This window comes from Phalacrocorax aristotelis, unplaced genomic scaffold (genome assembly GCF_949628215.1).
Source record: "Phalacrocorax aristotelis unplaced genomic scaffold, bGulAri2.1 scaffold_100, whole genome shotgun sequence".
NCBI classification, from domain to species: Eukaryota; Metazoa; Chordata; class Aves; order Suliformes; family Phalacrocoracidae; genus Phalacrocorax; species Phalacrocorax aristotelis.
Window position 1 is genome coordinate 40,412 of NW_027441241.1, and position 68,022 is coordinate 108,433.

Here is a 68,022-nt window from a genome sequence, read left to right on the forward strand (position 1 = left end):
CCCCCGATGTCTTTCCAGTGCTTCAAAATACATCCCAAAGGTGTTCTCTGTGGGATAGGTTTCTTACTCAGAAATGCTCCCATCTCCCAGTCAACTAGTAGTTGTGATTGTGCGCTATCGCAAATAGTAGTCAGAGGGACTCCAACCCCCGTTAGAGGTCTCACTGGAAATCCGCCGCTGGGATCTGTAGCGCCCTGCTTGGTATCCCTGGAGACTTCAACCCCCTGTTGAAGACCCCCCTACCCTCGGGTCCCGCTCCACAGGCTTTCGCCTAGCAGAGACTTACCAACCGAGGTACCTCTTGGCCCCAACCCTGCGTGGCTTTTGCCGCGCCTTACGGGCAGGCCCGTGGGACTCAAACCCACTATCCTATCCTATGTGGGAAGCTAACCCCACGTATTATTCTACCTAAGTTTCTTCTTAAAAGAATGCCTTGTTTACTTCAGTCCAAGGGATCTTGCTCAGAATTCTCTGGCCTGGGGATCGGAAGCTCTCCCCGAGAATTCCTTGGGGCTGGCTGCAGGTCCCACGGTCCCGCGGATCCGTCGAGATTCAAAAGCAGGGTCCCATCTGGGGTGCCAAAACTGTTACCGAAAAACGCGGTAAAATCAGAAATATCTATTCAACACAAATCTAGTATTAAAGAGCAGGCATTCTTTATTCACAGCGCCAGACGCACGGGGGATCGCTCCTCCTGGCGTGCGTACCTCACGCACCTTTCCCGTACAATTTGTAGATCAAAATTTTAGGTATTCATACATAGTCATTATTGCCCTGTCTACTGATCGGTACAAACTTGCTCGTTCCGTATGTAAATCGCTGCGCAGGCTCGGTGGTGGTCCGTGAGTCGGTGGTCGCGATCTCCCCCTGCCAGAATTGCCTTTTGCCTTCTTGGCTCTTAATCTTGGCGGTCTTGGCTAGTTTGCTCAGTCCGCTCCACGAAACCGCGTTTTGTCATCCTTTTCTGACAGAAGCACGTTGTCTGTTGTTCTGTTGACATTAACGATCGCCTAGGGACTAAAATGCAGATCGACAGACACGCCGATTCGTACGCTCCACGTTCCCGTAATGGAACACCGTCTCTGGTTGGTTGATTTCATCGCTTTGGTTACACCTGTTCCTGTTGTTCAGTTTCTTCTTTTTTGGCTTTGTGTGATTCTCTCTGTGATTCTGTTTTTCTCTGCCTCGCTTTTCCCAGCTCCCCGTCCCTCACTTTGAATGCCCGTTATCCTTCAGCAGCTCACTCTCCCTTGGTTGCCATCCCCGTTTCTGAATTCCTCCTGCTTTGCCACGTAGCCCGTGGCTTTTTTCTTAATCTCTCTGTCTGCCTCAATGCTCCCGCCGCGCTTTTTAATTCGTCTGCTCTGTACCCTGCTACTGTTCTTGCCTTTCTGAGTTCTTCTCTGTCCAGCTCCCTTTCCCTGTTCATGAATTCCTGTTCTTCCTGCACCCGCCGCTGTTCCCTGTGATCTCCGTCTCTCTCTGTCCAGCTCCCTGTCCCTAGGTTTTAATCCCTGCCTCTGCCCGCTGTAGCCCGTCTAGATTTTTCTCTCGGCCTCTCTCTCTGTCCGGCTCCCTCTCTCTGTGTTCTAATTCCACGTTCTCTGTCACGTAGACCCGTGCTATTTGTTTGTCCTCATCTCTCTCTGTCCAGCTCCTTGCTGCTATGTTTTCTTTCTTCCCTCTCTCTCTGTCTTTGTAGCCCGTTGCTGTTGTTGTGTTTTTTTTTTTTTTTTCCCCCCACTTGTTTCTTCGTTTGTCTCTGTCTGCCTCCCAGTGCCTGATCTTTAATTCCTCCTTCCCTGTTGGGCCGCTGTTCCTTTTTTCCATTCTACGTTGTGTTCTCTTTGGTCTCCTGTTCTTATTCATCGGTTCCCTCCTCGCCGCCCTGTGGCTTGTCCCCATTTTAGTGTTGCCTCTCCCTCCCTCTCTCTGGCTTCTTGCCCCTGTGTTTAAAATTCCTCCCTCTCTTCTCTCTTCCCTGTTGGCCGTGTGATCGTCAGCCTTTCTCCACCTCTTTCTGCCCAGCTCTCTGTGTCTATCCATTAATTCTTCCCTCTCTGCCCTGTAGCCTGTAGCTTTTGTCCTTTCTCCATCTTGCTGTCTCTGGCTTCCCCGTGACCCTCTTTTAGAATTGTTTCTCTCTTCTCTCTGTACGCATTGCGATTCCTTTTGCTCCCCATCTCCCTTTGTTTTGGGTGTTGTTTTGTTGTTGTTTTTCTGGCTCCCTGTCCCTAATTGTTAATTCTCTGCCTTCTCGTGCTCTGTACCACGTAGCCCCGTGGTTTGTTTTGTGGTGTTCCCTCCCCGGCCCCTTCCCTCCGTCGTTGGCTGTCTCGGCTCCCTGTCCCCGTGGCTTCATTCTTCCCTTTCTGCCCTGTTCTTGTCGCTTATCTTGTCTTTCTCCATCGCGCTCGGTCCAGCTTCCTGCCCCTGTTCTTCTTTCCTCCCTCGCTGTCGTGCTGCCTGCCCCAGGTTCTTTGTGCGTCTCCAGCCTGCTCCTCTTCCTTCTTTGTTGGTCTGTGTCCTGCTCTTCCCTCTTTCTGCTGCCTCTCTTCCCCTCTCTCTGCTGCTTTTATCTCCACCTCCGTCAGGCTCCCTGTCCTTCTCTGGCCGTCCTGTTCCCTGCCTCGTGCCTTCTCACTACACGCACACACGTCCCCCCCGCCCTGTCCAGCCGGATGCCGCTCTTCTCTTCTCTCTTCCTACTGTCCCGTGCCCTGCTCCTCACCTTTGGTGGCCTCCCCCTCTGCCCAGCAGCCCGTCGCCCCAGGAGCCAGGCGACGGACGGTCCGTTCCCTGCCAAACCGGGACAAGCGCGTGCCGTGGCTTAGCCCCAGCTGGCTATTCTGCACCAGGGAGCTGCTTGCTCGCTCCACCCTCAGTGGGCTGGGGGAGAGAGCTGGAAGGGTAAGAGTGAGAAAAATCATGGGTTGAGATCAAGGCTGTTTAATAGGTAAAGCAAAAGCTGTGCGTGGAAGCAAAGCAAGGAATTAATTCACTCCTCCTTTTCGGCGGGCAGGTGTTGAGCTGTTTCTGGGAAAGCAGGGCTCTGTCATGTGTAACGGTTACTTAGGAAGAGAAATGCCGTAGCCCCCAAGGACTCCCCCTTCTTCCCCCAGCTGCGTGTGCTGAGCGTGATGTCAAATGGTATGGAATATCCCTTTGGTCAGTTAGCTGGGAAAGCTTTCCCAGCTGTGTCCTCTCCCAGCCTACCTGCTGGTGGGGCACTGAGAGAACCAGAAGAGGCCCTGACTGTGGAAGCAGTGCTCAGCAAGAACCAAAACATCTCTACATTATTAACGGTGTTTTGAGCATAAATCCAAAACGTATCCCTTCCTAGCTACTGTGGAGAAAATGAGCACTATCGCAGCCAACACCAGCTCCGTGCGGCTGCGGCAACGGCGGCCGAGGTGGCCTTGGGGCAGGGGGGGAGCGTTGGGGACCCTGAGCCACGAATGGCTCCTGGGACTTGTTACGTGCGCGCCTGCACAAACACCTGCCCTCTCGTTTGCCCTCAGGGCTGCGTTTGCGCTGCCTTTTGCGTGGGGCAAGGGGCTGTGATGGAGCCCAGGGGAGGAGGTGGTGCACTGTGGGGGTGAGGGGAGGGGGCCCCCCGTTGCTGCTGCGCCTCAGCTGATGGCGGGGTCTGGATGGAGGAGCCCCAGGTGCGGGCGGTGGGGCTGACGGTGCCGGCTCCTCCCTGGAAAAGGGGTGGTGCCCGGCTCCGGGGGGCCAGTGTGAGCCGAGGGCGGAGCGGAGCGGAGCTGTGGCCGAGCGTCAGCGGGCTGCGACTGTAGCGAGGGAGGAGGTGAGCGGGGGCTGGGTGGTGGAGCGCTGCGTCCCGGGTCAAGCCCTGAGGAGGGCTGCGGCGGGGCAGCGCCGGGTCGGAGCGGGCGGTGGGGAGAGCGAGGCTGTGGTGAGGGCTCGGTGGGGCTTCCGGGTGCATCGGCGGGAGGGACGGTGGCCCGCAGGGTCCGAGAGCGGGGAGGGCGGGCTGGCGGCGTGCCGGGAGCTGTGGTGGTGCGCCTGGAGGCTGGCCGTGCGGCCGTGTTGTGGCGCAGAGCATGCCGGGAGGTGTAGTCCTTGCGGCGCGCGGCTGCCGGGCGGCCGTGTTGTGGCGCAGAGCATGCCGGGAGGTGTAGTCCTTGCGGCGCGCGGCTGCCGGGCGGCCGTGTTGTGGCGCAGAGCATGCCGGGAGGTGTAGTCCTTGCGGCGCGCGGCTGCCGGGCGGCCGTGTTGTGGCGCAGAGCATGCCGGGAGGTGTAGTCCTGGCGCAGTGGCTGCCGGCCCTGTCACGTGGTTCGCCGGGGCGTGGCAGGAGGCGCGGTCTTCCGGCGCTCGGGTGCCGGGCGGCCGTGCCGCGTACGGTAGGCGCGGTGTATTTTTGGGGTTGGATTCGTGTTGATTTCTGGGGGCTTGCAGGTGCGGCCGCTCCCCGAGAAGCGGTGAGTTCCCCGGGAGCTGACAGAAGGGAAGAGGGAAAGGAGGAGGACCTTTTCCCCGTGCCCAGGGCGCAGATGATGGCCGCCTCCCCGGCTCGCCGGAGCTCCCGCTCAGCCTCCCGCTCAGCCTCCCCTTGCCTCCCCCTTGCCCCGTGCGCCTGCCCCCAGCCCCGGCACCTCCCCTGAAGCGTGCTGCGTAGCCCTTGGCCGCCCCCAGGCCCTGTCGTGAAGGCAGCGAGCCGGCCCTCAAGCGCACTGGATTCCCCCTCGGCGGAGGGGCCCGTAGCAGTAGCGTGGGGAAGGGGCGGTGTGTCCGGAAGCCCCTGCGCAAGGAGGGGCTTTGGTCAGGGTCGATCGACGGTAATGACGGTCGCTGTTTCTTCTTTCCCTCTCCCAGAGACCGTGCTGAGGACGTGGTTGTCTGTCCTTCCCCCGGGGACGCCGTCGACTGCGGCCGTCTCAGGCTTGCGTGGCTTCTCTCTGCCCGGCTTTGCCATCCTCGCGGCGCCGGGGCGAAAAGGGACACACAGAGCCCTTCCCGGCTGTGGACAGGAGCTGCCTCGGCTGAAGCTGGAGACGCCAACGAAAGGTAAAGCAGAAGAAACTGAAGGCGCTCTGGCTGCCAGCTGCCTTCCTGCTGCAGGCAAGAGAGAGCCTGTCCCTGCAGGTGAGGGAGGAAGGATCCCCCTTCATAGTCTGCAGCGGGCCAGGCCACCAACGTGCACTGCAGGGTCCGTACGCGTAACCCGGAGTTGGGTACGGGCGTGTAGGGCACGAGCGAGCTAGGCTACGTGCCGAGGAAGCCTCATCTCGTAAGAGCGGTAAGACACCCACGTATCCTCTTTAGGTGGAGGTCGGCCTAGAGTCTGGAGCTGCAGAAGAGGCAGGGAGGAGAGGAGGGGAAAGAAGCATGTGAACGGCTAAATTGTGCCAGCAGCGCTGAGAGCGAGAGTCGCGGTGAGTCCTGGGCCAGTGGGGCCCCGTTGCCTCTCTTGTGCGTCCTGGGCCCTCCCTGTCTCTCCCCCGGCCCCCTCTCTTTCCTTACCTGCTGCAAAATTTTTTTTTGTTTGTTTTTTTTTTTTTTTTTGCGCCCCCCCCGCACCTTCTTTCTCCATCTCACTCTGAGTGGCTCCCTGCCTCCCTGTCTTTTCAGTCCTCCCTCTCTCTGTCCTGTAGCCTGTGGCTACTTTTCTCTGCCTCTCTCTGCCTGCACTGGATTCCCCCTCGGCGCAGGGGCCCGTAGCAGTAGCGCGGGGAAGGAGCGGTGTGTCCAGAAGCCCCTGTGGAAGGAGGCTTTGGTCAGGGTTGATCTGCGGTAATAACGGTTGCTGTTTCCTTTTTCCCTCTCCCAGAGGCTGTGCTCAGGATGGGGTTGTCTGTCCTTCCTGTTCGTCTCTTCCTCTCTCTATTCCTTTGCGCTGGTCCCTCTCCCTATTGTTTCTTGTTTTGCTTCTCTGAACCTTTTTTTATTCCCAGCGTTTTCCCGTGACAGGAGCAGCAAAGAAGGGAGCGGAGCATCGGGGTATCCATGGAGAGAGCATTGGGCGTTCTCCTGTCTTTGTGGGGCTGACCATGAGGAAGTGTGGTACGTGGGTCGGTAGCATGAATATATATATTTTGTGGGTGCACAAACCCGTTTCAGAGTGTCAGAGGGTAAGGGTTTTGTTCTGTTCAGTGTAAACATTGTTCTGTTTGGTGAATTTGTCGAAGATGAGAGTTCAGTGGGGGAGGAAGTCAGCTCTCTGGCTGGTTTGAGGGTAAGGTGGGCTGTACGTGTTTGTCGGTCATCTCTCACCTGCCAGATGTTTTGAACTAGTTGTATCTGGTTTTCGTAGGGAGTCACGAAGGGGTTTGGGGCTCCCCAGTGGCGGGTGCTGTGGCCAAAAGAGAAAGCAGGGTCACAGAGTGCTTCATTTACGGGGCTGGCCTCGGCCATCTACTGCACAAACTTCTGGTATGTAGCAATCGGGACTCGATTTCCTGAAGGAGGAGAGGATGATGGAGCTCGTTATAAGAGCATAATCGTTTTGTCTTCTTTTGGCAGTACGGGCACCCGAGGACCAGCTTGCTTTTGAGGAACGGCACGAGGATGTTGGTGTCGACGCTCAGCAGAGGAAGGAAGCTTCTTTTGGAGGCCAAGAAGATGAAGTAGACTGCTTATTTGTTGTGTTTGATTTTCATTGCGGGGATGGGGAGGGGTGGAACATGCAAAACGCGGTCCTGGGCAGGGGAGGTTTCTGATGTGGGAGGCCGTGAGAGAGATCATGGACGCTGCTGGACAGGCGTTAGAACCCGTTGCTCAGGTTGGACGGACCCAGCAGAACCACCGCACCATCTTAAGTAATGCCTGCTCACGTACTGAGATTTTAGTAGTTGCCCCCGCATCAGCTTTGGCTTTTCCTCGTCGAGCTTGTGTTTTGGCAAGAAGCGTCTTTCGTTAAGCGTTTGGGTCTAAGGGGTGTCCGTGAGGCTACGTGGTGCCCATCCCCATGAGATTTTGTGACCATCAAGTGATATTCAGCATCCATCTTATGCCCGTCTCCTGTAACTACTCTGCAGTTTTCGCTTAAGGCTTGATAGCGCAGCGTTAGCTGAGGGCGGCATTTCCCCCGCTGGCCCCTCCACGCCGACGGCGTTTCCCCTGCCGGCCGCTGTCCGTTCCCTGTAACTGTGACTCTTGTCCCGGCAGAACCTTTGCCAAAGCCACCTTTGTGCTCCACAGCAGTCTGTTTTCTGTCTCGAGTATGTTTCTTTTCGGTATCCGATACCCCAGAGCTGTGTACCGTTGGCTCAGGTCTCTTCTTGAGCTTCTGCGAGAAGAGAGAGCCTTCATCTGTTTTTATCGATGCGTCTCCTGGGGTGTTTTTTTGTTGTCCTTTACAATTTAGTTTTGCCCCAGCTACTGAGGTGTTAATTTAGCTGCTTCATACGGTTCCCGATACGCTTGTGTATTTCCACGTTTCTTTTCGTGTTTTTTGTCCTTTGAGACTGATCTAGTTCTGTTAAGGGACTGAGCGAGAGAGAGCGTTGAGGTGACTCCGAATGGTTGATGGCTTTACAATAAATGATTTACTTTATAACCAGAGATATTTTTTGAGAAGGGGTTCTTAAAAGATTTCGTTCTGCTTTGCCATTCCGCTGGGGTAGATGAGCCCCAGCCTTTTTTCAGGAGGCTCATTCTGCTCCTGGGCTTCTCTGGTACTGTTCCTTGAGTTGGTTGCAGGTTTTGAGCTGTCTAAGCTCTTTGGGTAGGTGTGTTTTGACATTCAGAGATGGGGAGGTTTCTGGTTGAGGTAAGAGATTAAGGAGCAGTCAAAGTTGAGCAGCAGATATATATTAGGAAGTACACTTGTACGAGCTTTTGTTTTCCCTTGGGTCAGTAAGTTTTTGTTGGGTGTTCAGGGGTAGCAAGATGGTCTAATAGTGTGTTTTGGATTATTTGGTTTTGTGGGGGTGTTATGGTTTTGTCGGGGTTTTTTTGTTTGTGGTTTGTTGGGTTTTTTTGTGTGTGGTAGGTTTTTTGTTTGTTTTGTCTTGTTTTCCAGGAATTTTGACTTGACTGAAGGTAGAACCTTATATTTTTTCCACCAGTTTTGCCTGTGTTGTGCAAGTTGTTGACGTTATCTCTCAATAGGACTGATGGTGAGATGCTGCGGTAGGGGTTAGGGTGAGTGTGTTGTACACATCTGTATATGGAGCTCTAGCCTTCCTTCAGAAAGCAGCAGGGACGTAACGCATAGTGTGTGTCGGTGTACGGGACTGCTCGTCGCCTTTCCCGATCGCCCGCAGAGTACCACGTTGTCCCGAGAACCTTTGCAGCTTGCGGCAGGTCCCTTGTAGATTATAAGCATCAGGGCTTCTGTTATTTTGTGGGCCTGTAGAGAGCACGGAGTCTGCGGGAAGCCGGAAGGTGGGAGGTGCTCGCAGAACGCGGGGCAGAGGTGGGAAGGGCGGCTCCCGAGGAGCGGCTGACAGAGGGGCTTTAGGGGTGCAAATACAGGGCAGGAGCTGTCGGGAAGGAGTGAGGTTCCTTCCCTGACAGTTCAGGAGGAGAGGAGGGGTTTTTGAAGTCTTGGTACCGGGGAATGGTTGGGAAAGGGGTGTTTAAGTGTTAGCTAATGGTCGTGTTCTGTGTGCAAGCAGCCTCCGGTAGCCCAGTCTCCTTCCCCGTATGTGTCAGCACGGCCACTCGAGTGTGCTGTCTGCCGAGAGGTTCTCCACGCGGCTGTTCATGGAGTCGCTCAGGAGTGAGTTACCTACAAAAGGAGAGTGTGTCGCTACACCAGCCACGCCTGTTTGCTTCCCGTATTGCTTTTGGCATTTGCCCTATCGGTGTCCGCCTGTGCTTGAGTCATCTGACACGAACTGTGATTTTTGTGTGTTGCGTGGTTTGACTTTTTCTTGCAGTTTAAGTAACAGGTCGAGGGTTAAGCAGGACAGTCGAGCGAGGCGTGACGGCAAAGGCGAGCAGATGGCGTCGTGTGCTGTGACGGGGCGGGCTGTGAGGTCACTCGTCTGGGATTTCTGCCTTTGGGGTCTCTGTGTTGCCGAACAAGTCGGTCAAAAGGATTTGTTAGTTTGTTTTGCGTGGTGAGCTCTTGCTTTTGGAAAGCAGTGTCCAACATCTGTGTGCCTCTCCGTATTTCCCCAGAAGTGGGCCCGGCATTGAAGGTGACGGTTCCCCAGCCATCGGGGACGGACCGAGAATGCGAGCAGGCACCTGACGTGGCCACTGACCCGGGAGGCACGGATTGGGAGGTGAGCGGAGCCGTGTTGGCACGGTAGGGGAAAGGATGAGTCTGGAATGTGGCTGTTGGTGCAGATGCGCGGTAGGGAGCCGGACACGGAAGGGAGGGGGCGAACAGAGCATCGTGAGAAGGTAGGTCAGCACGTGACAACGGAGGGGTCGTGCAGTGTGAGCACCTATGTGACTAGTTAATGAAGGGACTCACAAAACTATATGCAAAGCGGGATGTCTGCCCCGAGCTCGTTGGGCAAGGTGAGCGATGAACAGGGAGCCGTAGCAGCTGTTATTTTTGAGGTGTGGAATTGTTTGTGAGCGGGCGGCCGCTTCCAGGCGCAGGGGTCGCCTTGTCTCTCTGGTTCTCTAGGCACCGTAGGTGGCGGCGGCCACGACATCCAGCCTCATTAGAGCGTGGGGGAGCGGAAGTTCACGGCGCTTCCGAGGAGGCTGTTGTTGCGGAAGTGGCCGGCGTTGAGTGGTGCGATGCTGAGTGATGGCACCGCACGTTTGGAGATGAAGAGTATCCGTGTGACCGCAGCCCCATCCTACGTAGCCTGTGTGGCCTTTTTAAAGGATGGCTTTTGAGCCCCCAGATTTGGAAGGGAAGCTGAGGGGCCGATGCGGTCTTTGTGCGGGTGGCCGGTCGGTTGGGGGAAGCGCAGGTGGGGCGGGCAGGGGTTGTAAAATCAGCGGAGGGTACCGTTCAGAGACCGGACACGTTTGGGCCGAGAGAGGTTGTGGTGTCCTTTCTGCAAAACAGAAGCATCTGCCAGGCAGGGGAGTTCCTGCCTGTGCTTGTGCTGTTGTGTGGATTTTGTAGTCTGTCTTTGTTCCTTACTGTACTCGGGTCTCGATGTGTCTGTTGTTCTCCGTGCTGAGCAGGCACCTAGGTAGCAATATTGAGGGTTTTGCAAGCCCTGGCTCATCGGCATAATGGTAACCGAGAGCTTCCTTTCTCGCATTTTAAGTCTACTGCATAGATTTGTCTTGTGTCTGAAATATTAGACCTTTATAGAAGGTCATCTTTTTGCAGCGGTGATTAAGGCGGCCTCGATACTGCTGCTGAGGAGCAGTCTGAATACGCAGAGCCCTTTTCTGGGACCTGTTCCCTGCACCTGAACGTTCTGAGGTCTTTAAGAGTGGCTTGTCGCTCGTACGTCGTCCTAGTTGTGGGTATATGGTTTTATTGCAGGTGATGATGGTAGGTGACTTCTCTGCGGATGCTATAGCTTCTTCCTCGCTGCCGTATAGATCTTCTCGCCCGGTGGCATCTCTGGGCCGGAAGTCCGTCGTCTCGGTGAGAGTTTTCTTAGGTGCCTCGATCGCGTCGCTTGTAGTATTTGTGAGCGGTGTCGGTCCGTGCACGTCGATGCCTGTGTCAGAGCTGCTCCGCCTGGGGGTGTAGCAATGGTAGAGCGGGGGAAAGAATAGCAATAAGAGTATATGGTTAATGTTAATATGCGTAGACTGTTTTGGCAACGCCCGTACAACCCTCGTCGGAGCGAGTGGCCGTTGGCAGCGGGCGAGGATGGTAATTTCCGGGGTGTTTTGTGGGTGCCGAGGGGATGACCGTAGCTGCCTGGGAGAGGCAGCTAGAGTGCTAGCTGAGCAGAGGGCACCTCTCAGCTGTTCAAGCTTGTACGTGCGTGGGGCTTAACATTTGATTGAAGGTATTTCCTTTAATGGCATGCAGTAGTTGGGCTCTAGATGGTATTCCTACGTGGAAGCAAGACCTGTGGAATGGTTAAGCTGTTGCTGTGCGTCCAGGTGACTTGTTCTATCATGCTGTTCTTGCAGAGGATGAAGATGGAGCTGTGCAGGGTGATGGAGCAGAGCTGAGTAGAGCACACTAAGGCAGCGGGTCCGTGTGCGGGATTAAAGGGAAGATGCGACCGAAGGCTATTTGAGGAGCATTTCAGGCGAGCTGGGTCGCAGTGAGGGGGCGCATGGGGCTGGTGACTTTGTTCTCTTTGCTCTCAGGAGCACAGCGCTATCCCTAGGGGCTGGCAAGGTTCTAATTGTGGGGCCGGCGCCCATCGGGTGCTTCTTTTTGCGTTACAGTTTAAAGCGTGGATCGCTCTGATGTTTGAGGAGTTTCTGGGCAGTTGTCGTCTGCGGCGTCGTTCCCAGATGCGTGAACAGCTCTGCTCTGTCGCTGTCTGTTTTCAGGGAGCGTGATTTCTTCCCTGCATCCTTACGTTCTTAGGTCTTGTAGCTGGGCTTCTTGTGCCTCCTCCCTCTCAGTTTTGAGAGGAACTTCTTGTCACGGGCCCTGACGCTCTTCTAATCATTTTGGATCTCGTTAGGGCCTCCTTGCATCCCTGTCAGGGTTCTGCAGGTCTTGTTGCTGGACGAGCTCTTCCGTCCAGTTGTCTCTGTGTTTGCCGAGAGCGTTCTCTCGTCTCGGAGGCGCGCAGTTTGTAGTGTTTCTCATAGCGTTGGTGTGTGCGTTTTGTGAGTTTGGCTCGGAGCCGCCTTGCTGGCCGTGTAGAGTCGGGTAGGTGGCACAGTGATGAGAGCTTAGGGTTCATCTGTTGCTATGCTAAGGCTGTTGGGGGAAAGGTGGTACCGTCATCTCGGATGGAGTGGCCCTCCTCAGCAGGCAAGGACCGTAATCACCGTGACGTTTTGTGGGCTCGGAGGCCGTGACCGCGGCTATCTGGGAGAGGCAGCTAGAGTTCAGCTGAGCAGATTACCTCTGCAGGGTGTTCAAGCTTGTACGTGCGTAGGGCTTCATGTTTGATGTCATATGTTTGTTTTTAATGGCAGGTTATAGTCGGTGTTCAGGAACAGTTAAGGTACTGCTGTGCAACCAGGCGACTTGTTTCGTATTGGTTTTGGAGATGCCGAGGGACGAGTCGTGCAGGGCGACGGAGGGGAACTGAGGGGACCGATGTAAGCGGGTGAGTCGGTGCGTGGTGTATATAGAGGGAAGATGTGACCGATGCCTCTATGACTCCATTGCTCCTTGCGTTTGTCTTTTGTTTTGGTTTTGAAGTAGCGTAGCAATGAGCAAAGGAGGCAAGTCGAGCAAGGCGAGTGGTGATTGGTGGGCTGAAGTAGCAGCTCTTTTCTGAGGTGTTGTGTTGCTGGTGAAGTTATAAGCAACGCGTGTCGTTTGGGTGTTACGGACGGCGGGCGAGGTGCCGTGTTCAGCTGCAAGTGACGTAGGCCGGGTGGGAGGCTGTCGAGGGAAAGGGGTGCGAGACGGGGATCGGTGCGGGCAGGCTGTGGCATCGGGCAGCATCTCAGGAGGTGCCTTTTCGCTTGGCTTTTTGCAGGTGCCGCTGGCAGGCTCGGAGTGCTGCTGCCGCACGCCTATGAGAGGTCTGAGAAGGTGGGGCAGCGGCCAGCATCTAAGACCAGAGAATGCCGTGGTCCGTCGTCGAGCTCTTCAGTTTTGTAGGTAACACGTGGGCCGTCTTTGGAACGGCGTATGAGCATTAGAAGTGAGCTGGGTGGTAATGAGGAAGTCACGGGGCGGTGATTTCTCACGAGCGTAACGGTAGTTTACTGTGTGTTGATACGTTTGGTGCCACAAGCGATGACGGAAGCGGGGTGTGATGCTGGAATCTGTGCAGAGCAGGTGAGCCGATGGGCATGTTCGTTTTGATGAGGGGGGTGCTCTGGAAGAGATCTGTGTTGACCTGTGTGATACTTATTGCTGGCTCTGGGTTTTTTCCTTTTTTACATGATGAAGAGGCACCTGGCCACTGCAAGAATATCCTGGTTAGCTGGTGTGTTTCTTGTTGTGAAAGGATTCATAATCTGACCCATCTGAAAGCCCCACAGTGTGACTTTTGTTAGGAAGAGATTTTGAAAAATTGAGATATTTCTTATTCAGTGAGGTTGCATTCTATGAACTTGCCATCAGAGTGCATCTTAGAGACAGTGTCTTTGTCAGCAGAACTCATCAGCACAAGACTTGCAAAGTATTGCTTTTTTTTAAAGATAAAAAAATCCATGGTCCTTGCGGAGATCCAAGCACAGCACATACTCCAAAGGTTGATGGCATTGGTAGTGCTTGGGTTCTCAGTTGTAACAGTCGAGATACCATAAAATGCGGTTCCCCTGCATGCTTCGGTACAGCCGAACGCATTAGCAGGTCTGCCGGTCCTTCTTGGTAGCCCCGTGTATTGCAACACAGGGGATTTGATTTGTGTGGTTTTTTGTTGTGGTATTATTTTCCCCCCCCCCCCCCAAAAAGTAAAACTGTATCGGGGATCTCTTCACTCACCGATTCTTCTGTCATAAATGAAAGTTTAAAAAAAAGCTAACATCGTCTGATTTACGACGTGACTTGCGCTCTTTCAGCTGTAACTGCCAAGCAGATGTAGGGTACGATTTGTTAGGTGTACTTAAGCAGGTAGGTATTTGTTGTAAATATTTAATGAGGGGCGACTGAATGGTGGGGGGCGGGGGTGTTTCCTGCCGGTATTTTGAGGGAGCGCTCTTAAGTATTTTATTTCAGTCTCGCTTTCGACGCGCGTTTCCCTGGCAGTTCAGCAGCACCTCTTGGGCGGGGCAGCTGGGCGGACGTCCCTCCCGACTCCGTAACACGCCAAAACCCCCCAGTCACGTTGCTGCTGTGTATTTTGGAGATAGATAATCTTATGGCGGGCGTGAACGGCTGTGCGAGTTGAATGAACGCAGAAGGAAAATGGAAAGCTTTTAGAGCCTAGACGCTCATATTGGATGTGCGTAAACACGCGCCCGCCTTCTCAGCACAAAGTGAATTACTGAGATTTATTCTTAATTTTTTACGTTACTCTTTCAAGTTTGACACGCTTCACTTCAGGCTTCGTGGAGCCAGGCAGCAAGACGTGCGGCGGCAGGGCGAGGGCTGTAGCTGCTGCGGTGGGTCTGTAAGCGGAGGTTCCGGTTCCGGTACAGCTTTGCCCCGCAGCCTCACGGGGTTATCTCCCCGCAGCGGTGCCGTAAGGAAGGGATGAGACGTTTTCCAGCACCAGCCAGAGCGTTCAGTGTTACGCGAAGGATCTGTTCAAAATGGTATCGGTTAGTCTTAATACCGTTTTCAAGCGTTCCAATCACTCTAGCTTTTAAAGGATGTGTTGTGTTTTGAGATGACCTGTTTGCCTAGGATCTTGCTGCGGCTCAATTTCCTTCCTACCCCTTATGCTGACTGAGCTCCTCCATTTTCTTCTGTGCTATTTTATTAACGTGCTGAAATATAGTTTGGGATTTCTGTTTTTCAGATGTCGTCTAAGTGTCTCGTGATGCTCAAGAGATGCCTGCCGGTCGTTAAGCGTGGTGAAGGTAAGGGGCCATCCCTCGGCCTGGAGGCTCCTGGCTCTGTCTCCAGCGGGTGCCCCGCAGGTGCGGCCGCGAGGGCTGCCCGGTGGGGAGAGTCGGGGCCCCCAGGGACCGGGGCTGTTTGTCACCCCGGGGAGCCCGTCCCAGTGCGGGAACATGTCCGAGCGGAGCCCGAGAGAGACGTGACACCGTCCTCTGGCACGCTCCTGCTCTGCCATGGGGCAGCCGCCAGCCTGCGGACAGGGGCTGGGGGGGCTGCAGCTGTTTGGGGGGGCTGCCCCACCTTTTAGATTTTAGCAGAGCTCCCCCTTTTCTGGGGGGTGTGGGAGGGGTGTGCGTGTACCTTTGTAAATGGCACTATTAAAGTAATGAGCTGCAGGTTGGAGCAGGTTCCCTTGTTTAGTGCCCTTCTTGGGGGTGAATAAAATTGGGGGAGTCCTGGGGGGGGTGTGACGATGTCATGTGGGGTGCCCCGGTGTCACTGGGGGAGCTGATAATGCGTCAGAGGAACAGGTGAGTGGGGGCGTCATGTAGGGGTTCCCCCCCAAAAAGGGGGGTTACAGCCCCAAAATGCCTGAAAATTCAGGGGGGCTATTACAAAAACCTCTTATATATATTGACATGTGTAATATTAATTTATAGATGCATAAAGGGATTTTGAGATAAGAACTTATCTCTCCTATATTATATAACGGATTTCGGGATACAAAAATTCTGCATCGAGATGCAGGGTTTTAAAACACAAAAGTAACTCGACCGTCTATATATCTAGATCAAAAAATAAAGGAGTTTAAAGTGAAAAGGATAGATGAAGGAATTCAAAGCAGAAGAAAGTCTGACTAGAGCGAGCATCTACGCTTAGTGTGTGTTACATAGTCTAAGTAGATGTGTAATCTAAATAGAGGTTATATAGAGTGAAATAAGCCGAGGTATAACTGTAAGTAGATGTCTAAATAGAGAAGTCGAAAAAGATTGAAGTGTCAAAGGGTAAGTAAGCAGATAGCTAGCCTAAATAGCTGTTTTATGTACGTGTTAATATGGAAGTCTAAACAGGTATGTGTAAAGAGATATTCTGTGTAAGTGTAAATAGCCTAAATAGGTGTAAGTGTAAATATAATAGCTAAGTCTAAACAGATGTTGTATGTAAATGTAAAACAGATAGTATATATAAAATATAGATGTACTCCGTAAGGATGTGTAAGTAGACACATAGTGCAAATGTCTATGCTATGTAAGGTTTTAAAATGCAAAGAAACCACGTTGATAGAGATGTTTATAGAGAAGATTTAAAAATTAGACACACAGCCCACCCCCCAATCAACTGAAGGCACAAAAGCGCTTTCAAATGCTGCCCCTTCCCCGTTCTCCTTCTCCCATCCCGATTTGGGGCCGATTCCCCCAAATGGGGACTTTCCCCTCTGGGGCTGCGTAGGCAGCCTGGGAGCTGCTGCCAGGGCAGACACACACTCCAAAGCCCCTGAGTCTGGGTCTGCAATGGGGGGTGAAAAACCCCAAACAGGTTTGGGGGAAAGACAACAATTCGGGGCTCTTGGGAAAGCCCACTCCTGCTGGGTTTGTGCAGTTGGAAAGGAGGGGGGTAAAAAAAGCGGGGGTGGGGGGGCGGAACCCTGCTAACCATTCTCATGCACAAAAGCAAAAAATCGCCAATTTCAATGTTGTGGAAAGGGTGAAAAAAACCCGGAAGTGAACCGTTTGGAAAAGCAATCCCAACTTTTACCTTATGGAAAAGCAAAAAAAAAACCAAAAACCCCAAACGGACAAAACCAAAGTAACCCGAACAACAACAAAAAAAGCCAAACCATCCAACCGGAAATCACCAAAACTAAATAAACCCACCGAAAACCCTAAACTGGGGAAAATTTGGGGTGAAACACCGGCAGTTTGAGGGGCATTGCTGGGGCTTCTCTGGAATGGATTCTCCGGAGCGGGTCAGTTATCTGGAGCGGATCATCTGCTGCAGGTTAGCCCAGGTGAGTTGCCCGTTGTGGATTATCCTGGGGGGGACCCCCTGGTGTCAGTCATCCCCATGCATGTTCCCCGTGGCGTGTCTGCCCAGACATGCCCCTGTCCAGCGGTGTCCGCCTCCTCCCCCGCCCTCCCTCTGCGTGTGTCTGTGCCCTCCCAAACGCTTTCCCCTGGCATGGCCCCCCCGCATGACTTTTTTTTCCCCGGTGACGTCCTCCCTCTCCCTGGCCTCCTGTTCTGTGCTCGCTGAAGCCTTGTGCTTACGCAGGATGAGCAGAGCAGGGTCCTGGCAGTGCAGAGGCGAGGCGAGGCGCTGCCAAGCCAACGAAGCCCAAGGCTCAGCAGCGCACAAGTCCTTTGCAGGTCAGCCACTGGCACCTGGTCTGCCTGGCTGCCCCGTGCCCTGACGCACAGCTGCCCCCCTCACCCCAGGCAGCCTGCCTTCGGAAGGGCAGCTGTGTTCCCCTGATTGATTTTCTTCTTTAACCCTCTAGGACCTGTTGACTTGCTGCTCTCCCTGTCACAGCCCTGATGCCGCAGGCCTACAGCAACTGATGGGGCTCACTCCGGGGGGGTGGGGGGTGGGAAAGGGGACCTTTCTCCCCAGGTCGTTTGTGCTGCTTCTCCTCCCTAGGGCGTGGGGTGGGGGTGAGTGGGGCAGGAGGGAGGACGGTAACGGCCACCTGATTTTTAAAGCAGTCGAGACGGAAGGACTAAAATGCTCGAGGCACTTTGGTGGTGGGCGGTGCGGAGGCAACGACTGACACTGCTGGGGCTGCGGGAGTGGGGAAGGTGCAGAGAAGCATGAGCTCTGCGCACGCAGTAACAGTTCCGTTATCCCGGCGAACGTGACCCAGAGCCGGCGCGGGTCTTGCCCCAGAGAAGAGTCACGGACGTCGTGCCGCTGCCGCCGTGCTGTGCTACGGCAGCCGGGAATCGCGCATGCGGAGTGGCGATGGTGGACCCTGCTGACACCGTGCGGCCAAAGTGCGGTACTGCACCCGGAACAGACGCATGCGCAGTGGCGACGATGTGTCACTGCTCGCTGCTGCCACCGAGCGACCGAACCGCGGAACAGCACGGGGGGCCAGCTGCGCTACCCTGCTCGCGGCAGTCACCGAGCGCTCAAAACCGGGTACTGCAGACGGGCAGCCGCCCGTTCCCGAGGGTGAAGTTTTTTCGCTGGTCGCTGCTGCCACCGTGCAAGCAGATGCCGGTACTGCAGCCAGGCAGTTCCGTATGCACTGTGGCGCTTTACTTTCTGCCCCTGCTTCCACCGACCGCCCAAACGCTCGCAGTGCAGGTGGGCAGCCGCGCATGCGCAGTGGCGCCTTTTGGTGCTCGCTGCTGCCACCGAGCGACCAAAGAGCGGTACTGCAGGTGGGCGGCAGCGCATGCGCAGTGGCGCCTTTTTGTGCTCTCTGCTGCCACTGTGCGACCAGACCGAGGTACTGCAGGTGGGCGGCCGCGCATTCGCACTGGCGCCTTTTTGTGCTCGCTGCTGCCACCGAGCGACCGAACCGCGGAACAGCACGGGGGGGAGCTGCGCTACCCTGCTCGCGGCAGTCACCGAGCGATCAAAACCGGGCACTGCAGACGGGCAGCCGCCCGTTCCCGACGGTGAAGTTTTTCCGCTGGTCGCTGCTGCCACCGTGCAAGCAGATTCCGGTACTGCAGCCAGGCAGTTCCGTATGCACAGTGGCGCTTTACTTTCTGCCCCTGCTTCCACCGACCGCCCAAATGCTCGCAATGCAGGTGGGCAGCCGCGCATGCGCAGTGGCGTCTTTTCTGCTCTCTGCTGCCACCGTGCGACCAAAGAGCGGTACTGCAGGTGGGCGGCCGCGCATGCGCAGTGGCGCCTCTTACTGCTCTCTGCTGCCACCGTGCGATCAGACCGCGGTACTGCAGGTGGGCAGCCGCGCATGCGCAGTGGCGTCTTTTTGCTCTCTGCTGCCACCGTGCGATCAAACCCGGGTACTGCATGTGGGGGGCCGCGCATTCGCAGTGGCGTCTCTTCATGCTCTCTGCTGCCACCGTGCGATCAAACAGCAGTACTGCAGGTGGACAGGCGCGCATGCGCAGTGGCGTCTCTTTCTGCTCTCTGCTGCCACCGTGCGATCAGACCGCGGTGCTGCAGATGGGCAGCCGCGCATGCGCAGTGGGCCTTTTTGCTCTCTGCTGCCACCGAGCGACCAAACCGCGGTACTGCAGGTGGGCAGCCGCGCATGCGCAGTGGCGCCTTTCTGCTCTCTGCTGCCACCGTGCGATCAGACCGCGGTACTGCAGGTGGGCAGCCGCGCATGCGCAGTGGCCACCCTTTGTATTCTGCTCGCTGCTTCCACCAAGCGACCAAACCCCGGGACTGCAGGCGGGAGCTGCGCTACCCTGGTAGAGATTTCCACCCGCCCCTTACCCGATCGCGGCAGTCACCGGTCGATCAAAACCGGGTACTGCAGACGGGAAGCTGCCCGTTCCCCAGGCTGAAGTTTTCCTCTGGTCGCTGCTGCCACCGTGCAAGCAGATGCCGGTACTGCAGCCAGGCAGTTCCGTATGCGCGGTGGCGCTTTATTTTCTGCCCCCTACTTCCACGGAGCGCCCAAACCCTCGTACCGCAGGTGGGCAGCCGCGCATGCGCAGTGGCGACCTTTTAGCTCTCTGCTGCCACCGTGCGACCAAACTGCGGTACTGCAGCCAGCAGCCGTGCACGGGCTGTAGCGACATTTTGCCGCGCTCACTTCTCCACGCCACTTAGTGACCCCCCGCACGCTACGTGGTGACGTCACCGTGGGGGCCGGAACCGTGTAGGCACAGCCCCTAGCGACAGGTGTTGACCCCTTGCGATAGCCCGTTGAGGGCGGTCCTGATACCCCTCGCCACGCTCTTAGCAACGGGCCCTGCCCCCGGCGATGGGCAGGCGGGCCGTCTGATGTCCGACCCACCTGGCCCCACCCACCCACTTTGGTGCTGTGCGGTGCACTTTGCTCTCTGCTGCCACCCTGCGAGCCTTCATCCCTCGGGGGGGCTCGGCCCGCCCCTTTTGCGGGGCGCTGTGGGAAGGGCGGGGGCGGGGCCCGGGGGTCGAAGAGGCCCAGCCGGGGCTCGGGCAGCTCTTGCTGCCCCTGGGCTTCTCTGCCGTCGGTGCTCCCGTGTTCCCTCGGGCGGTCGCAGCTTTGGGGCTGTCTCAGCCCCCCGGGCAGGCGTGCTCTGGCGTTTAGAGAAGCGGAGGCGTTGCCTGAGGTAAGGATTCCAGAGCTTGGCACTCTTTGGCAGCATCTGTACTAGAAAGGTCCCTTGTGGCCTGCTTTGCTTTTTTTCTCCCGGGATGTTGTTTCGGGCGCTGAGGGGGCGGTGAGACGGTTTAGTGGTATGGTGTTCTGTTTGGGGTTTGTTTTTTGCTTTGCTGGTTTTCTTCCCCCTTGTGAGATCATTTCATTCATTTATCATTTCATATTATCATTTACCCCGCGCCATTTCCGTCCCCTTTGGGCAGCAGCGGATCTGCCGCCGCTTCAGGCGGCCGCTTTCTCGAGGGCGAGGAGCGGGGACGACAACGGGCCGCTGCAGCCTCTGGTCAGGGTAAGAGGCTGTTCCCTGGGGAGCCGGCGCAGGGGGAGCGGAGGTACGCACGGGCACTTGTCGGTGCCCCTGACCGGTAAAGGGAAGGTTAAATTGTTAGAGTGCAAATAAATACATTTTATTTAGGGAGGAGTCGTGACTAAATTTAATCGCACCTATTACTGAGCAAACCAGGCAGTCATTATTCCTAATCTGTAATTAAAAAAAAAATAAAGGCAGTCCTTTTTTATGCCATAAATAGAGTTGCGAGTCATTAATAGCTCAATCTAAATACAGCCGTTATTACATCAACTGCAGGCATTAATGACTCCTGATCAGAAACAAAATAAGGACAGTTTTAGAATCTACAATGAAAATTGAACTGGAAAGCTAAATTGGGAGTGGGTAATACTGAAATTGTAACAGGGCTGTTAGAAAGTTCAGAGGCAGCGACAGCTCCTGCTTCCAACCCAAGCAGTAAACGAAGCTTTAGATTCTTAAATGAACAGAAATAAAGGTGAGCTGTTAAACAGTGGCTGGGTTCAAGCGTAGGCATTAAGAAAATTTGCAGGTGCGGGTGATTCCTGACGAGAACTAAAAATTCCAGAAGATTTAGATTTAAAATGACAAAACTAATGGAGTGCCACAACCGCCCGGATGTAACTGCAGCCGCTTTGGGGGAATGCCCCAGCCCTCCCCAACCACCGCTATTAATTACTGCCAAGGAGAGCGAAAGTGAAAGTAGAAGCAGTGCAGGTGAAGTGTGAGCAGTACGCTTTTCCTAAGTCATCTCTTCGTGTCAGGAGAGGAAAGAAAATGGAAAGAAGATGTTTGCAGGGGGTCTGTGCTGGGTTGCCTGCGCGTCTCTTCCGTGCGTCCTTGAGGAGACATTTAGCTCCTGTTGGGCGCTCGCAGGTGGAGACAGGGCGAGCTGGAGGCAGGATCGGTGCTGGCCCTGAAAAAGGGATGGGCAACGAGCTGAGAGAAGAGGGGGCAAGGGCTGAAAAAGGGTCTCCAGTTCTGCAGGGAAGGCAGCGGGATGTGACTCGGCAACCGCTCTGAGGAGTGCAGGGTCATTCGCTGCGATGAAGTCAGGGTCTGCGGCTGGCCCGGAGAGGCAGCAGAAATCCCAAACTCTTTGCAGGGGTACCGGCCAGATTAGGGCAACACCTGAACAGTAAAACCATTTAGGGGAAGCAGAGCTGGGCTGCACCGCGTGGCCAACCTCCCTCTTCTCCGTGAGTCCCAAAGGGGCAGCTCCAAGAATGTGCTGAGAATTCATCCCTTGCGCTACAAATGAGACGTAAGTAGCACCCACCCGTGAATTTTATTTTCTCTCTCGCTCTGCGGCTCCTGCCTGCTTGTCTCTCCTCAGCGCTCACCTGCACCCGTGCTCGGATGGGGCAGCTGAGGGAAGGTGCTGCCATCTCCCCAGCCCCGGCGGACCGCCCCTCAGCTGTGTCCTCTGTCAGGGAGCGTCGTCATCTCTCCTGCCTCCCAGAGCGTGTCCTGTAGTGGCAGACGCGCGGGCTTTTCCCTGCACGCGCATACGGGAAGGGAAGCACAGTGAGAGCTGGGCTTGTCAAAGAGTAACGGGGGTGGTGGGAAGCGTAGCTAGAACCGGAGAGCTACAGCGCAAAAGCAAAGCAGACGGGACACAAAAGTAAAATGGTGCACAGGAATGCTGAGGCGAGAACTCCCGCAGCACACAGGAAGTCAGTGTCGGAATCTATTTTCTTCTGACTGCCAAATTAAAAATAATGGCACGCTTTGCAACGCTAAGCTCGCTCTGATCGTCTGAACTGTTTCTTTCCAACTCCCCACCGCCCCCAGCACACCGTTCAGCCTCCTCAGCCTGAAATGCCTTGTTTTCCTTCTTTTTTTTTTTTTTTTTTTTTTATGACAGGGCAACTTCTGTTCCCGAGGTGGTGCCTACAGTACAGCTATCTCTTCGAAGGCAGTTTGGTTTAGGTCAGAGAATGTTTAGCCTGGACTGAATCAGCCTCTGTTTCTATTTCTGGAAATCATCGGTCCTGTGCATAAAGCCTGGAAAAAAGGAAATATGAACCAAAGGACGTGGGGCCTGCAGGGGTAGGAAAATATTTGAGAAGAGGTTCAGTGGGGAAATGATTGTTTGTCTGTGGGGCGTCCAGGCAAGCAACCCAGCTGCTAGAAAGCGGCGCTGTCCCCAGGATGGCCTCGGCGGTCCCGTCGGAGTCGGGGGAACAAGGACAAGGCAGGGTGAAGCATCTGACCTGCCGTGTGGAACGTGACTGTACAAAGCACGTGTGATGCACTGCAAGTTCATTTGTTTAAACTGTGAGTTAAAGAAGGTGTGCAGTTGCTTTGTAAACAGCCGACGCTCTAAAGCTACACCCGTCTAACTGCTAGCTGTATTAAATCTATCGTATTGCTGTTTCTGCATTAAAAAAAGTAACAAACCAACACACCTATGTAAGCACGTCTAAGTACAATGGAAAACCACTGTTTAACGCGTGGCATGTGTGGGTTGTTTTTTTGGGGTGGGAGGGTGGGGTGTATGACAAAAACCTGCGAGAGACACACGCACACACGCACATGTAATGTTTAGCGCTCACCTAAACCCAAAAAAGAAAATCCACTCTTTATTTTGCAGCATTAGCATTAGCTTCCAGCGCACAGCCTGAGCGCACACCTCTGCTCTCACCATCTGCTCCCTCTTCAACCGTGTGTGGCTGTCATCATCAGCTTGCACAGGCTTTCCTCGTGCAAGTTTCCGCGACAGCTTACGAGAAGGCAGGGAAACAAACCCAGCAAGACGCGTAGTGCCTTCCTCTATGGGCTCCGTCCAGCCTTTGTTAAAATGAGCAGAAAAGAAATCTGCTGCTGCCTTTACCCTGACTCGCTCTTACAGAGAGCATCTGACTTGACCCGCAGCAAAGCGATGCCCCAGGCAGCAGCACGTATTGGCGCGCGCCGCGGTTTCACCCACCTGTTTTACTGCGCCGGTCCTTTCCCACGGCCGATGCCGCAGATGTGGCGCGCCCCACCCCCAAACCTCTTTACGAGGGTTCCCTGGGCTCTGCAAGTCGCCTGCTGGACGTGTTGCTGATTCAGGCACGGGCAAAGTCAGCTTCTTCGCTGGCCTCGGGCCAGGGCAGCCACGTACTCGAGGGAAACTGAGAATATCTCCAGCGAGATCTCACCGGGAGGCTGGGACCTCGTCAGTAGGGGAGAAAGCCAAGCGACTGACACTGAAAGGGAGCTCTTTGCTAGGCTGTAGATCGTAAAGTTAACAAAGAAAACAAACCTGCCTTTTTAAAAATGCCCTCTTTTGAGTCTGCCACGTTTGATACAGATTTTTAAAATTGCAGGGTATATCTCCTACAGGCCTCATGCAAAGGGAAGTGAGTACTTCTGGCTCTCAGGACAAGGGGGTCCCTCAGGAGCCCAGGCGCTCACGCCAGCCGGCATCTGGCACAGCACAGGGCAGGAGCTTTGGCAGTAGTACGTGAGCTGAGAATGAGAGTCAGGCAGCACTGCACGCTTCTCCTGTGAGCCGCCGAGGCTCGCGCGCTGTACCTTCCACAAATAAAAGGCCAGAAGAGTCAGCATTTCTGCTAGTTCCAGCCTCATCCGTACCCTCGTTAGTGTAACTGTAAGCGAGCGTCCCGTAGCGACTGGGAGCGTGGCAGCTGGGCTTCCTGCGCTGCCTTAGGTTGTGCCCTTGGAGAGACCCTTCTCCGAGCCCCGGGCTGGGTGGGCTGCGGTGCCGTTCAACGCTGAATAGGCACGAAGGCCTATAAACAAAATGTATTTATATTGCACCCATACCCGGCAGCCAACCGCCGCTTTATTTACGTATTCTGCACCTCCTGCCGACGCTTTTAAACTTAGCCGATATTGCCGCAGTTTTCTCTGACGGGGCAGGGGACTGCCACGCAGCAGGGGGAGTTTCTGGGTGCCTCCCACGGACACAGACGTCCTCAGCTGGGTAGGGACAGGGTGAGAGCTGGAACAACTCTGCTGACATGTAAGGGCCATCCCAGGGCAAGGCTCCTCGGTCTGGGGGCTGAAAGGCGAGCCGCGCTGGGTGGTTGGTGTGGGAGTTGTGGAGCAAGTAGGGGAAAAAAAAAACAACAAAAAAAACCATCCAAATGTTTCACAGCAGGTAGAAAGCTTGGCAGAAAGCAAACTGAATGCTGTAAAGACAAAAGCCGAAAGCCGGCTATGGACTGTACGAAAAGAGTCAGTGCCACGGAATGAGGTTATTTCTTCAACTGACCATAGGAGGCTTTTTGTGAGATAACACAACACCTCTTCTTTCTGCTACAGCGCGGCACCGCAGCAGTAATGGGCCAGAGCGTGCGAGCGCCTTTGGCAGGATCGGTAACAGCCGGGGCACGGCTGACCGGCCAGCCCACCTTCCGCACAAGGAAAACACCATTCCCCTGGAACGCCACGCAGACCCAGGACGGGTAAGGTGGAGGCCGAGCCCAGGCGCCCCCATTGCCAAGGACCACCTTGGCCTTGCAGCGTCTCACGCTTCGGGGTGTTCTGCTGGCCGTGGCTAAGCTCAGGCCCTCTGCTCGTGGCTGCCCCCGGTCCCCCGGCGCCGGTCGGGCCCCAGCCCCCAGCGTGGTACGGCGCAGGGCAGTGACCCAGCAGGGCGGCCCCACGGGCCCCAGCCCCCCCCCCCCCGCCGTGCCTGCGGCCAGGGCCCCGCGGCCGCCGGCCCCTTCCTCCTCTGCCCGCTCCCGTCGCGGACGGCTCGGTATGTGTCACGAGGGGCAGCCCCGTTGAGCAGCTCTCGGAGGGCGCGCGGCTCTGCCCGGCCGTGACCGGGGCCCGCAGGGGTTTCCCGCTCGCTCGCTCGCCCCGAAAGGAGCTGGCCCCGAGCCGGCGCGTCCCCCCCCGCCCGGCCCACGGCGCCCTCGCGAGCTGAGCGCGGCCCGGCCAGCAGGGGGCGCTGGCGCTCAACGGCTGGGCGCGGGGGCGGTCCGGCGCGGGGGAGGGGCCGGTGGGGGCCGGTCCTTCCGGCCGCCCTCTAAGGGCCGCCCCGCGGGGCTCCGGCTTCCGGTGGCGCAGCGCGGCGGAGCGGAGGTGGGAGCGGTGCGTGGGGCGGCTGCGCCGCGAGGTGTCTCTTTGCGGTGCCGGGGCCCCTCTGCGGCCCGGCGTGGGAAGCCCGTGGCCGGCGGAGACTGCTCGGAGCTGGGCGGGGAGCGCCGCGGCAGTCCGACCGCAGGCAGCCATCCCCTGCGGTGGCCGCCAGCTCCTCAGGACTCCTGGAGGCCTGGCAGCGCCCGACCCTCGCTTGCGGCAGCCGCCTGGGAGAGCAGCGCGGCCGTGGCCAGGGGCCGGAGAGCGCTGGTGAGTGAGTTCGGGCAGCGGTGGAGGCTCCGTGCCGGGCCCGGGCCCGGGTGGGGGGGGGGGCGGCTCCGTGCCGGGCCCGACCCCGGGCCGGGGTGGGGGTGGGGCGGCTCCGTGCCGGGCCCGACCCCGGGCCGGGGTGGGGGGGGGGGCGGCTCCGTGCCGGGCCCGGGCCGGGGTGGGGGTGGGGCGGCTCCGTGCCGGGCCCGACCCCGGGCCGGGGTGGGGGGGGGGGCGGCTCCGTGCCGGGCCCCGACCCCGGGCCGGGGTGGGGGGGGGGCGGCTCCGTGCCGGGCCCGACCCCGGGCCGGGGTGGGGGGGGGGGCGGCTCCGTGCCGGGCCCGACCCCGGGCCGGGGTGGGGGGGGGGGCGGCTCCGTGCCGGGCCCGACCCCGGGCCGGGGTGGGGGTGGGGGCGGCTCCGTGCCGGGCCCGGGCCCGGGCCCGGGGTGGGGGTGGGGGCGGCTCCGTGCCGGGCCCGGGCCCGGGCCCGGGGTGGGGGTGGGGGCGGCTCCGTGCCGGGCCCGGGCCCGGGCCCGGGGTGGGGGTGGGGGCGGCTCCGTGCCGGGCCCGGGCCCGGGCCCGGGGTGGGGGTGGGGGCGGCTCCGTGCCGGGCCCGACCCCGGGCCGGGGTGGGGGGGGGGGGGCGGCTCCGTGCCGGGCCCGGGCCGGGGTGGGGTGGGGCGGCTCCGTGCCGGGCCCGACCCCGGGCCGGGGTGGGGGGGGGGCGGCTCCGTGCCGGGCCCGACCCCGGGCCGGGGTGGGGGGGGGGCGGCTCCGTGCCGGGCCCGACACCGGGCCGGGGTGGGGGTGGGGGCGGCTCCGTGCCGGGCCCGACCCCGGGCCGGGGTGGGGGTGGGGGGCGGCTCCGTGCCGGGCCCGACCCCGGGGCCGGGGTGGGGGTGGGGGCGGCTCCGTGCCGGGCCCGGGCCCGGGCCCGGGGTGGGGGTGGGGGCGGCTCCGTGCCGGGCCCGGGCCCGGGCCCGGGGTGGGGTGGGGGCGGCTCCGTGCCGGGCCCGGGCCCGGGCCCGGGGTGGGGGTGGGGGCGGCTCCGTGCCGGGCCCGGGCCCGGGCCCGGGGTGGGGGTGGGGGCGGCTCCGTGCCGGGCCCGGGCCCGGGCCCGGGGTGGGGGTGGGGGCGGCTCCGTGCCGGGCCCGGGCCCGGGCCCGGGGTGGGGGTGGGGGCGGCTCCGTGCCGGGCCCGGGCCCGGGGTGGGGGGGGGGGGGGGCGGCTCCGTGCCGGGCCCGGGCCCGGGCCCGGGGTGGGGGGTGGGGGGGGCGGCTCCGTGCCGGGCCCGGCCCGGGCCCGGGGTGGGGGGGTGGGGGGGCGGCTCCGTGCCGGGCCCGGGCCCGGGCCCGGGGTGGGGTGGGGGGGGGCGGCTCCGTGCCGGGCCCGGGCCCGGGCCCGGGGTGGGGGTGGGGGGGGGCGGCTCCGTGCCGGGCCCGGGCCCGGGCCCGGGGTGGGGGGGGGGGGGGGGGCGGCTCCGTGCCGGGCCCGGGCCCGGGCCCGGGGTGGGGGGGGGTGGGGGCGGCTCCGTGCCGGGCCCGGGCCCGGGCCGGGCCGGGGTGGGGGCGGCTCCGTGCCGGGCCCGGGCCCGGGCCGGGCCGGGGTGGGGCGGCTCCGTGCCGGGCCCGGGCCCCGCAGAGAAGCCCTGGTCGGGCATCGTTCGCTTTTGCACAATGTAGGGCTTTCCCCGTGTATTTTCTGTGTACTGTGTTTTGGGCCATCTGAAACCCTTTGGCCGGGTAGGTTTGGTGCGGGGAGATGGCAGGTCCGGAGCCAGAAAGATCTCGGGTGGGGGGCGGGGGAGGTATTTTTGCCTTAAAACTCTGAGCCCACCTCGTGTGTCATGTCGTGTTATCACGTCGTGAGTCTGGTGACTGTGGCAAATGGCTCAGTTGGGCGTTTTCTGATAAATAACTTCTGAACGTGTGCGTGTGTAGGCACGGGGAGATTTGTGCAGGGTGACAGAGCCCCTTGTGCTTCTGTGCTAATGTCTACCTGTTCTAGACCTCCAGTGTTGGAAAGCCTTTGTTTAGTGCCTAGTTGTGCCTGCGTAACAAATGTTTTAGCTGCTGATGTGTTTGTTATACCTCTGCTGTGAACTTTTTCCTGGGTGGCTTGATTGTTTCTGGTTGTCCGTGTAAATCTAGGCAGATATTTTCTGCCCGGTGGTGAAGCCTATCGCTTTGGATAACAAAGGGCAGGAGAGCAATAAAGAAAAAGGTGATTCGTCTGCTGCAGCTCCTTGGAAACGATTCGTTCCTTATTTTCTGCCGTTGGGGAGGTGTTGTGCTTTCCAGATAATGCAGCCTCTCCTGTGCCTGTCCACGCCGTGCATTTTTGTCCTGCCCTTGCTTGAAAAGGCTCTCCTTGCCTTCTTCCTCTGTGCTGCAGTTGGCTTAATCTCTCGCTGCTGCTGCTGCTGCTGGAAGAGGGATAAAGGGAGTGTTGTCGATCGGGTTGTTAAAAGCTTTTTCGCGGGCTGTAACGCGCGGGAAGGGGTGGGCGGGGGGGGGGCGACTCAGTACGGGGGAGGGGGAGGATCAGGCTGCGGGGAAAATGGGAAACCAACATCACCCTTCCCTCCTACGGCGCAGCCCGGCTGCACGGCTCCCCGGGGATGCCCCTGCCCGCGGGTGTACCGTGTGTGCGCCCCCCGCGTGGGGCGGGGGGGGACGACACACCCCCACACAGTCGGCGGCACTGGGGCAACCCCTGCCCCAGGGCTCCGCGCTCGTACCCGGCTCTCCCCGCTCCGGCACGGCACGGGGGCTGGACGCACCGAGGAGACCCCGGGGCGGCTTCTCGCGGCTGGGCGAGAACAGGGCCTGGCCCGAGCAGCCGAGCGGGCACCGCCGGTAGCTCGGAGGAGCGGGGCCGGCTCGGCTCGAGGCGTCAGAGCGAAAAGGGACGAGAACCATCCCGGAGCGTTGGGGGGGCGGCGGATGGTCCGGTGGCCGGGTTCGGCTCCGTGCCGGGCCGTGGGGCAGCCGGAGCCGCGCCGGGGGGCAGGTGAGGAGCCGCGTGGCCGGGCGCGCCGTGGGTCGGCGGGTTTCGGCTGTGGGGCCTCCCGGTCCGCGGAGTCCCCGGGGGGGGGTTGCGGGCAGCAGTGGCCCCGGGCCGAGCGCTTTCGTGGGTCGGTGGTTGTGTTTTGGGGCCGAGCCCGTGCCCGGCCGTGGGGAAGTAGGGGCAGCCCCACCCGGCTCTCGGCTGCTCCTCGTCGGGGTCGGGCGGCGGCGGCGACCCCGGCGGGGGCTCCTGTGGTGCCGGGCGGGTCCCCCCTTGCCCGCGAGGCAGGCAAGGACCCTGGCTGCTGCCGCCGCGGTTTGCTGGAGGCGGGCTGGGCCCGGCCCCCTGTGGGGTTGGGGTGCGGGCCCGGCGCTGCCGGGGAAACGCGGCCTGCGAGAGCAGGAAGAAAGCGCTGCCGGGCCGGCGCTGGGCTGCCCCGCCGGGGTGCGGGGCCGGGCCCGCGCAGTTCAGTTCCCAAGGCCTCCCCGACAGTGCCCGCGTGGGCCGTGGGGGTGCAGGGCTGTGGGGTGGCTGCGCTCTCCGCGCCCCTGAGCGTTGCCCGTGGGGACTGCGGAGGGGGCCGGGACGCAGCCAGGCTCAGCTGGTTTGGTCCCTGAACGGGGAGAGCACAGCTCTTCTGTTCCTGGGCCTTGAGAGCAGGCTCCTGTGGCTGGCGCCGGGGCCCTGAAACAGATCGAGTCGTGCGTTTTGAGGGCCTGAGCGAGGGGACTAAGTCGTGTGGTTTTGGGCTGAGGAGCAGAGGTCAAGTGCTGCATTTTTGGGACTTGAGAACAGGCTCAGCAGCTGGGCTTTTTGGCTCAGAACCGGTCCCAAAGTGAGCTGGTTTGGGGGCCAAAAGCAGCAGCCGGTTTGGCTGCTTGTGCAGGCTGGGGGGTGGGGGCATTGGGGGCTGCAGGGGAAAGCAGGGGTTGGGCAGGGTACGAGGACCCTCCCCGGAGGTGGGGGTCCGGTCACATCGGACCCCGAAGTTCGGGAGGCCGGCATGCACCAGAGCGAACTCGCCACCTGAGGCGGGTCTCTGGAGGAAGGGTGCTTTTTGGATCCAGCGCAGCGCACCCTCTTTGGGTCCAGCTCTTCTTTCTGCGCTGCTTAGAATAGTTATTAACCAATTAATTAATCATACAAACTAAGTCACAACAGCTCTGTCGGCTCCATCGTGGTTCGGAGCTCTGAATCGGTTTCACTTGGTGTCTAACACGTTTTTTCCCCAAGGAGAGGCTAAGTTTCAAAGTTAATTAGTTTTCTCATAAGTGTGTCAGTCGATAAAATTGAGTTACGATTGTTAAAACCACAAAGGTGACAGGAGTCTCACGGATCGGGTCTATTTCTGAAAATGTATTAATCCCATGCAAATGTCATCGGGATACAGATCATCTGCACTTCATGCTCTGACAAGACAAGATGCTGAGACAGGGATGAGCTCCAAAAGGACTGCTGAAAAGAAAAAAAAAAAAACAAAAAACGCACTCCACGCAGTCATGGGGTTTTTTGTTTGCATTTGGGGGGGGCGGGGTGGCTTTAACAAAAGAGTGCAGTGTTGGCCGGCAGCAGCCTGCAGAGCACTTTTGCTGCCTGATCTCTCCTTTTCTTTTCTTCCACTCCTCTTTCAGGGCTGTAATTGTCATTTGGATAGTTTTAGAAGAGCAGTTAAGTTGCTCGCCTGTGTCAATGTGCTGGTAATACCAGGAAGGTGAATGCTTGAACCGGTTGGGCGGGTGGGAATAACTTGGCTGCAGGTAGAATTTCTGAGGGAAGACCAGCAAAACCAGGAAGCAAATAGCAAGTTCCCAAAAAATGTGCGGGTGTCAAACACACAAAAGTTTCATTGCCGAATGTTTTTGGGAATATGTTCCCAATGGCTATTTTTAGTAAACATAAATTTTCAGGAGATTCAGGGTTGTGCGTGGCAAAACATGTCCCTCTGTTTTTGTGTCCTGCTGCACAAACGGCCGGCGGCAGGGCTCTTGTTCCCTGCTCTCGCTATTGCCACAGCAGGGCTGCGATATTTAGACCTAAGTGGGGATGGGTTTAGGAATGGAAGGAGAGAGAACGCCTGTGTTCTGTAAGGGCTATGAATGATATTTAGACCTAAGTGGGGATGGGTTTAGGAATGGAAGGAGAGAGAACGCCTGTGTTCTGTAAGGGCTATGAATGCTGACCCTTTGTCTCCGTCTGCCGCTTTTCCTGTGCGGGTGATGAAGCTGTTTTACTTTTCTCTGTTGTTCCAGGTCTAAATAGCTGCGAAGCTGTCGCCGCTGTGGGTGCGCAATTTGTGTTGCTGTGTTTCTGTGGAGTTCTAGCTACGGCTCGCTTCTAGTGTGGCCAAGCGTCAAGGTAGGGCTTTCAGTTTAAAGCTTCAGAAGCGCTGCGCGCCGAGATGGGTGTAGGTGAAACTGCTGTTGCGCCTGCAGCTGTGCTCGCAGGGATGCTGGGTGGCTCCGCATCAAACCGGCGAGGTGCGCGTGGACCTCCGTCGGGCTGCGCCCTAGGTGCGCGAGCGTGCGGTGTTTTTGCTGTTCCGGCTTGTAGGTGCGAGGGCTTAACGTTTGATTTAATGCATTTCCTTTAACGGCAGGCTGTAGTTGGGCTCTAGACGGTATTCCTACGTGGGCACAAGAGCTGTGGAATGGTTAAGCTGTTGCTGTGCCTCCAGGTGACTTGTTCAGTAACGCTGTTTTTCCAGGTGCAGATGGATGAGTCGTGCAGGGCAACGGAGGAGGGCCCAGGGGAGCGCTGTAAGAAGGTGAGTCTGTGTAGTACTGGAGGGAAGATGTGACTGATGGCTATAGGGCTCCATTATGGGTTTTACTCTTTTTTTTTTGTGATCCGAGGGTGCTAAGCGATGAGCCGAGCGTGATCTGGGCCCTGGAGGTGAGTCAGGCAAGGTGACCGGTGCTTGGTGGGCTGGAGTAGGTGTTCTTTTTCAGGTTATTCAGGGTTTTTTTCTCCTTCTCTTCACTTTCCCATCCCAATTTGGGGCCGATTCCCTCAAACAGGGACTTCCCCCTGTGGGGCTGCTTATGCAGCCTGGGAGCTGCTGCCTGGGCACAAAAATACCTCAAACCCCTTACTCTGGGTCTGCAATGGGGGGTGAAAAAACAGAAAGAATTCTGGTGGAAAGAAAACAACTTGGGGCTTCTGGGAAAGCCAACTCCAGCTGGATTTGTGCAGCTGGAAAGGAAAAAAAGGGTGGTGGTGGGGAAGGAACAACCACCTAAAAGCACCCACCAACCATTCTCATGCACAAAACCGAAAGTGAAAATGACCATTTTTTGTAGGGTAAAAGCACAAAAAGTCCCCACAGAACTCAGTAGTTTGGAAAAGCAACCCCAATTATTAGATTATGTAAAGAAGGCGGGGAAAAAAAGAAAACCAAAACAAAACCCTATCACAACCCTGATGCCACATGCCTACCAGCAGTTCCTGGGGCTTATTCTGCGGGGGTGGGGAACCCAACCTTGTTCCCCAGGTTTGCTGTGCTGCTTCTCCTCCCTCGGGCATGGGGGGGGCAGTGGCATGGACAGTAGCAAGCACCAGATGTTTTTAAGCGGTCGAGAGGAAAGGACAAATGCTCGAGACGCTTTGCTGTTTGGTGCAGAGGCAATGAACGGCGCTGCTGGGGCTGCGAGGGGGAAAGGTGCAGAGGAATAGAAGCTCTGTGGATGCAGCCAAGTTACGGTTTCTGGATGGTATTAATCGAGAAGAGTAATTCAGATAATGCTGCTGCCCAGCGACCAGAATTGGGTACTGAGCCCGGGAGCCGCGCACGCGCGGTGGCGTCCCTGTGATCCCCATTGCTCTCTCCGCAGGTAACAGCCCTGCGATGCTGCGGTGCCTGCGAGGTGATGCCGCCGTGCTCGTTGCTGCTTCCTGGTAAGGAAAGGCCTCCTCCGCTCCTGCTGCAGCGTGGTGGTGTGTCGGACACGATTCCCTGTGTCGGGTGAGGCCTAGGGCTGCCGACGAGGTGAGCGAGCGCCTTTGGTGGGTGCAGGGGTGTCTCCATGTGTGCCTGCACTACTGGGGCTGGTGGGATGGGAAGCTTCAAACGACCCGCCGAGGCAGGCTTCTGGTATGCTAAAGGCGAGTGGGTGAGGGTAGCCCTAGGAGTTACTCGGGAGCTGATAGAAGGGAAGAGGGAAAGGAGGAGGAGGATGATGACCTTTTCCCCCTGCCCAGGGTGCAGAAGATGGCCGACTCTCCAGCTCACCAGAGCTCCCCCTCAGCCTCCCCTGGCCCCCCTTGCCCAGTGCGCCTGCTCCCAGCTCCAGCACGAGCGAGCTAGGCTACGTGCCGAGGAAGCCTCATCTCGTAAGAGCTGTAAGACACCCATGTGTTCTCTTCAGGTGGAGGACGGCCTAGAGTCTGGAGCTGCAGAAGAGGCAGGGAGGAGAGGAGGGGAAAGACGCATCTGAACGGCTAAATTGTGCCAGCAGCGCTGAGAGCGAGAGTCGCGGTGAGTCCTGGGCCAGTGGGGCCCCGTTGCCTCTCTTGTACGTCCTGGGCCCTCCCTGTCTCTCCCCCGGCCCCCTCTCTTTCCTTACCTGCTGCAAAATTTTATTTTTTCTTTTGGGCCCCCCCCGCACCTTCTTTCTCCATCTCGCTCTGAGTGGCTCCCTGCCTCCCCGTCTTTTTCAGTCCTCCCTCTCTCTGTCCTGTAGCCTGTGGCTCCTTTTTCTATCTCCGCCTCTCTCTGCCTGGCTCTGGCTCCGTTTTTTTATTCCTCCTGCTCTGTCCTGTAGCCTGTCTGTATTTTGTCTTTCTCTGGCCTTCTTGGTCTGACTCCCCGTGTTACCGAAAAACGCGGTAAAATCGGAAACGACTCCTCAACGCCAATTTAGTATTAAAGAGCAGGCGTTGTTTATTCACGGCGCCGGATGCACGGGGGATCGCTCCTCCTGGCGTGCGTACCTCACACACCTTTCCCGTACAATTTGTAGATCAAAATTTTACGTATTCATACGTATTCATTATTGTCCTGTCTGCTGATCGGTACAAACTTGCTCGTTCCGTATGTAAATCGCTGCGCAGGCTCGGTTGTCCTCTTCCGTTGTTCTCTTCTGAGTAGGTGGTATTACTTGGGTCGGTGGTGGTCCGTGAGTCGGTGGTCGCGATCTCCCCCTGCCGGAATTACCTTTTTACCTTCTTGGCTAGTTTTCTCAGTCCGCTCCACGAAACCGCGTTTTGTCGTCCTTTTCTGACAGAAGCACGTTGTCTGTTGTTCTGCTGACGTTAACGATCGCCTAGGGACTAAAATGCAGATCAACAGGTGCGCTGATTCGTACGCTCCATGTTCCCGTAATGGAACACCGTCTCTGGTTGGCTGATTTCATCGCTTTGGTTACACCTGTTCCTGTTGTTCAGTTTCTTCTTTTTTGGCTTTGTGTGATTCTCTCTGTGATTCTGTTTTTCTCTGCCTCGCTTTTCCCAGCTCCCCGTCCCTCACTTGGAATGCCCGTTGTCCTTCACCAGCTCACTCTCCCTTGGTTGCCATCCCCGTTTCTGAATTCCTCCTGCTTTGCCACGTAGCCCGTGACTTTTTTCTTAATCTCTCTCTGTCTGCCTCAACGCTCCCCCCGCGCTTTTTCATTCGTCTGCTCTGCTCTGCACCCTGCTACTGTTCTTGCCTTTCTGAGTTCTTCTCTGTCGAGCTCCCTTTCCCTATTTGTGAATTCCTGTTCTTCCTGCAGCCACCGCTGTTCCCTGTGACCTCCGTCTCTCTCTGTCCAGCTCCCTGTCCCTAGGTTTTAATCCCTGCCTCTGCCCGCTGTAGCCCGTCTAGGTTTTTCTCTCGGCCTCTCTCTCTGTCCGGCTCCCTCTCTCTGTGTTCTAATTCCACGTTCTCTGTCACGTAGACCCGTGCTATTTGTTTGTCCTCATCTCTCTCTGTCCAGCTCCTTGCTGCGATGTTTTATTTCTTCCCTCTCTGTCTGTCTTTGTAGCCCGTTGCCGTTGTTGGTTTTTTTTTTTTCACTTGTTTCTTCATGTGTCTCTGTCTGCCTCCCAGTGCCTGATCTTTAATTCCTCCTTCCCTGTAGGCCGCTGTTCCTTTTTTCCATTCTACGTTGTGTTCTCTTTGGTCTGCTGTTCTTATTCATCGATTCCCTCCTCGCTGCCCTGTGGCTTGTCCCCATTTATTGTTGCCTCTCTCTCCCTCTCTCTGGCTTCTTGCCCCTGTTTTTAAAATTCCTCCCTCTCTTCTCTCTTCCCTGTTGGCCGTGTGATCTTCAGCCTTTCTCCACCTCTTTCTGCCCAGCTCTCTGCGTCTATTCATTAATTCTTCCCTCTCTGCCCTGTAGCCTGTAGCTTCTGTCCTTTCTCCATCTTGCTGTCTCTGGCTTCCCCGTGACCCTCTTTTAGAATTGTTTCTCTCTTCTCTCTGTACGCATTGCGATTCCTTTTGCTCTCCATCTCCCTTTGTTTTGGTGTTTTTTTTGTTGTTTTTCTGGCTCCCTGTCCCTAATTGTTAATTCTCTGCCTTCTCATGCTCTGTACCACGTAGCCCCGTGGTTTGTTTTGTGGTGTTCCCTCCCCGGCCCCTTCCCTCCGTCGCTGGCCATCTCGGCTCCCTGTCCCCGTGGCTTCATTCTTCCCTTTCTGCCCTGTTCTTGTCGCTTATCTTGTCTGTCTCCATCTCGCTCGGTCCAGCTTCCTGCCCCTGTTCTTCTTTCCTCCCTCGCTGTCGTGCTGCCTGCCCCAGGTTCTTTGTGCGTCTCCAGCCTGCTCCTCATCCTTCTTTGTTGGTCTGTGTCCTGCTCTTCCCCTCTCTCTGCTGCTTTTATCTCCACCTCCGTCAGGCTCCCTGTCCTCCTCTGGCCGTCCTGTTCCCTGCCTCGTGCCTTCTCACTACACGCACACACGCCCCCCCCGCCCCCGTCCAGCCGGATGCTGCTCTTCTCTCCTCCTACTGTCCTGTGCCCTGCTCCTCACCTTTGGTGGCCTCCCCCTCTGCCCAGCAGCCCGTCGCCCCAGGAGCCAGGCGACGGACGGTCCGTTCCCTGCCAAACCGGGACAAGCGCGTGCCGTGGCTTAGCCTCAGCTGGCAACTCTGCAGCAGGGAGCTGCTTGCTCGCTCCACCCTCAGTGGGCTGGGGGAGAGAGCTGGAAGGGTAAAAGTGAGAAAAATCATGGGTTGAGATCAAGACGGTTTAATAGGTAAAGCAAAAGCTGTGCGTGGAAGCAAAGCAAGGAATTAATTCGCTCCTCCTTTTCGGCGGGCAGGTGTTGAGCTGTTTCTGGGAAAGCAGGGCTCTGTCATGTGTAACGGTTAGTTAGGAAGAGAAATGCCGTAGCCCCCAAGGACTCCCCCTTCTTCCCACAGTTGGAACCCGCAGTTCGGTACGGGCGTGTAGTGCACGAGCGAGCTAGGCTACGTGCCTAGGAAGCCTCATCTCGTAAGAGCTGTAAGACACCCCCGTGTTCTCTTCAGGTGGAGGTCGGCCTAGAGTCTGGAGCTGCAGAAGAGGCAGGGAGGAGAGGAGGGGAAAGAAGCATGTGAACGGCTAAATTGTGCCAGCAGCGCTGAGAGCGAGAGTCGCGGTGAGTCCTGGGCCAGTGGGGCCCCGTTGCCTCTCTTGTACGTCCTGGGCCCTCCCTGTCTCTCCCCCGGCCCCCTCTCTTTCCTTACCTGCTGCAAAATTTTTTTTTTTTTGCGCCCCCCCCGCACCTTCTTTCTCCGTCTCGCTCTGAGTGGCTCCCTGCCTCCCCGTCTTTTCAGTCCTCCCTCTCTCTGTCCTGTAGCCTGTGGCTACTTGTTCTTTCTCTGCCTCTCTCTGCCTGGCTCTGGCTCCGTTTTTATTTTTTTACTCCTCCTGCTCTGTCCTGTAGCCTGTCGGTATTTTTGTCTTTCTCTGGCTCTCTCGGTCTGACTCCCTGTGTTACCGAAAAACGCGGTAAAATCGGAAACAACTCCTCAAGGCCAATTTAGTATTAAAGAGCAGGCATTCTTTATTCACGGCGCCGGATGCACGGGGGATCGCTCCTCCTGGCGTGCGTACCTCACGCACCTTTCCCGTTCAATTTGTAGATCAAAATTTTACGTATTCATACGTATTCATTATTGTCCTGTCTGCTGATCGGTACAAACTTGCTCGTTCCGTATGTAAATCGCTGCGCAGGCTCGGTGGTGGTCCGTGAGTCGGTGGTCGCGATCTCCCCCTGCCAGAATTGCCTTTTACCTTCTTGGCTGTTAATCTTGGCAGTCTTGGCTAGTTCTCTCAGTCCGCTCCACGAAACCGCGTTTTGTCGTCCTTTTCTGACAGAAGCACGTTGTCTGTTGTTCTGCTGACGTTAACGATCGCCTAGGGACTAAAATGCAGATCAACAGGTGCGCTGATTCGTACGCTCCATGTTCCCGTAATGGAACACCGTCTCTGGTTGGCTGATTTCATCGCTTTGGTTACACCTGTTCCTGTTGTTCAGTTTCTTCTTTTTTGGCTTTGTGTGATTCTCTCTGTGATTCTGTTTTTCTCTGCCTCGCTTTTCCCAGCTCCCCGTCCCTCACTTGGAATGCCCGTTGTCCTTTACCAGCTCACTCTCCCTTGGTTGCCATCCCCGTTTCTGAATTCCTCCTGCTTTGCCACGTAGCCCGTGACTTTTTTCTTAATCTCTCTCTGTCTGCCTCAACGCTCCCCCCGCGCTTTTTCATTCGTCTGCTCTGCTCTGCACCCTGCTACTGTTCTTGCCTTTCTGAGTTCTTCTCTGTCGAGCTCCCTTTCCCTATTTGTGAATTCCTGTTCTTCCTGCAGCCACCGCTGTTCCCTGTGACCTCCGTCTCTCTCTGTCCAGCTCCCTGTCCCTAGGTTTTAATCCCTGCCTCTGCCCGCTGTAGCCCGTCTAGGTTTTTCTCTCGGCCTCTCTCTCTGTCCGGCTCCCTCTCTCTGTGTTCTAATTCCACGTTCTCTGTCACGTAGACCCGTGCTATTTGTTTGTCCTCATCTCTCTCTGTCCAGCTCCTTGCTGCGATGTTTTATTTCTTCCCTCTCTGTCTGTCTTTGTAGCCCGTTGCCGTTGTTGTTTTTTTTTTTTTTTTCCCACTTGTTTCTTCATGTGTCTCTGTCTGCCTCCCAGTGCCTGATCTTTAATTCCTCCTTCCCTGTAGGCCGCTGTTCCTTTTTTCCATTCTACGTTGTGTTCTCTTTGGTCTGCTGTTCTTATTCATCGATTCCCTCCTCGCTGCCCTGTGGCTTGTCCCCATTTATTGTTGCCTCTCTCTCCCTCTCTCTGGCTTCTTGCCCCTGTTTTTAAAATTCCTCCCTCTCTTCTCTCTTCCCTGTTGGCCGTGTGATCTTCAGCCTTTCTCCACCTCTTTCTGCCCAGCTCTCTGCGTCTATTCATTAATTCTTCCCTCTCTGCCCTGTAGCCTGTAGCTTCTGTCCTTTCTCCATCTTGCTGTCTCTGGCTTCCCCGTGACCCTCTTTTAGAATTGTTTCTCTCTTCTCTCTGTATGCATTGCGATTCCTTTTGCTCTCCATCTCCCTTTGTTTTGGTGTTTTTTTTGTTGTTTTTCTGGCTCCCTGTCCCTAATTGTTAATTCTCTGCCTTCTCATGCTCTGTACCACGTAGCCCCGTGGTTTGTTTTGTGGTGTTCCCTCCCCGGCCCCTTCCCTCCGTCGTTGGCTGTCTCGGCTCCCTGTCCCCGTGGCTTCATTCTTCCCTTTCTGCCCTGTTCTTGTCGCTTATCTTGTCTGTCTCCATCTCGCTCGGTCCAGCTTCCTGCCCCTGTTCTTCTTTCCTCCCTCGCTGTCGTGCTGCCTGCCCCAGGTTCTTTGTGCGTCTCCAGCCTGCTCCTCATCCTTCTTTGTTGGTCTGTGTCCTGCTCTTCCCCTCTCTCTGCTGCTTTTATCTCCACCTCCGTCAGGCTCCCTGTCCTCCTCTGGCCGTCCTGTTCCCTGCCTCGTGCCTTCTCACTACACGCACACACGCCCCCCCCGCCCCCGTCCAGCCGGATGCTGCTCTTCTCTCCTCCTACTGTCCTGTGCCCTGCTCCTCACCTTTGGTGGCCTCCCCCTCTGCCCAGCAGCCCGTCGCTCCAGGAGCCAGGCGACGGACGGTCCGTTCCCTGCCAAACCGGGACAAGCGCGTGCCGTGGCTTAGCCTCAGCTGGCAACTCTGCAGCAGGGAGCTGCTTGCTCGCTCCACCCTCAGTGGGCTGGGGGAGAGAGCTGGAAGGGTAAAAGTGAGAAAAATCATGGGTTGAGATCAAGACGGTTTAATAGGTAAAGCAAAAGCTGTGCGTGGAAGCAAAGCAAGGAATTAATTCGCTCCTCCTTTTCGGCGGGCAGGTGTTGAGCTGTTTCTGGGAAAGCAGGGCTCTGTCATGTGTAACGGTTACTTAGGAAGAGAAATGCCGTAGCCCCCAAGGACTCCCCCTTCTTCCCCCAGCTGCGTGTGCTGAGCATGATGTCAAATGGTATGGAATATCCCTTTGGTCAGTTAGCTGGGAAAGCTTTCCCAGCTGTGTCCTCTCCCAGCCTACTTGCTGGTGGGGCACTGAGAGAACCAGAAGAGGCCCTGACTGTGGAAGCAGTGCTCAGCAAGAACCAAAACATCTCTACATTATTAACGGTGTTTTGAGCATAAATCCAAAACTTATCCCTTCCTAGCTACTCTGGAGAAAATGAGCACTATCCCAGCCAACACCAGCTCCGTGCGGCTGCGGCAACGGCGGCCGAGGTGGCCTTGGGGCAGTGGGAGCGTTGGGGACCCTGAGCCACGAATGGCTCCTGGGACTTGTTACGCGTGTGCGCCTGCACAAACACCTGCCCTCTCGTTTGCCCTCAGGGCTGCGTTTGCGCTGCCTTTGCGTGGGGCAAGGGGCTGTGATGGAGCCCAGGGGAGGAGGTGGTGCACTGTGGGGGTGAGGGGAGGGGGCCCCCCGTTGCTGCTGTGCCTCAGCTGCGCGCGGGGGCTGGAGGAGCCCCAGGTGCGGGCAGTGGGGCTGATGGTGCCGGCTCCTCCCTGGAAAAGGGGTGGTGCCCTGCTCCGGGGGGCCAGTGTGAGCCGAGGGCGGAGCGGAGCGGAGCTGTGGCCGAGCGTCAGCGGGCTGCTACTGTAGCGAGGGAGAAGGTGAGCGGGGGCTGGGGGGTGGGCCGCTGGGTCCCGGGTAAAGCCCCGAGGAGGGCTGCGGCGGGGCAGCGCCGGGTCGGAGCGGAGCTGTGGGGAGAGCGAGGCTGTGGTGAGGGCTCGGTGGGGGTTCCGGGTGCATCGGCGGGAGGGACGGTGCCCCGCAGGGTCAGAGAGCGGGAGGGCGGGCTCGCGGCATTCCGGGAGCTGTGGTGGTGCGGCTGTGGGCTGGCCGTGCGGCCGTGTTGTGTCGCAGAGCATGCCGGGAGCTGTGGTGGTGCGGCTGTGGGCTGGCCGGGCGGCCGTGTTGTGGCGCAGAGCATGCCGGGAGCTGCAGTCCTTGCGGCGCGCGGCTGCCGGGCGGCCGTGTTGTGGCGCAGAGCATGCCGGGAGGTGTAGTCCTTGCGGCGCGCGGCTGCCGGGCGGCCGTGTTGTGGCGCAGAGCATGCCGGGAGGCGTAGTCCTTGGGGCGCGCGGCTGCCGGGCGGCCGTGTTGTGTCGCAGAGCATGCCGGGAGCTGCAGTCCTTGTGGCGCGCGGCTGCGGTGCGGCCGTGTTGTGGCGCAGAGCATGCCGGGCGGTGTAGTCCTTGCGGCGCGCGGCTGCCGGGCGGCCGTGTTGTGGCGCAGAGCATGCCGGGAGCTGTAGTCCAGGCGCAGTGGTTGCCGGCGCTGTCACGTGGTTCGCCGGGGCGTGGCGGGAGGCGCGGTCTTCCGGTGCTCGGGTGCCGGGCGGCCGTGCCGCGTACGGTACGCGCGGTGTATTTGGGGTTGGATTCGTGTTGATTTCTGGGGGCTTGCGGGTGCGGCCGCTCCCCGAGAAGCGGTGAGTTCCCGGGAGCTGACAGAAGGGAAGAGGGAAAGGAGGAGGACGGTGACGTTTTCCCCGTGCCCAGGGCGCAGATGATGGCCGCCTCCCCGGCTCGCCGGAGCTCCCGCTCAGCCTCCCCTTGCCCCCCCCTTGCCCCGTGCGCCTGCCCCCAGCCCCGGCACCTCCCCTGCAGCGTGCCGCGTAGCCCTTGGCCGCCCCCAGGCCCTGTCGTGAAGGCAGCGAGCCGGCCCTCAAGCGCACTGGATTCCCCCTCGGCGCAGGGGCCCTTAGCAGTAGCGCGGGGAAGGGGCGCTGTGTCCAGAAGCCCCTGCGCAAGGAGAGGCTTTGGTCAGGGTCGATCGACGGTAATGACGGTCGCTGTTTCTTCTTTCCCTCTCCCAGAGACCGTGCTGAGGACGTGGTTGTCTGTCCTTCCCCCGGGGATGCCGTTGACTGCGGCCGTCTCAGGCTCGCGTGGCTTCTCTCTGCCCGGCCTCGCCGTCCTTGCAGCGCAGGGCCGAAAAGGGATAGACAAAGCCCTTCCCGGCTGTGGAGAGGAGCTGCCTCGGCTGAAGCTGGAGACGCCAACGAAAGGTAAAGCAGAAGAAACTGAAGGCGCTCTGGCTGCCAGCTGCTTTCCTGCTGCAGGCAAGAGAGAGCCTGTCCCTGCAGGTGAGGGAGGAAGGATCCCCCTTCATAGCCCGCAGCGGGCCAGGCCACCAACGTGCACCGCAGGGTCTGTACGCGTAACCCGCAGTTCGGTACGGGTGTGTAGGGCACGAGTGAGCTAGGCTACGTGCCTAGGAAGCCTCATCTCGTAAGAGCTGTAAGACACCCCCGTGTTCTCTTCAGGTGGAGGTCGGCCTAGAGTCTGGAGCTGCAGAAGAGGCGGGGAGGAGAGGAGGGGAAAGAAGCATGTGAACGGCTAAATTGTGCCAGCAGCGCTGAGAGCGAGAGTTGCGGTGAGTCCTGGGCCAGTGGGGCCCCGTTGCCTCTCTTGTACGTCCTGGGCCCTCCCTGTCTCTCCCCCGGCCCCCTCTCTTTCCTTACCTGCTGCAAAATTATTTTTTTTTTGCGCCCCCCCCGCACCTTCTTTCTCCGTCTCGCTCTGAGTGGCTCCCTGCCTCCCCGTCTTTTCAGTCCTCCCTCTCTCTGTCCTGTAGCCTGTGGCTACTTGTTCTTTCTCTGCCTCTCTCTGCCTGGCTCTGGCTCCGTTTTTATTTTTTTACTCCTCCTGCTCTGTCCTGTAGCCTGTCGGTATTTTTGTCTTTCTCTGGCTCTCTCGGTCTGACTCCCTGTGTTACCGAAAAACGCGGTAAAATCGGAAACAACTCCTCAAGGCCAATTTAGTATTAAAGAGCAGGCATTCTTTATTCACGGCGCCGGATGCACGGGGGATCGCTCCTCCTGGCGTGCGTACCTCACGCACCTTTCCCGTTCAATTTGTAGATCAAAATTTTATGTATTCATACGTATTCATTATTGTCCTGTCTGCTGATCGGTACAAACTTGCTCGTTCCGTATGTAAATCGCTGCGCAGGCTCGGTGGTGGTCCGTGAGTCGGTGGTCGCGATCTCCCCCTGCCAGAATTGCCTTTTACCTTCTTGGCTGTTAATCTTGGCAGTCTTGGCTAGTTCTCTCAGTCCGCTCCACGAAACCGCGTTTTGTCGTCCTTTTCTGACAGAAGCACGTTGTCTGTTGTTCTGCTGACGTTAACGATCGCCTAGGGACTAAAATGCAGATCAACAGGTGCGCTGATTCGTACGCTCCATGTTCCCGTAATGGAACACCGTCTCTGGTTGGCTGATTTCATCGCTTTGGTTACACCTGTTCCTGTTGTTCAGTTTCTTCTTTTTTGGCTTTGTGTGATTCTCTCTGTGATTCTGTTTTTCTCTGCCTCGCTTTTCCCAGCTCCCCGTCCCTCACTTGGAATGCCCGTTGTCCTTTACCAGCTCACTCTCCCTTGGTTGCCATCCCCGTTTCTGAATTCCTCCTGCTTTGCCACGTAGCCCGTGACTTTTTTCTTAATCTCTCTCTGTCTGCCTCAACGCTCCCCCCGCGCTTTTTCATTCGTCTGCTCTGCTCTGCACCCTGCTACTGTTCTTGCCTTTCTGAGTTCTTCTCTGTCGAGCTCCCTTTCCCTATTTGTGAATTCCTGTTCTTCCTGCAGCCACCGCTGTTCCCTGTGACCTCCGTCTCTCTCTGTCCAGCTCCCTGTCCCTAGGTTTTAATCCCTGCCTCTGCCCGCTGTAGCCCGTCTAGGTTTTTCTCTCGGCCTCTCTCTCTGTCCGGCTCCCTCTCTCTGTGTTCTAATTCCACGTTCTCTGTCACGTAGACCCGTGCTATTTGTTTGTCCTCATCTCTCTCTGTCCAGCTCCTTGCTGCGATGTTTTATTTCTTCCCTCTCTGTCTGTCTTTGTAGCCCGTTGCCGTTGTTGTTTTTTTTTTTTTTTTCCCACTTGTTTCTTCATGTGTCTCTGTCTGCCTCCCAGTGCCTGATCTTTAATTCCTCCTTCCCTGTAGGCCGCTGTTCCTTTTTTCCATTCTACGTTGTGTTCTCTTTGGTCTGCTGTTCTTATTCATCGATTCCCTCCTCGCTGCCCTGTGGCTTGTCCCCATTTATTGTTGCCTCTCTCTCCCTCTCTCTGGCTTCTTGCCCCTGTTTTTAAAATTCCTCCCTCTCTTCTCTCTTCCCTGTTGGCCGTGTGATCTTCAGCCTTTCTCCACCTCTTTCTGCCCAGCTCTCTGCGTCTATTCATTAATTCTTCCCTCTCTGCCCTGTAGCCTGTAGCTTCTGTCCTTTCTCCATCTTGCTGTCTCTGGCTTCCCCGTGACCCTCTTTTAGAATTGTTTCTCTCTTCTCTCTGTATGCATTGCGATTCCTTTTGCTCTCCATCTCCCTTTGTTTTGGTGTTTTTTTTGTTGTTTTTCTGGCTCCCTGTCCCTAATTGTTAATTCTCTGCCTTCTCATGCTCTGTACCACGTAGCCCCGTGGTTTGTTTTGTGGTGTTCCCTCCCCGGCCCCTTCCCTCCGTCGTTGGCTGTCTCGGCTCCCTGTCCCCGTGGCTTCATTCTTCCCTTTCTGCCCTGTTCTTGTCGCTTATCTTGTCTGTCTCCATCTCGCTCGGTCCAGCTTCCTGCCCCTGTTCTTCTTTCCTCCCTCGCTGTCGTGCTGCCTGCCCCAGGTTCTTTGTGCGTCTCCAGCCTGCTCCTCATCCTTCTTTGTTGGTCTGTGTCCTGCTCTTCCCCTCTCTCTGCTGCTTTTATCTCCACCTCCGTCAGGCTCCCTGTCCTCCTCTGGCCGTCCTGTTCCCTGCCTCGTGCCTTCTCACTACACGCACACACGCCCCCCCCGCCCGCGTCCAGCCGGATGCTGCTCTTCTCTCCTCCTACTGTCCTGTGCCCTGCTCCTCACCTTTGGTGGCCTCCCCCTCTGCCCAGCAGCCCGTCGCTCCAGGAGCCAGGCGACGGACGGTCCGTTCCCTGCCAAACCGGGACAAGCGCGTGCCGTGGCTTAGCCTCAGCTGGCAACTCTGCAGCAGGGAGCTGCTTGCTCGCTCCACCCTCAGTGGGCTGGGGGAGAGAGCTGGAAGGGTAAAAGTGAGAAAAATCATGGGTTGAGATCAAGACGGTTTAATAGGTAAAGCAAAAGCTGTGCGTGGAAGCAAAGCAAGGAATTAATTCGCTCCTCCTTTTCGGCGGGCAGGTGTTGAGCTGTTTCTGGGAAAGCAGGGCTCTGTCATGTGTAACGGTTAGTTAGGAAGAGAAATGCCGTAGCCCCCAAGGACTCCCCCTTCTTCCCACAGTTGGAACCCGCAGTTCGGTACGGGCGTGTAGTGCACGAGCGAGCTAGGCTACGTGCCTAGGAAGCCTCATCTCGTAAGAGCTGTAAGACACCCCCGTGTTCTCTTCAGGTGGAGGTCGGCCTAGAGTCTGGAGCTGCAGAAGAGGCAGGGAGGAGAGGAGGGGAAAGAAGCATGTGAACGGCTAAATTGTGCCAGCAGCGCTGAGAGCGAGAGTCGCGGTGAGTCCTGGGCCAGTGGGGCCCCGTTGCCTCTCTTGTACGTCCTGGGCCCTCCCTGTCTCTCCCCCGGCCCCCTCTCTTTCCTTACCTGCTGCAAAATTATTTTTTTTTTGCGCCCCCCCCCCGCACCTTCTTTCTCCGTCTCGCTCTGAGTGGCTCCCTGCCTCCCCGTCTTTTCAGTCCTCCCTCTCTCTGTCCTGTAGCCTGTGGCTACTTGTTCTTTCTCCGCCTCTCTCTGCCTGGCTCTGGCTCCGTTTTTATTTTTTTACTCCTCCTGCTCTGTCCTGTAGCCTGTCGGTATTTTTGTCTTTCTCTGGCTCTCTCGGTCTGACTCCCTGTGTTACCGAAAAACGCGGTAAAATCGGAAACAACTCCTCAAGGCCAATTTAGTATTAAAGAGCAGGCATTCTTTATTCACGGCGCCGGATGCACGGGGGATCGCTCCTCCTGGCGTGCGTACCTCACGCACCTTTCCCGTTCAATTTGTAGATCAAAATTTTACGTATTCATACGTATTCATTATTGTCCTGTCTGCTGATCGGTACAAACTTGCTCGTTCCGTATGTAAATCGCTGCGCAGGCTCGGTGGTGGTCCGTGAGTCGGTGGTCGCGATCTCCCCCTGCCAGAATTGCCTTTTACCTTCTTGGCTGTTAATCTTGGCAGTCTTGGCTAGTTCTCTCAGTCCGCTCCACGAAACCGCGTTTTGTCGTCCTTTTCTGACAGAAGCACGTTGTCTGTTGTTCTGCTGACGGATCGCCTAGGGACTAAAATGCAGATCAACAGGTGCGCTGATTCGTACGCTCCATGTTCCCGTAATGGAACACCGTCTCTGGTTGGCTGATTTCATCGCTTTGGTTACACCTGTTCCTGTTGTTCGGTTTCTTCTTTTTTGGCTTTGTGTGATTCTCTCTGTGATTCTGTTTTTCTCTGCCTCGCTTTTCCCAGCTCCCCGTCCCTCACTTGGAATGCCCGTTGTCCTTCACCAGCTCACTCTCCCTTGGTTGCCATCCCCGTTTCTGAATTCCTCCTGCTTTGCCACGTAGCCCGTGACTTTTTTCTTAATCTCTCTCTGTCTGCCTCAACGCTCCCCCCGCGCTTTTTCATTCGTCTGCTCTGCTCTGCACCCTGCTACTGTTCTTGCCTTTCTGAGTTCTTCTCTGTCGAGCTCCCTTTCCCTATTTGTGAATTCCTGTTCTTCCTGCAGCCACCGCTGTTCCCTGTGACCTCCGTCTCTCTCTGTCCAGCTCCCTGTCCCTAGGTTTTAATCCCTGCCTCTGCCCGCTGTAGCCCGTCTAGGTTTTTCTCTCGGCCTCTCTCTCTGTCCGGCTCCCTCTCTCTGTGTTCTAATTCCACGTTCTCTGTCACGTAGACCCGTGCTATTTGTTTGTCCTCATCTCTCTCTGTCCAGCTCCTTGCTGCGATGTTTTATTTCTTCCCTCTCTGTCTGTCTTTGTAGCCCGTTGCCGTTGTTGGTTTTTTTTTTTTTCACTTGTTTCTTCATGTGTCTCTGTCTGCCTCCCAGTGCCTGATCTTTAATTCCTCCTTCCCTGTAGGCCGCTGTTCCTTTTTTCCATTCTACATTGTGTTCTCTTTGGTCTGCTGTTCTTATTCATCGATTCCCTCCTCGCTGCCCTGTGGCTTGTCCCCATTTATTGTTGCCTCTCTCTCCCTCTCTCTGGCTTCTTGCCCCTGTTTTTAAAATTCCTCCCTCTCTTCTCTCTTCCCTGTTGGCCGTGTGATCTTCAGCCTTTCTCCACCTCTTTCTGCCCAGCTCTCTGCGTCTATTCATTAATTCTTCCCTCTCTGCCCTGTAGCCTGTAGCTTCTGTCCTTTCTCCATCTTGCTGTCTCTGGCTTCCCCGTGACCCTCTTTTAGAATTGTTTCTCTCTTCTCTCTGTATGCATTGCGATTCCTTTTGCTCTCCATCTCCCTTTGTTTTGGTGTTTTTTTTGTTGTTTTTCTGGCTCCCTGTCCCTAATTGTTAATTCTCTGCCTTCTCATGCTCTGTACCACGTAGCCCCGTGGTTTGTTTTGTGGTGTTCCCTCCCCGGCCCCTTCCCTCCGTCGTTGGCTGTCTCGGCTCCCTGTCCCCGTGGCTTCATTCTTCCCTTTCTGCCCTGTTCTTGTCGCTTATCTTGTCTGTCTCCATCTCGCTCGGTCCAGCTTCCTGCCCCTGTTCTTCTTTCCTCCCTCGCTGTCGTGCTGCCTGCCCCAGGTTCTTTGTGCGTCTCCAGCCTGCTCCTCATCCTTCTTTGTTGGTCTGTGTCCTGCTCTTCCCCTCTCTCTGCTGCTTTTATCTCCACCTCCGTCAGGCTCCCTGTCCTCCTCTGGCCGTCCTGTTCCCTGCCTCGTGCCTTCTCACTACACGCACACACGCCCCCCCCGCCCGCGTCCAGCCGGATGCTGCTCTTCTCTCCTCCTACTGTCCTGTGCCCTGCTCCTCACCTTTGGTGGCCTCCCCCTCTGCCCAGCAGCCCGTCGCTCCAGGAGCCAGGCGACGGACGGTCCGTTCCCTGCCAAACCGGGACAAGCGCGTGCCGTGGCTTAGCCTCAGCTGGCAACTCTGCAGCAGGGAGCTGCTTGCTCGCTCCACCCTCAGTGGGCTGGGGGAGAGAGCTGGAAGGGTAAAAGTGAGAAAAATCATGGGTTGAGATCAAGACGGTTTAATAGGTAAAGCAAAAGCTGTGCGTGGAAGCAAAGCAAGGAATTAATTCGCTCCTCCTTTTCGGCGGGCAGGTGTTGAGCTGTTTCTGGGAAAGCAGGGCTCTGTCATGTGTAACGGTTAGTTAGGAAGAGAAATGCCGTAGCCCCCAAGGACTCCCCCTTCTTCCCACAGTTGGAACCCGCAGTTCGGTACGGGCGTGTAGTGCACGAGCGAGCTAGGCTACGTGCCTAGGAAGCCTCATCTCGTAAGAGCTGTAAGACACCCCCGTGTTCTCTTCAGGTGGAGGTCGGCCTAGAGTCTGGAGCTGCAGAAGAGGCAGGGAGGAGAGGAGGGGAAAGAAGCATGTGAACGGCTAAATTGTGCCAGCAGCGCTGAGAGCGAGAGTCGCGGTGAGTCCTGGGCCAGTGGGGCCCCGTTGCCTCTCTTGTACGTCCTGGGCCCTCCCTGTCTCTCCCCCGGCCCCCTCTCTTTCCTTACCTGCTGCAAAATTATTTTTTTTTTGCGCCCCCCCCCGCACCTTCTTTCTCCGTCTCGCTCTGAGTGGCTCCCTGCCTCCCCGTCTTTTCAGTCCTCCCTCTCTCTGTCCTGTAGCCTGTGGCTACTTGTTCTTTCTCCGCCTCTCTCTGCCTGGCTCTGGCTCCGTTTTTATTTTTTTACTCCTCCTGCTCTGTCCTGTAGCCTGTCGGTATTTTTGTCTTTCTCTGGCTCTCTCGGTCTGACTCCCTGTGTTACCGAAAAACGCGGTAAAATCGGAAACAACTCCTCAAGGCCAATTTAGTATTAAAGAGCAGGCATTCTTTATTCACGGCGCCGGATGCACGGGGGATCGCTCCTCCTGGCGTGCGTACCTCACGCACCTTTCCCGTTCAATTTGTAGATCAAAATTTTACGTATTCATACGTATTCATTATTGTCCTGTCTGCTGATCGGTACAAACTTGCTCGTTCCGTATGTAAATCGCTGCGCAGGCTCGGTGGTGGTCCGTGAGTCGGTGGTCGCGATCTCCCCCTGCCAGAATTGCCTTTTACCTTCTTGGCTGTTAATCTTGGCAGTCTTGGCTAGTTCTCTCAGTCCGCTCCACGAAACCGCGTTTTGTCGTCCTTTTCTGACAGAAGCACGTTGTCTGTTGTTCTGCTGACGTTAACGATCGCCTAGGGACTAAAATGCAGATCAACAGGTGCGCTGATTCGTACGCTCCATGTTCCCGTAATGGAACACCGTCTCTGGTTGGCTGATTTCATCGCTTTGGTTACACCTGTTCCTGTTGTTCGGTTTCTTCTTTTTTGGCTTTGTGTGATTCTCTCTGTGATTCTGTTTTTCTCTGCCTCGCTTTTCCCAGCTCCCCGTCCCTCACTTGGAATGCCCGTTGTCCTTCACCAGCTCACTCTCCCTTGGTTGCCATCCCCGTTTCTGAATTCCTCCTGCTTTGCCACGTAGCCCGTGACTTTTTTCTTAATCTCTCTCTGTCTGCCTCAACGCTCCCCCCGCGCTTTTTCATTCGTCTGCTCTGCTCTGCACCCTGCTACTGTTCTTGCCTTTCTGAGTTCTTCTCTGTCGAGCTCCCTTTCCCTATTTGTGAATTCCTGTTCTTCCTGCAGCCACCGCTGTTCCCTGTGACCTCCGTCTCTCTCTGTCCAGCTCCCTGTCCCTAGGTTTTAATCCCTGCCTCTGCCCGCTGTAGCCCGTCTAGGTTTTTCTCTCGGCCTCTCTCTCTGTCCGGCTCCCTCTCTCTGTGTTCTAATTCCACGTTCTCTGTCACGTAGACCCGTGCTATTTGTTTGTCCTCATCTCTCTCTGTCCAGCTCCTTGCTGCGATGTTTTATTTCTTCCCTCTCTGTCTGTCTTTGTAGCCCGTTGCCGTTGTTGGTTTTTTTTTTTTTCACTTGTTTCTTCATGTGTCTCTGTCTGCCTCCCAGTGCCTGATCTTTAATTCCTCCTTCCCTGTAGGCCGCTGTTCCTTTTTTCCATTCTACATTGTGTTCTCTTTGGTCTGCTGTTCTTATTCATCGATTCCCTCCTCGCTGCCCTGTGGCTTGTCCCCATTTATTGTTGCCTCTCTCTCCCTCTCTCTGGCTTCTTGCCCCTGTTTTTAAAATTCCTCCCTCTCTTCTCTCTTCCCTGTTGGCCGTGTGATCTTCAGCCTTTCTCCACCTCTTTCTGCCCAGCTCTCTGCGTCTATTCATTAATTCTTCCCTCTCTGCCCTGTAGCCTGTAGCTTCTGTCCTTTCTCCATCTTGCTGTCTCTGGCTTCCCCGTGACCCTCTTTTAGAATTGTTTCTCTCTTCTCTCTGTACGCATTGCGATTCCTTTTGCTCTCCATCTCCCTTTGTTTTGGTGTTTTTTTTGTTGTTTTTCTGGCTCCCTGTCCCTAATTGTTAATTCTCTGCCTTCTCATGCTCTGTACCACGTAGCCCCGTGGTTTGTTTTGTGGTGTTCCCTCCCCGGCCCCTTCCCTCCGTCGCTGGCCGTCTCGGCTCCCTGTCCCCGTGGCTTCATTTTCCCTTTCTGCCCTGTTCTTGTCGCTTATCTTGTCTGTCTCCATCTCGCTCGGTCCAGCTTCCTGCCCCTGTTCTTCTTTCCTCCCTCGCTGTCGTGCTGCCTGCCCCAGGTTCTTTGTGCGTCTCCAGCCTGCTCCTCATCCTTCTTTGTTGGTCTGTGTCCTGCTCTTCCCCTCTCTCTGCTGCTTTTATCTCCACCTCCGTCAGGCTCCCTGTCCTCCTCTGGCCGTCCTGTTCCCTGCCTCGTGCCTTCTCACTACACGCACACACGCCCCCCCCGCCCCCGTCCAGCCGGATGCTGCTCTTCTCTCCTCCTACTGTCCTGTGCCCTGCTCCTCACCTTTGGTGGCCTCCCCCTCTGCCCAGCAGCCCGTCGCTCCAGGAGCCAGGCGACGGACGGTCCGTTCCCTGCCAAACCGGGACAAGCGCGTGCTGTGGCTTAGCCTCAGCTGGCAACTCTGCAGCAGGGAGCTGCTTGCTCGCTCCACCCTCAGTGGGCTGGGGGAGAGAGCTGGAAGGGTAAAAGTGAGAAAAATCATGGGTTGAGATCAAGACGGTTTAATAGGTAAAGCAAAAGCTGTGCGTGGAAGCAAAGCAAGGAATTAATTCGCTCCTCCTTTTCGGCGGGCAGGTGTTGAGCTGTTTCTGGGAAAGCAGGGCTCTGTCATGTGTAACGGTTACTTAGGAAGAGAAATGCCGTAGCCCCCAAGGACTCCCCCTTCTTCCCCCAGCTGCGTGTGCTGAGCATGATGTCAAATGGTATGGAATATCCCTTTGGTCAGTTAGCTGGGAAAGCTTTCCCAGCTGTGTCCTCTCCCAGCCTACTTGCTGGTGGGGCACTGAGAGAACCAGAAGAGGCCCTGACTGTGGAAGCAGTGCTCAGCAAGAACCAAAACATCTCTACATTATTAACGGTGTTTTGAGCATAAATCCAAAACTTATCCCTTCCTAGCTACTCTGGAGAAAATGAGCACTATCCCAGCCAACACCAGCTCCGTGCGGCTGCGGCAACGGCGGCCGAGGTGGCCTTGGGGCAGTGGGAGCGTTGGGGACCCTGAGCCACGAATGGCTCCTGGGACTTGTTACGCGTGTGCGCCTGCACAAACACCTGCCCTCTCGTTTGCCCTCAGGGCTGCGTTTGCGCTGCCTTTGCGTGGGGCAAGGGGCTGTGATGGAGCCCAGGGGAGGAGGTGGTGCACTGTGGGGGTGAGGGGAGGGGGCCCCCCGTTGCTGCTGTGCCTCAGCTGCGCGCGGGGGCTGGAGGAGCCCCAGGTGCGGGCAGTGGGGCTGATGGTGCCGGCTCCTCCCTGGAAAAGGGGTGGTGCCCTGCTCCGGGGGGCCAGTGTGAGCCGAGGGCGGAGCGGAGCGGAGCTGTGGCCGAGCGTCAGCGGGCTGCTACTGTAGCGAGGGAGAAGGTGAGCGGGGGCTGGGGGGTGGGCCGCTGGGTCCCGGGTAAAGCCCCGAGGAGGGCTGCGGCGGGGCAGCGCCGGGTCGGAGCGGAGCTGTGGGGAGAGCGAGGCTGTGGTGAGGGCTCGGTGGGGGTTCCGGGTGCATCGGCGGGAGGGACGGTGCCCCGCAGGGTCAGAGAGCGGGAGGGCGGGCTCGCGGCATTCCGGGAGCTGTGGTGGTGCGGCTGTGGGCTGGCCGTGCGGCCGTGTTGTGTCGCAGAGCATGCCGGGAGCTGTGGTGGTGCGGCTGTGGGCTGGCCGGGCGGCCGTGTTGTGGCGCAGAGCATGCCGGGAGCTGCAGTCCTTGCGGCGCGCGGCTGCCGGGCGGCCGTGTTGTGGCGCAGAGCATGCCGGGAGGTGTAGTCCTTGCGGCGCGCGGCTGCCGGGCGGCCGTGTTGTGGCGCAGAGCATGCCGGGAGGCGTAGTCCTTGGGGCGCGCGGCTGCCGGGCGGCCGTGTTGTGTCGCAGAGCATGCCGGGAGCTGCAGTCCTTGTGGCGCGCGGCTGCGGTGCGGCCGTGTTGTGGCGCAGAGCATGCCGGGCGGTGTAGTCCTTGCGGCGCGCGGCTGCCGGGCGGCCGTGTTGTGGCGCAGAGCATGCCGGGAGCTGTAGTCCAGGCGCAGTGGTTGCCGGCGCTGTCACGTGGTTCGCCGGGGCGTGGCGGGAGGCGCGGTCTTCCGGTGCTCGGGTGCCGGGCGGCCGTGCCGCGTACGGTACGCGCGGTGTATTTGGGGTTGGATTCGTGTTGATTTCTGGGGGCTTGCGGGTGCGGCCGCTCCCCGAGAAGCGGTGAGTTCCCGGGAGCTGACAGAAGGGAAGAGGGAAAGGAGGAGGACGGTGACGTTTTCCCCGTGCCCAGGGCGCAGATGATGGCCGCCTCCCCGGCTCGCCGGAGCTCCCGCTCAGCCTCCCCTTGCCCCCCCCTTGCCCCGTGCGCCTGCCCCCAGCCCCGGCACCTCCCCTGCAGCGTGCCGCGTAGCCCTTGGCCGCCCCCAGGCCCTGTCGTGAAGGCAGCGAGCCGGCCCTCAAGCGCACTGGATTCCCCCTCGGCGCAGGGGCCCTTAGCAGTAGCGCGGGGAAGGGGCGCTGTGTCCAGAAGCCCCTGCGCAAGGAGAGGCTTTGGTCAGGGTCGATCGACGGTAATGACGGTCGCTGTTTCTTCTTTCCCTCTCCCAGAGACCGTGCTGAGGACGTGGTTGTCTGTCCTTCCCCCGGGGATGCCGTTGACTGCGGCCGTCTCAGGCTCGCGTGGCTTCTCTCTGCCCGGCCTCGCCGTCCTTGCAGCGCAGGGCCGAAAAGGGATAGACAAAGCCCTTCCCGGCTGTGGAGAGGAGCTGCCTCGGCTGAAGCTGGAGACGCCAACGAAAGGTAAAGCAGAAGAAACTGAAGGCGCTCTGGCTGCCAGCTGCTTTCCTGCTGCAGGCAAGAGAGAGCCTGTCCCTGCAGGTGAGGGAGGAAGGATCCCCCTTCATAGCCCGCAGCGGGCCAGGCCACCAACGTGCACCGCAGGGTCTGTACGCGTAACCCGCAGTTCGGTACGGGTGTGTAGGGCACGAGTGAGCTAGGCTACGTGCCTAGGAAGCCTCATCTCGTAAGAGCTGTAAGACACCCCCGTGTTCTCTTCAGGTGGAGGTCGGCCTAGAGTCTGGAGCTGCAGAAGAGGCGGGGAGGAGAGGAGGGGAAAGAAGCATGTGAACGGCTAAATTGTGCCAGCAGCGCTGAGAGCGAGAGTTGCGGTGAGTCCTGGGCCAGTGGGGCCCCGTTGCCTCTCTTGTACGTCCTGGGCCCTCCCTGTCTCTCCCCCGGCCCCCTCTCTTTCCTTACCTGCTGCAAAATTATTTTTTTTTTGCGCCCCCCCCGCACCTTCTTTCTCCGTCTCGCTCTGAGTGGCTCCCTGCCTCCCCGTCTTTTCAGTCCTCCCTCTCTCTGTCCTGTAGCCTGTGGCTACTTGTTCTTTCTCTGCCTCTCTCTGCCTGGCTCTGGCTCCGTTTTTATTTTTTTACTCCTCCTGCTCTGTCCTGTAGCCTGTCGGTATTTTTGTCTTTCTCTGGCTCTCTCGGTCTGACTCCCTGTGTTACCGAAAAACGCGGTAAAATCGGAAACAACTCCTCAAGGCCAATTTAGTATTAAAGAGCAGGCATTCTTTATTCACGGCGCCGGATGCACGGGGGATCGCTCCTCCTGGCGTGCGTACCTCACGCACCTTTCCCGTTCAATTTGTAGATCAAAATTTTATGTATTCATACGTATTCATTATTGTCCTGTCTGCTGATCGGTACAAACTTGCTCGTTCCGTATGTAAATCGCTGCGCAGGCTCGGTGGTGGTCCGTGAGTCGGTGGTCGCGATCTCCCCCTGCCAGAATTGCCTTTTACCTTCTTGGCTGTTAATCTTGGCAGTCTTGGCTAGTTCTCTCAGTCCGCTCCACGAAACCGCGTTTTGTCGTCCTTTTCTGACAGAAGCACGTTGTCTGTTGTTCTGCTGACGTTAACGATCGCCTAGGGACTAAAATGCAGATCAACAGGTGCGCTGATTCGTACGCTCCATGTTCCCGTAATGGAACACCGTCTCTGGTTGGCTGATTTCATCGCTTTGGTTACACCTGTTCCTGTTGTTCAGTTTCTTCTTTTTTGGCTTTGTGTGATTCTCTCTGTGATTCTGTTTTTCTCTGCCTCGCTTTTCCCAGCTCCCCGTCCCTCACTTGGAATGCCCGTTGTCCTTTACCAGCTCACTCTCCCTTGGTTGCCATCCCCGTTTCTGAATTCCTCCTGCTTTGCCACGTAGCCCGTGACTTTTTTCTTAATCTCTCTCTGTCTGCCTCAACGCTCCCCCCGCGCTTTTTCATTCGTCTGCTCTGCTCTGCACCCTGCTACTGTTCTTGCCTTTCTGAGTTCTTCTCTGTCGAGCTCCCTTTCCCTATTTGTGAATTCCTGTTCTTCCTGCAGCCACCGCTGTTCCCTGTGACCTCCGTCTCTCTCTGTCCAGCTCCCTGTCCCTAGGTTTTAATCCCTGCCTCTGCCCGCTGTAGCCCGTCTAGGTTTTTCTCTCGGCCTCTCTCTCTGTCCGGCTCCCTCTCTCTGTGTTCTAATTCCACGTTCTCTGTCACGTAGACCCGTGCTATTTGTTTGTCCTCATCTCTCTCTGTCCAGCTCCTTGCTGCGATGTTTTATTTCTTCCCTCTCTGTCTGTCTTTGTAGCCCGTTGCCGTTGTTGTTTTTTTTTTTTTTTTCCCACTTGTTTCTTCATGTGTCTCTGTCTGCCTCCCAGTGCCTGATCTTTAATTCCTCCTTCCCTGTAGGCCGCTGTTCCTTTTTTCCATTCTACGTTGTGTTCTCTTTGGTCTGCTGTTCTTATTCATCGATTCCCTCCTCGCTGCCCTGTGGCTTGTCCCCATTTATTGTTGCCTCTCTCTCCCTCTCTCTGGCTTCTTGCCCCTGTTTTTAAAATTCCTCCCTCTCTTCTCTCTTCCCTGTTGGCCGTGTGATCTTCAGCCTTTCTCCACCTCTTTCTGCCCAGCTCTCTGCGTCTATTCATTAATTCTTCCCTCTCTGCCCTGTAGCCTGTAGCTTCTGTCCTTTCTCCATCTTGCTGTCTCTGGCTTCCCCGTGACCCTCTTTTAGAATTGTTTCTCTCTTCTCTCTGTATGCATTGCGATTCCTTTTGCTCTCCATCTCCCTTTGTTTTGGTGTTTTTTTTGTTGTTTTTCTGGCTCCCTGTCCCTAATTGTTAATTCTCTGCCTTCTCATGCTCTGTACCACGTAGCCCCGTGGTTTGTTTTGTGGTGTTCCCTCCCCGGCCCCTTCCCTCCGTCGTTGGCTGTCTCGGCTCCCTGTCCCCGTGGCTTCATTCTTCCCTTTCTGCCCTGTTCTTGTCGCTTATCTTGTCTGTCTCCATCTCGCTCGGTCCAGCTTCCTGCCCCTGTTCTTCTTTCCTCCCTCGCTGTCGTGCTGCCTGCCCCAGGTTCTTTGTGCGTCTCCAGCCTGCTCCTCATCCTTCTTTGTTGGTCTGTGTCCTGCTCTTCCCCTCTCTCTGCTGCTTTTATCTCCACCTCCGTCAGGCTCCCTGTCCTCCTCTGGCCGTCCTGTTCCCTGCCTCGTGCCTTCTCACTACACGCACACACGCCCCCCCCGCCCGCGTCCAGCCGGATGCTGCTCTTCTCTCCTCCTACTGTCCTGTGCCCTGCTCCTCACCTTTGGTGGCCTCCCCCTCTGCCCAGCAGCCCGTCGCTCCAGGAGCCAGGCGACGGACGGTCCGTTCCCTGCCAAACCGGGACAAGCGCGTGCCGTGGCTTAGCCTCAGCTGGCAACTCTGCAGCAGGGAGCTGCTTGCTCGCTCCACCCTCAGTGGGCTGGGGGAGAGAGCTGGAAGGGTAAAAGTGAGAAAAATCATGGGTTGAGATCAAGACGGTTTAATAGGTAAAGCAAAAGCTGTGCGTGGAAGCAAAGCAAGGAATTAATTCGCTCCTCCTTTTCGGCGGGCAGGTGTTGAGCTGTTTCTGGGAAAGCAGGGCTCTGTCATGTGTAACGGTTAGTTAGGAAGAGAAATGCCGTAGCCCCCAAGGACTCCCCCTTCTTCCCACAGTTGGAACCCGCAGTTCGGTACGGGCGTGTAGTGCACGAGCGAGCTAGGCTACGTGCCTAGGAAGCCTCATCTCGTAAGAGCTGTAAGACACCCCCGTGTTCTCTTCAGGTGGAGGTCGGCCTAGAGTCTGGAGCTGCAGAAGAGGCAGGGAGGAGAGGAGGGGAAAGAAGCATGTGAACGGCTAAATTGTGCCAGCAGCGCTGAGAGCGAGAGTCGCGGTGAGTCCTGGGCCAGTGGGGCCCCGTTGCCTCTCTTGTACGTCCTGGGCCCTCCCTGTCTCTCCCCCGGCCCCCTCTCTTTCCTTACCTGCTGCAAAATTATTTTTTTTTTGCGCCCCCCCCCCGCACCTTCTTTCTCCGTCTCGCTCTGAGTGGCTCCCTGCCTCCCCGTCTTTTCAGTCCTCCCTCTCTCTGTCCTGTAGCCTGTGGCTACTTGTTCTTTCTCCGCCTCTCTCTGCCTGGCTCTGGCTCCGTTTTTATTTTTTTACTCCTCCTGCTCTGTCCTGTAGCCTGTCGGTATTTTTGTCTTTCTCTGGCTCTCTCGGTCTGACTCCCTGTGTTACCGAAAAACGCGGTAAAATCGGAAACAACTCCTCAAGGCCAATTTAGTATTAAAGAGCAGGCATTCTTTATTCACGGCGCCGGATGCACGGGGGATCGCTCCTCCTGGCGTGCGTACCTCACGCACCTTTCCCGTTCAATTTGTAGATCAAAATTTTACGTATTCATACGTATTCATTATTGTCCTGTCTGCTGATCGGTACAAACTTGCTCGTTCCGTATGTAAATCGCTGCGCAGGCTCGGTGGTGGTCCGTGAGTCGGTGGTCGCGATCTCCCCCTGCCAGAATTGCCTTTTACCTTCTTGGCTGTTAATCTTGGCAGTCTTGGCTAGTTCTCTCAGTCCGCTCCACGAAACCGCGTTTTGTCGTCCTTTTCTGACAGAAGCACGTTGTCTGTTGTTCTGCTGACGTTAACGATCGCCTAGGGACTAAAATGCAGATCAACAGGTGCGCTGATTCGTACGCTCCATGTTCCCGTAATGGAACACCGTCTCTGGTTGGCTGATTTCATCGCTTTGGTTACACCTGTTCCTGTTGTTCGGTTTCTTCTTTTTTGGCTTTGTGTGATTCTCTCTGTGATTCTGTTTTTCTCTGCCTCGCTTTTCCCAGCTCCCCGTCCCTCACTTGGAATGCCCGTTGTCCTTCACCAGCTCACTCTCCCTTGGTTGCCATCCCCGTTTCTGAATTCCTCCTGCTTTGCCACGTAGCCCGTGACTTTTTTCTTAATCTCTCTCTGTCTGCCTCAACGCTCCCCCCGCGCTTTTTCATTCGTCTGCTCTGCTCTGCACCCTGCTACTGTTCTTGCCTTTCTGAGTTCTTCTCTGTCGAGCTCCCTTTCCCTATTTGTGAATTCCTGTTCTTCCTGCAGCCACCGCTGTTCCCTGTGACCTCCGTCTCTCTCTGTCCAGCTCCCTGTCCCTAGGTTTTAATCCCTGCCTCTGCCCGCTGTAGCCCGTCTAGGTTTTTCTCTCGGCCTCTCTCTCTGTCCGGCTCCCTCTCTCTGTGTTCTAATTCCACGTTCTCTGTCACGTAGACCCGTGCTATTTGTTTGTCCTCATCTCTCTCTGTCCAGCTCCTTGCTGCGATGTTTTATTTCTTCCCTCTCTGTCTGTCTTTGTAGCCCGTTGCCGTTGTTGGTTTTTTTTTTTTTCACTTGTTTCTTCATGTGTCTCTGTCTGCCTCCCAGTGCCTGATCTTTAATTCCTCCTTCCCTGTAGGCCGCTGTTCCTTTTTTCCATTCTACATTGTGTTCTCTTTGGTCTGCTGTTCTTATTCATCGATTCCCTCCTCGCTGCCCTGTGGCTTGTCCCCATTTATTGTTGCCTCTCTCTCCCTCTCTCTGGCTTCTTGCCCCTGTTTTTAAAATTCCTCCCTCTCTTCTCTCTTCCCTGTTGGCCGTGTGATCTTCAGCCTTTCTCCACCTCTTTCTGCCCAGCTCTCTGCGTCTATTCATTAATTCTTCCCTCTCTGCCCTGTAGCCTGTAGCTTCTGTCCTTTCTCCATCTTGCTGTCTCTGGCTTCCCCGTGACCCTCTTTTAGAATTGTTTCTCTCTTCTCTCTGTACGCATTGCGATTCCTTTTGCTCTCCATCTCCCTTTGTTTTGGTGTTTTTTTTGTTGTTTTTCTGGCTCCCTGTCCCTAATTGTTAATTCTCTGCCTTCTCATGCTCTGTACCACGTAGCCCCGTGGTTTGTTTTGTGGTGTTCCCTCCCCGGCCCCTTCCCTCCGTCGCTGGCCATCTCGGCTCCCTGTCCCCGTGGCTTCATTCTTCCCTTTCTGCCCTGTTCTTGTCGCTTATCTTGTCTGTCTCCATCTCGCTCGGTCCAGCTTCCTGCCCCTGTTCTTCTTTCCTCCCTCGCTGTCGTGCTGCCTGCCCCAGGTTCTTTGTGCGTCTCCAGCCTGCTCCTCATCCTTCTTTGTTGGTCTGTGTCCTGCTCTTCCCCTCTCTCTGCTGCTTTTATCTCCACCTCCGTCAGGCTCCCTGTCCTCCTCTGGCCGTCCTGTTCCCTGCCTCGTGCCTTCTCACTACACGCACACACGCCCCCCCCGCCCCCGTCCAGCCGGATGCTGCTCTTCTCTCCTCCTACTGTCCTGTGCCCTGCTCCTCACCTTTGGTGGCCTCCCCCTCTGCCCAGCAGCCCGTCGCTCCAGGAGCCAGGCGACGGACGGTCCGTTCCCTGCCAAACCGGGACAAGCGCGTGCCGTGGCTTAGCCTCAGCTGGCAACTCTGCAGCAGGGAGCTGCTTGCTCGCTCCACCCTCAGTGGGCTGGGGGAGAGAGCTGGAAGGGTAAAAGTGAGAAAAATCATGGGTTGAGATCAAGACGGTTTAATAGGTAAAGCAAAAGCTGTGCGTGGAAGCAAAGCAAGGAATTAATTCGCTCCTCCTTTTCGGCGGGCAGGTGTTGAGCTGTTTCTGGGAAAGCAGGGCTCTGTCATGTGTAACGGTTACTTAGGAAGAGAAATGCCGTAGCCCCCAAGGACTCCCCCTTCTTCCCCCAGCTGCGTGTGCTGAGCATGATGTCAAATGGTATGGAATATCCCTTTGGTCAGTTAGCTGGGAAAGCTTTCCCAGCTGTGTCCTCTCCCAGCCTACTTGCTGGTGGGGCACTGAGAGAACCAGAAGAGGCCCTGACTGTGGAAGCAGTGCTCAGCAAGAACCAAAACATCTCTACATTATTAACGGTGTTTTGAGCATAAATCCAAAACTTATCCCTTCCTAGCTACTCTGGAGAAAATGAGCACTATCCCAGCCAACACCAGCTCCGTGCGGCTGCGGCAACGGCGGCCGAGGTGGCCTTGGGGCAGTGGGAGCGTTGGGGACCCTGAGCCACGAATGGCTCCTGGGACTTGTTACGCGTGTGCGCCTGCACAAACACCTGCCCTCTCGTTTGCCCTCAGGGCTGCGTTTGCGCTGCCTTTGCGTGGGGCAAGGGGCTGTGATGGAGCCCAGGGGAGGAGGTGGTGCACTGTGGGGGTGAGGGGAGGGGGCCCCCTGTTGCTGCTGTGCCTCAGCTGCGCGCGGGGGCTGGAGGAGCCCCAGGTGCGGGCAGTGGGGCTGATGGTGCCGGCTCCTCCCTGGAAAAGGGGTGGTGCCCTGCTCCGGGGGGCCAGTGTGAGCCGAGGGCGGAGCGGAGCGGAGCTGTGGCCGAGCGTCAGCGGGCTGCTACTGTAGCGAGGGAGAAGGTGAGCGGGGGCTGGGGGGTGGGCCGCTGGGTCCCGGGTAAAGCCCCGAGGAGGGCTGCGGCGGGGCAGCGCCGGGTCGGAGCGGAGCTGTGGGGAGAGCGAGGCTGTGGTGAGGGCTCGGTGGGGGTTCCGGGTGCATCGGCGGGAGGGACGGTGCCCCGCAGGGTCAGAGAGCGGGAGGGCGGGCTCGCGGCATTCCGGGAGCTGTGGTGGTGCGGCTGTGGGCTGGCCGTGCGGCCGTGTTGTGTCGCAGAGCATGCCGGGAGCTGTGGTGGTGCGGCTGTGGGCTGGCCGGGCGGCCGTGTTGTGCCGCAGAGCATGCCGGGAGCTGCAGTCCTTGCGGCGCGCGGCTGCCGGGCGGCCGTGTTGTGGCGCAGAGCATGCCGGGAGGTGTAGTCCTTGCGGCGCGCGGCTGCCGGGCGGCCGTGTTGTGGCGCAGAGCATGCCGGGAGGCGTAGTCCTTGGGGCGCGCGGCTGCCGGGCGGCCGTGTTGTGTCGCAGAGCATGCCGGGAGCTGCAGTCCTTGTGGCGCGCGGCTGCGGTGCGGCCGTGTTGTGGCGCAGAGCATGCCGGGAGGTGTAGTCCTTGCGGCGCGCGGCTGCCGGGCGGCCGTGTTGTGGCGCAGAGCATGCCGGGAGCTGTAGTCCAGGCGCAGTGGTTGCCGGCGCTGTCACGTGGTTCGCCGGGGCGTGGCGGGAGGCGCGGTCTTCCGGTGCTCGGGTGCCGGGCGGCCGTGCCGCGTACGGTACGCGCGGTGTATTTGGGGTTGGATTCGTGTTGATTTCTGGGGGCTTGCGGGTGCGGCCGCTCCCCGAGAAGCGGTGAGTTCCCGGGAGCTGACAGAAGGGAAGAGGGAAAGGAGGAGGACGGTGACGTTTTCCCCGTGCCCAGGGCGCAGATGATGGCCGCCTCCCCGGCTCGCCGGAGCTCCCGCTCAGCCTCCCCTTGCCCCCCCCTTGCCCCGTGCGCCTGCCCCCAGCCCCGGCACCTCCCCTGCAGCGTGCCGCGTAGCCCTTGGCCGCCCCCAGGCCCTGTCGTGAAGGCAGCGAGCCGGCCCTCAAGCGCACTGGATTCCCCCTCGGCGCAGGGGCCCTTAGCAGTAGCGCGGGGAAGGGGCGCTGTGTCCAGAAGCCCCTGCGCAAGGAGAGGCTTTGGCCAGGGTCGATCGACGGTAATGACGGTCGCTGTTTCTTCTTTCCCTCTCCCAGAGACCGTGCTGAGGACGTGGTTGTCTGTCCTTCCCCCGGGGATGCCGTTGACTGCGGCCGTCTCAGGCTCGCGTGGCTTCTCTCTGCCCGGCCTCGCCGTTCTTGCAGCGCAGGGCCGAAAAGGGATAGACAAAGCCCTTCCCGGCTGTGGAGAGGAGCTGCCTCGGCTGAAGCTGGAGACGCCAACGAAAGGTAAAGCAGAAGAAACTGAAGGCGCTCTGGCTGCCAGCTGCTTTCCTGCTGCAGGCAAGAGAGAGCCTGTCCCTGCAGGTGAGGGAGGAAGGATCCCCCTTCATAGCCCGCAGCGGGCCAGGCCACCAACGTGCACCGCAGGGTCTGTACGCGTAACCCGCAGTTCGGTACGGGTGTGTAGGGCACGAGTGAGCTAGGCTACGTGCCTAGGAAGCCTCATCTCGTAAGAGCTGTAAGACACCCCCGTGTTCTCTTCAGGTGGAGGTCGGCCTAGAGTCTGGAGCTGCAGAAGAGGCGGGGAGGAGAGGAGGGGAAAGAAGCATGTGAACGGCTAAATTGTGCCAGCAGCGCTGAGAGCGAGAGTTGCGGTGAGTCCTGGGCCAGTGGGGCCCCGTTGCCTCTCTTGTACGTCCTGGGCCCTCCCTGTCTCTCCCCCGGCCCCCTCTCTTTCCTTACCTGCTGCAAAATTATTTTTTTTTTGCGCCCCCCCCGCACCTTCTTTCTCCGTCTCGCTCTGAGTGGCTCCCTGCCTCCCCGTCTTTTCAGTCCTCCCTCTCTCTGTCCTGTAGCCTGTGGCTACTTGTTCTTTCTCCACCTCTCTCTGCCTGGCTCTGGCTCCGTTTTTATTTTTTTACTCCTCCTGCTCTGTCCTGTAGCCTGTCGGTATTTTTGTCTTTCTCTGGCTCTCTCGGTCTGACTCCCTGTGTTACCGAAAAACGCGGTAAAATCGGAAACAACTCCTCAAGGCCAATTTAGTATTAAAGAGCAGGCATTCTTTATTCACGGCGCCGGATGCACGGGGGATCGCTCCTCCTGGCGTGCGTACCTCACGCACCTTTCCCGTTCAATTTGTAGATCAAAATTTTATGTATTCATACGTATTCATTATTGTCCTGTCTGCTGATCGGTACAAACTTGCTCGTTCCGTATGTAAATCGCTGCGCAGGCTCGGTGGTGGTCCGTGAGTCGGTGGTCGCGATCTCCCCCTGCCAGAATTGCCTTTTACCTTCTTGGCTGTTAATCTTGGCAGTCTTGGCTAGTTCTCTCAGTCCGCTCCACGAAACCGCGTTTTGTCGTCCTTTTCTGACAGAAGCACGTTGTCTGTTGTTCTGCTGACGTTAACGATCGCCTAGGGACTAAAATGCAGATCAACAGGTGCGCTGATTCGTACGCTCCATGTTCCCGTAATGGAACACCGTCTCTGGTTGGCTGATTTCATCGCTTTGGTTACACCTGTTCCTGTTGTTCAGTTTCTTCTTTTTTGGCTTTGTGTGATTCTCTCTGTGATTCTGTTTTTCTCTGCCTCGCTTTTCCCAGCTCCCCGTCCCTCACTTGGAATGCCCGTTGTCCTTCACCAGCTCACTCTCCCTTGGTTGCCATCCCCGTTTCTGAATTCCTCCTGCTTTGCCACGTAGCCCGTGACTTTTTTCTTAATCTCTCTCTGTCTGCCTCAACGCTCCCCCCGCGCTTTTTCATTCGTCTGCTCTGCTCTGCACCCTGCTACTGTTCTTGCCTTTCTGAGTTCTTCTCTGTCGAGCTCCCTTTCCCTATTTGTGAATTCCTGTTCTTCCTGCAGCCACCGCTGTTCCCTGTGACCTCCGTCTCTCTCTGTCCAGCTCCCTGTCCCTAGGTTTTAATCCCTGCCTCTGCCCGCTGTAGCCCGTCTAGGTTTTTCTCTCGGCCTCTCTCTCTGTCCGGCTCCCTCTCTCTGTGTTCTAATTCCACGTTCTCTGTCACGTAGACCCGTGCTATTTGTTTGTCCTCATCTCTCTCTGTCCAGCTCCTTGCTGCGATGTTTTATTTCTTCCCTCTCTGTCTGTCTTTGTAGCCCGTTGCCGTTGTTGGTTTTTTTTTTTTTTCACTTGTTTCTTCATGTGTCTCTGTCTGCCTCCCAGTGCCTGATCTTTAATTCCTCCTTCCCTGTAGGCCGCTGTTCCTTTTTTCCATTCTACATTGTGTTCTCTTTGGTCTGCTGTTCTTATTCATCGATTCCCTCCTCGCTGCCCTGTGGCTTGTCCCCATTTATTGTTGCCTCTCTCTCCCTCTCTCTGGCTTCTTGCCCCTGTTTTTAAAATTCCTCCCTCTCTTCTCTCTTCCCTGTTGGCCGTGTGATCTTCAGCCTTTCTCCACCTCTTTCTGCCCAGCTCTCTGCGTCTATTCATTAATTCTTCCCTCTCTGCCCTGTAGCCTGTAGCTTCTGTCCTTTCTCCATCTTGCTGTCTCTGGCTTCCCCGTGACCCTCTTTTAGAATTGTTTCTCTCTTCTCTCTGTACGCATTGCGATTCCTTTTGCTCTCCATCTCCCTTTGTTTTGGTGTTTTTTTTGTTGTTTTTCTGGCTCCCTGTCCCTAATTGTTAATTCTCTGCCTTCTCATGCTCTGTACCACGTAGCCCCGTGGTTTGTTTTGTGGTGTTCCCTCCCCGGCCCCTTCCCTCCGTCGCTGGCCGTCTCGGCTCCCTGTCCCCGTGGCTTCATTCTTCCCTTTCTGCCCTGTTCTTGTCGCTTATCTTGTCTGTCTCCATCTCGCTCGGTCCAGCTTCCTGCCCCTGTTCTTCTTTCCTCCCTCGCTGTCGTGCTGCCTGCCCCAGGTTCTTTGTGCGTCTCCAGCCTGCTCCTCATCCTTCTTTGTTGGTCTGTGTCCTGCTCTTCCCCTCTCTCTGCTGCTTTTATCTCCACCTCCGTCAGGCTCCCTGTCCTCCTCTGGCCGTCCTGTTCCCTGCCTCGTGCCTTCTCACTACACGCACACACGCCCCCCCCGCCCCCGTCCAGCCGGATGCTGCTCTTCTCTCCTCCTACTGTCCTGTGCCCTGCTCCTCACCTTTGGTGGCCTCCCCCTCTGCCCAGCAGCCCGTCGCTCCAGGAGCCAGGCGACGGACGGTCCGTTCCCTGCCAAACCGGGACAAGCGCGTGCCGTGGCTTAGCCTCAGCTGGCAACTCTGCAGCAGGGAGCTGCTTGCTCGCTCCACCCTCAGTGGGCTGGGGGAGAGAGCTGGAAGGGTAAAAGTGAGAAAAATCATGGGTTGAGATCAAGACGGTTTAATAGGTAAAGCAAAAGCTGTGCGTGGAAGCAAAGCAAGGAATTAATTCGCTCCTCCTTTTCGGCGGGCAGGTGTTGAGCTGTTTCTGGGAAAGCAGGGCTCTGTCATGTGTAACGGTTACTTAGGAAGAGAAATGCCGTAGCCCCCAAGGACTCCCCCTTCTTCCCCCAGCTGCGTGTGCTGAGCATGATGTCAAATGGTATGGAATATCCCTTTGGTCAGTTAGCTGGGAAAGCTTTCCCAGCTGTGTCCTCTCCCAGCCTACTTGCTGGTGGGGCACTGAGAGAACCAGAAGAGGCCCTGACTGTGGAAGCAGTGCTCAGCAAGAACCAAAACATCTCTACATTATTAACGGTGTTTTGAGCATAAATCCAAAACTTATCCCTTCCTAGCTACTCTGGAGAAAATGAGCACTATCCCAGCCAACACCAGCTCCGTGCGGCTGCGGCAACGGCGGCCGAGGTGGCCTTGGGGCAGTGGGAGCGTTGGGGACCCTGAGCCACGAATGGCTCCTGGGACTTGTTACGCGTGTGCGCCTGCACAAACACCTGCCCTCTCGTTTGCCCTCAGGGCTGCGTTTGCGCTGCCTTTGCGTGGGGCAAGGGGCTGTGATGGAGCCCAGGGGAGGAGGTGGTGCACTGTGGGGGTGAGGGGAGGGGGCCCCCCGTTGCTGCTGTGCCTCAGCTGCGCGCGGGGGCTGGAGGAGCCCCAGGTGCGGGCAGTGGGGCTGATGGTGCCGGCTCCTCCCTGGAAAAGGGGTGGTGCCCTGCTCCGGGGGGCCAGTGTGAGCCGAGGGCGGAGCGGAGCGGAGCTGTGGCCGAGCGTCAGCGGGCTGCTACTGTAGCGAGGGAGAAGGTGAGCGGGGGCTGGGGGGTGGGCCGCTGGGTCCCGGGTAAAGCCCCGAGGAGGGCTGCGGCGGGGCAGCGCCGGGTCGGAGCGGAGCTGTGGGGAGAGCGAGGCTGTGGTGAGGGCTCGGTGGGGGTTCCGGGTGCATCGGCGGGAGGGACGGTGCCCCGCAGGGTCAGAGAGCGGGAGGGCGGGCTCGCGGCATTCCGGGAGCTGTGGTGGTGCGGCTGTGGGCTGGCCGTGCGGCCGTGTTGTGTCGCAGAGCATGCCGGGAGCTGTGGTGGTGCGGCTGTGGGCTGGCCGGGCGGCCGTGTTGTGGCGCAGAGCATGCCGGGAGCTGCAGTCCTTGCGGCGCGCGGCTGCCGGGCGGCCGTGTTGTGGCGCAGAGCATGCCGGGAGGTGTAGTCCTTGCGGCGCGCGGCTGCCGGGCGGCCGTGTTGTGGCGCAGAGCATGCCGGGAGGCGTAGTCCTTGGGGCGCGCGGCTGCCGGGCGGCCGTGTTGTGTCGCAGAGCATGCCGGGAGCTGCAGTCCTTGTGGCGCGCGGCTGCGGTGCGGCCGTGTTGTGGCGCAGAGCATGCCGGGCGGTGTAGTCCTTGCGGCGCGCGGCTGCCGGGCGGCCGTGTTGTGGCGCAGAGCATGCCGGGAGCTGTAGTCCAGGCGCAGTGGTTGCCGGCGCTGTCACGTGGTTCGCCGGGGCGTGGCGGGAGGCGCGGTCTTCCGGTGCTCGGGTGCCGGGCGGCCGTGCCGCGTACGGTACGCGCGGTGTATTTGGGGTTGGATTCGTGTTGATTTCTGGGGGCTTGCGGGTGCGGCCGCTCCCCGAGAAGCGGTGAGTTCCCGGGAGCTGACAGAAGGGAAGAGGGAAAGGAGGAGGACGGTGACGTTTTCCCCGTGCCCAGGGCGCAGATGATGGCCGCCTCCCCGGCTCGCCGGAGCTCCCGCTCAGCCTCCCCTTGCCCCCCCCTTGCCCCGTGCGCCTGCCCCCAGCCCCGGCACCTCCCCTGCAGCGTGCCGCGTAGCCCTTGGCCGCCCCCAGGCCCTGTCGTGAAGGCAGCGAGCCGGCCCTCAAGCGCACTGGATTCCCCCTCGGCGCAGGGGCCCTTAGCAGTAGCGCGGGGAAGGGGCGCTGTGTCCAGAAGCCCCTGCGCAAGGAGAGGCTTTGGTCAGGGTCGATCGACGGTAATGACGGTCGCTGTTTCTTCTTTCCCTCTCCCAGAGACCGTGCTGAGGACGTGGTTGTCTGTCCTTCCCCCGGGGATGCCGTTGACTGCGGCCGTCTCAGGCTCGCGTGGCTTCTCTCTGCCCGGCCTCGCCGTCCTTGCAGCGCAGGGCCGAAAAGGGATAGACAAAGCCCTTCCCGGCTGTGGAGAGGAGCTGCCTCGGCTGAAGCTGGAGACGCCAACGAAAGGTAAAGCAGAAGAAACTGAAGGCGCTCTGGCTGCCAGCTGCTTTCCTGCTGCAGGCAAGAGAGAGCCTGTCCCTGCAGGTGAGGGAGGAAGGATCCCCCTTCATAGCCCGCAGCGGGCCAGGCCACCAACGTGCACCGCAGGGTCTGTACGCGTAACCCGCAGTTCGGTACGGGTGTGTAGGGCACGAGTGAGCTAGGCTACGTGCCTAGGAAGCCTCATCTCGTAAGAGCTGTAAGACACCCCCGTGTTCTCTTCAGGTGGAGGTCGGCCTAGAGTCTGGAGCTGCAGAAGAGGCGGGGAGGAGAGGAGGGGAAAGAAGCATGTGAACGGCTAAATTGTGCCAGCAGCGCTGAGAGCGAGAGTTGCGGTGAGTCCTGGGCCAGTGGGGCCCCGTTGCCTCTCTTGTACGTCCTGGGCCCTCCCTGTCTCTCCCCCGGCCCCCTCTCTTTCCTTACCTGCTGCAAAATTATTTTTTTTTTGCGCCCCCCCCGCACCTTCTTTCTCCGTCTCGCTCTGAGTGGCTCCCTGCCTCCCCGTCTTTTCAGTCCTCCCTCTCTCTGTCCTGTAGCCTGTGGCTACTTGTTCTTTCTCCACCTCTCTCTGCCTGGCTCTGGCTCCGTTTTTATTTTTTTACTCCTCCTGCTCTGTCCTGTAGCCTGTCGGTATTTTTGTCTTTCTCTGGCTCTCTCGGTCTGACTCCCTGTGTTACCGAAAAACGCGGTAAAATCGGAAACAACTCCTCAAGGCCAATTTAGTATTAAAGAGCAGGCATTCTTTATTCACGGCGCCGGATGCACGGGGGATCGCTCCTCCTGGCGTGCGTACCTCACGCACCTTTCCCGTTCAATTTGTAGATCAAAATTTTATGTATTCATACGTATTCATTATTGTCCTGTCTGCTGATCGGTACAAACTTGCTCGTTCCGTATGTAAATCGCTGCGCAGGCTCGGTGGTGGTCCGTGAGTCGGTGGTCGCGATCTCCCCCTGCCAGAATTGCCTTTTACCTTCTTGGCTGTTAATCTTGGCAGTCTTGGCTAGTTCTCTCAGTCCGCTCCACGAAACCGCGTTTTGTCGTCCTTTTCTGACAGAAGCACGTTGTCTGTTGTTCTGCTGACGTTAACGATCGCCTAGGGACTAAAATGCAGATCAACAGGTGCGCTGATTCGTACGCTCCATGTTCCCGTAATGGAACACCGTCTCTGGTTGGCTGATTTCATCGCTTTGGTTACACCTGTTCCTGTTGTTCAGTTTCTTCTTTTTTGGCTTTGTGTGATTCTCTCTGTGATTCTGTTTTTCTCTGCCTCGCTTTTCCCAGCTCCCCGTCCCTCACTTGGAATGCCCGTTGTCCTTTACCAGCTCACTCTCCCTTGGTTGCCATCCCCGTTTCTGAATTCCTCCTGCTTTGCCACGTAGCCCGTGACTTTTTTCTTAATCTCTCTCTGTCTGCCTCAACGCTCCCCCCGCGCTTTTTCATTCGTCTGCTCTGCTCTGCACCCTGCTACTGTTCTTGCCTTTCTGAGTTCTTCTCTGTCGAGCTCCCTTTCCCTATTTGTGAATTCCTGTTCTTCCTGCAGCCACCGCTGTTCCCTGTGACCTCCGTCTCTCTCTGTCCAGCTCCCTGTCCCTAGGTTTTAATCCCTGCCTCTGCCCGCTGTAGCCCGTCTAGGTTTTTCTCTCGGCCTCTCTCTCTGTCCGGCTCCCTCTCTCTGTGTTCTAATTCCACGTTCTCTGTCACGTAGACCCGTGCTATTTGTTTGTCCTCATCTCTCTCTGTCCAGCTCCTTGCTGCGATGTTTTATTTCTTCCCTCTCTGTCTGTCTTTGTAGCCCGTTGCCGTTGTTGTTTTTTTTTTTTTTTTCCCACTTGTTTCTTCATGTGTCTCTGTCTGCCTCCCAGTGCCTGATCTTTAATTCCTCCTTCCCTGTAGGCCGCTGTTCCTTTTTTCCATTCTACGTTGTGTTCTCTTTGGTCTGCTGTTCTTATTCATCGATTCCCTCCTCGCTGCCCTGTGGCTTGTCCCCATTTATTGTTGCCTCTCTCTCCCTCTCTCTGGCTTCTTGCCCCTGTTTTTAAAATTCCTCCCTCTCTTCTCTCTTCCCTGTTGGCCGTGTGA

General features: G+C 57.4%; 1 long non-coding RNA gene across 1 annotated transcript; it reads left to right on the forward strand.

Moving 5' to 3' along the window:
* Window positions 1-4,861: 4,861 nt before the first annotated feature.
* Window positions 4,862-41,214, forward strand: LOC142051165 (uncharacterized). Its single transcript, XR_012658329.1, has 3 exons — window positions 4,862-5,034; window positions 32,729-32,838; window positions 41,108-41,214. It is a non-coding gene; the product is annotated as an uncharacterized LOC142051165 (long non-coding RNA).
* The last annotated feature ends 26,808 nt before the right edge of the window (window positions 41,215-68,022 follow it).